General features: G+C 43.3%; 2 protein-coding genes across 2 annotated transcripts; one reads left to right on the forward strand and one right to left on the reverse strand.

Moving 5' to 3' along the window:
* Positions 1 to 9,342: 9,342 nt before the first annotated feature.
* Positions 9,343 to 55,042, reverse strand: TRAPPC3L (trafficking protein particle complex subunit 3L). The gene is made up of 6 exons (XM_007057427.4): positions 54,756 to 55,042; positions 52,770 to 52,817; positions 50,395 to 50,492; positions 46,637 to 46,736; positions 11,341 to 11,526; positions 9,343 to 10,413 (listed from the first exon to the last, which is right to left on the reverse strand). The coding sequence occupies exons 1-6, from the start codon at positions 54,795 to 54,797 to the stop codon at positions 10,294 to 10,296; spliced, it is 594 nt and encodes a 197-aa protein (XP_007057489.1). The 5' UTR covers positions 54,798 to 55,042; the 3' UTR covers positions 9,343 to 10,293.
* On the forward strand, positions 12,257 to 26,075 carry LOC102937488 (calcium homeostasis modulator protein 5). Its single transcript, XM_007057426.4, has 2 exons — positions 12,257 to 12,798; positions 24,425 to 26,075. The coding sequence occupies exons 1-2, from the start codon at positions 12,259 to 12,261 to the stop codon at positions 24,812 to 24,814; spliced, it is 930 nt and encodes a 309-aa protein (XP_007057488.2). The 5' UTR covers positions 12,257 to 12,258; the 3' UTR covers positions 24,815 to 26,075.
* Positions 55,043 to 72,089: the final 17,047 nt, after the last annotated feature.

Consider the following 72,089-nt stretch of genomic DNA (forward strand, 5'->3'; position numbering starts at 1 on the left):
TCAGAGGGGACCTGGTGCTCTCATTTGTAATGGCAATATACATGAGCTGAGGTTTTGTAAAGCACTGTACCACAAATAACTTGGAACTTACCAGCAGAAGAGAAAAGCCTGTTTCTCACACAGAACTGTGACTCTGACGGATGCATCAGCTAAAAAAACCCACACAGCTGTATTTTAAGGTCACAGTAATTGCAGGCTGGAAAACTCTTCTAGGTTATTGAGTCTATCCTCAAACCAGTAAAAGGTATATCTCCACCCACACTGTTGGCATTTGGTTTATAAAATGCAGGAGGGGGGCTATGGAATAACAGAGTAAAGAAAACAACTGTTATCTGTTAGCTCAGAATGAAAAACTACAGAAAGTACTTAATGACAAACCATTTTATCCCTAGTATTACTTCCATAGTGTTCTTTCAAGACAGGATAATTTCTCCCTAGTATTATTTTAAAACAAAATAATTTATTTTATTCAGAATCACAGATAGTTAGAATAAATAGCATCCATTTAGTTAGCTTCACAAGGTATTTTATTATAGAATTGTTTGTATTTGTAATACAGTACTATACCACTACAGTTTACACTACGGTACCAGCCCTATGGATTTTTTTTTCAAGTTTAGACTGAAGAAGGATTGGTGTTACCCTAGGAATTTTCATGCCTTGTTTTGTTTGTTTGATTGATTAACCGTGATGATAATGAGAATCATTTGTCAAACTGCATGAATATTTTTCATGCTTCGTAATGGAATGATACCATTTTAATCCTCAACAAAATACTTAAGACCAGATCCCCAGGTGACTTCAATGAAGGCTTTGGCCTTTAGTTATCAATGATATTTGCATATTATGCCCCTTATTTTTCTCGTGACTGTTGAGCCACACATCTTTCAGCTGCTTTTTCTCCTCCACAAGGGTGAGAAAGGTTTCTTTAGAGAGGAATGCTGTAAACCTCCTCAAGAACCATACTTGTCTAGTTTAAAAATATCTATCTATCTATCTATCTATCTATCTATTATCAGAATAACTTCAAATGTTCAAATTAAAACAAAACCCAAAACAAAAGAGCTGACAGAGATGATTTTTTAAAAAAAAATCAGATCATATCCAGAAAAGTCTCTGTGAAAAATATTTATCAGATGTTAATTTGTTATGGAGTATTCCGCTTTAAAATGTCATTAAATTATTTGAAATACCATTTAAATCCTAATGTATTAGGTTTGAAAATATATATTAACATTACATATATGTACAGAAAATATTTAATACTCTGACCGCTTTACCGTCTCCATTATTTATCTCGTGCAGCTCTTTTAATGAAGCTGTAATAGTCTCTTAATCTGTATTTATTATTTTATTTTATTTATTAATTAAAGCATTAGCATATAAAATTATGTGAACAACAGGTTACTGTAAGGCTATAATTCAATGGGGAGGTTCTAATGATCTTAATGACTAGAGGAAATTTGGAGTGACTTGGTACAGCAATAGCACTGAATCACTACAAATCACTAGGATATGTTCAGCCAGCTAGCTCCCTTGATGATCTGGACAATCCTGACTCTATAAATTTGAATGTAGATGGTGCCCTCGGTAATACAACCACTTTCATAGACACATACTTTTCTTATAACTGCTCTGGATGGACAAAGAGAAGGGGAAGCAATTCATTATTAAAACAAATGGAAATAGATAATATTGAGTAACCCAGTGGTTATTTTTCCTGCCTTGATTGAGAACCAGTCACATGGCATCAAAGAACATATGCTATTGCCATCAAACTGCCTTGCAGAGGACAGTAGCATGTATATAAAAGGGAACTGATGTCCATTGTGGATACAGGGAATATCAGTTGCTGGCTGAGAAACATTTGTGGAATTTGAGGCTCCAACCTCCAGAGGAACATTGCAAGGAAGAGGAAGCACTGGCAGCTCATGGGGCAGAGCCTAGCTGAGAAAAGCCTTCCAGCTCCCTCAATATCTTTCCAGCTGTGGAGGAGAAGGAGAGGACAGTGGGGGTAGGAAGTCGGGGGAGCTGGTAGGTCTGAGGCAGCAGGGCCTTTTAGAACTGGGAGCATACAAAGAACATGGGCTGAAGATAAGTAATTTCATACATCAGCAGGATAAATCATATCATGCTTTTTCTCATAAATGCAGGAATGTATTCCTGTGCATCACATACTGAACAAACCTCTGGCTGAGTACCAACGTGAGTACCAACATGTCCCTAAATGTTGATGGAAACTGGTTTATCATTAAGGCATGTTCAGTCACCACTTGTGTTTGACACTGGTATGTAGTTTCACAGACTAATCTGCCCTTTTAAGCATTTAATAAGGTGCAGATATTTCAGTGATGAGATGCAGTGATTTTCCTCTGCGTTTCTGAGGAATGGAGTGGTTAGAACAGACAATTACAGTAAGTTGTCTTGTCTTACCTAGATTCTCATTTTAATACTCAAGTTGTAAGATTGTTGGGGCAAGAACTGCCTTTTGGTTATATGTGTATATAGGGACTCACACAATCACAGACTGGGGCTTCCAAAATATATTGCAACACAAATAATAATAAATAAGAATCAAAACTCAGGTTCCCTACTGGGTCTTGTCAGTGACCTGGGTAGGTCATTTAATTCCTTTGTCTCCATTGTTAAAGTAGGACAGTTTTCCCCATCATTATAACTGGAGGAATTAACTGTATCTATCTCACATAACTATATCGATCCCATGCGGTTGATAAAGATTATTAATGATTGCTTATAAAGTGAAATCCTTGGATGAAAGGCAATATGTAAGCACAAAGTATCATTATTTATGCATGCAGAGAGACTAAATGTTCAGACATTTCTGTGTGTTGGCGTGAGGAACTTTGTTCCCTGTGGTGTAAAATGAGACATACCAACAATGGAGAGAGCCAGCCTGCAGAAGGGGAGTGCTCTGGACATCAGCTCACTTGATTCTTCACTTCAAAAACAGAAATGTTGTTGTGATGCTGTCTAACAGGTTGCCAGCTCAGACCAAGGCAGTAGGCTAATTCACTTGCATGCTAAGAGAAATCAAAGGAGTGTCAAAAGGCATTGTAATGTGATCAGGCCAATTCACTTGTGTGTTAATATAATTCAAAGGAAATGTGATGGTATTGTCTTCATTTATCTATATCCTGTTGGATTTTATTACATTATATATATATTCCTGTACTTAATTAGCCCTAGATCAAAGGATGTATTAGTGTTTAGATAAGAATTTACTTAATGTGTAAAACTGCGTGAAAACTAACGAAAGATTGTTTCCGGCTATTACGTCATTCAGGAAAACTAATGAAAGATTGTCTGGATGGCTGTAACTAAATGCATTGTGCATGTCTCTGTAATTGAATTTTCCTACAACCAGGATTGAAGCCTTAGAACTGTAAATGAGAAGCATGTTAACTTCCAAGCATGGGTCGTTGCCTTCAGCAATGGGAAATCTACAGACCCTTGGTATGATGGGAACACATGACAGACTGCTTTCTGGGGAAGACAGCTGTAAGAATGAACTCTGGGAGTGATTCTGAGCTGTTTGGACACTTTCAGGGGGTGTTCCAGGTACAAGACAGAGATCCCCATAGCTGTTAGCCCTGACAGACTTATGGAAAACCAGCAGATTACTACACCTCTGCTAATCATTTGGATTTACAAACTCTGAGTCACCTATAATGTATTTCATCTGCTTTAACCTCTCAATAATTCTCATTTCTTAGCTAATAAATCTTTAGTTAGTTTACTAGAGAAATTGGCTACAACATTGTCTTTGGTGAGAGGTCAGGATTATCCGCTGACCTGGAGTAAGTGACTGGCCCTTTGGTGATTCTTTGTTTTAATAACCTTTCATCACTTAGTCCAGTTTGGCTAGCTGGTAAAATGCACTGGAGAGCCTAAGTAGGACTCTTTGTGCCTCCATGGTAAGACTGCTATAGTGATCCAGGAGGGAACAGTGGTTACTGGCTAGGTGAAATCTAATTATAGAATATACCACCAGTTTGGGTGTTTGCCCTATTGTCTGACAGTCTGACCTGAGATTGGTTCTCTTAGTTGTGAGCTACTCCAGACAGCGTGACAGTTGTAATGAAGACAAGCCCATTCCCCTGGCTTTCGTAGACTGACCCTCAGACAGGGATCTTGCAGAGACAGAGGTAGCATCAGCATCAGCATCCAGCAGCATCAGCATTATGCTTCACTTGAAAGTTATTTCTTATTGTTCGTTAAATGAATAAATTAGCCCCAACCCTGCCTCAGTCACCACTGAAATAGGAGCAAAGAGGAGAAAATGTGCTCCTGGGGATAGCCTTTAGGATAGATACCCTGTAGAGTGGTTTCTGAGCATTGCTCTACTGCACCCTGTAACTTCACTGAGTGTGAGCACAAGCTGCTTTACAACTATGATTTCAAACTCAGCTTCAAGCCCGTGTACGGACAGGACTTTCATGCCTAAAAAAAATCACTTGGATGACTGAGCAAAGTGGAAGTGTCAGGCTGAGCACTGAAGTATCCAGACCTACAAGGCTGTAATAGCTAAAACTCTAGGGATTAAAGTAGACAGTTGATAATAACAGTAGTAATAATCCTGTCACATGTCTGTTGGGGAGGTCAAAGTCATGTCACCCAAAAATTCTCCATTCTGTCATATCATAGGATGTGTCTTACGTGTGATAAAATGTCAGTACCACTTGTGTTTGTGTGTTAGATGAACAAGCCAAAATTCTGTAACGGTCATACATTCAGAATCAGTGTGAGAGTGGCAGGGAGGGTGTGATGGGGTGTTCACCCCACACCCAGTGCTGAAGGGATTAAGAGAGGCCAATTAGCCATAGGCTGCACCTGCTGAGGAGCTAAGGGGCAATGATAGTATTGCGAATGAAGCTCACCTGGGCAGGAACAGACAAGGGGACTTCTATAAAGCCTAGGAGCTGAGGATAGAGGGGGTGGCAGTGAGGTGAGCCTGCCGTCACACTCTCTGGTACAAGGTGGAGACTAGAAGCCTGAAAAAAGGCAATGTAAGAAGCAGTCCAAGGAAGGTGCAGCAAAGTTTAAGAAAGTATAGACCTGAACTGCTGGTTTGAGGGTCCCTGGACTGGAACCCAGAGTAGAAGTTGGCTCTAGGTTCCCCTACCAGCCACTGAAGGAGCGGCACAGTCAGTGCATGGATATGGAGTCTGCCTGAGACTTTGTGGAAAGAGATTCTGATGAGACCCTGGTAGCTGAGGATGATTGTGACTTGGCCAGAGGGCTAAGCCATGAAGGAGAGACGCTGCGGCTCCTGACTAGTGACACTGTGAGACACTGCAGAGCAAGTGACTGAGGCAATGGGCTGATTGGGGTGTGGACAGTGGCGAGTTAACTCCCCAGATGACCTATCAGAAGGGGCAGTGAGTGGTGAGTAGCAGACTCCATTGCAGAGGGGGTCATTTCAACTACCAAGTTTTCTATTAATTATTATTATTTCATAGCTATTTTAAATGAGAAAAAAATTCTATGACTAATATAACTTCTCAGTAGACACTAAGGCACACATTGCTCAGTGTGATCCAAAGGAAATAGCCAGAACTAGTGGACAACTATAAATTGCACAGGACAAAATTGAGCCTGAGGCAGGATTGGCCTACTTGCCCACTGTCAAACGAAGGGCCTGCTGTATGTGTGCCCTTTGAAGAAAAGATGTATTGATGATGATGAATGACTGTTCACGTCATCTGAGCTGCTCCAAACCAGAGAGACTTGCTTTTTTCCTTAATGAAAAGCTCCACCCAAACAAGTGCTAGAAATAGCACTTGTCCCAGCGATGATGCCTCACTTTTCTCCTGTTTCGTGGGGTTCATCAGTTCAAACATGGGTATCTCCCAAACAGTTTTCAAATTCCTCAGTAGCCAAAAGAAAGCAATTGGTTACAGTTTGATGGGACTGCTAACAGTGGGAAGTGAGCATTTATTTTCTCTTTCTGCTTTTAAGTGTCCTTGCAGCAACAAAAATTACACCTATGGGCTGGTGTATCTCTTTGTCCCAGCCTTGATACTACTGTTTGTTGGGTTTGCACTGAATGGCAGTACCTGGCAGCTCTTCACAGGCTGTTGTGTGAACCCCAGGAAACTATTTCCCAAAGGGAAGAGCTGCCATTTCTTTTATGCCTTTGGCCAGATCACCTTAAAGGCTTTCGTAGCCCCTGTGATGTGGCTTTCTGTGGGTTTGCTCAATGGGACTTTTTATGAATGTGCCATGAGTGGCTCAAAAAATCTGAAGTACCTGGAGATGCTTTGCCACAATAAATCCAACAAGTGCTTGGAAGAGCTTCCCAAAGTAGCATGTGGCCAAACTTCCCTGTCCTCTTGGGAGACTGAGGAGATAATACTAACACTTCAAGCAGAATCGCAGGTAAGATATCATTTTAATTAAATCATGCTTTGTGTTATTCTTTTTGTTTATCATGAGACCTTAAAATCAAGTGTCCAGCGAGTTTAACTATAATTTTAAAAAATTTCAAATACATATTTCAGTGCAATGCAAGCAGGATTCAGACTGCGTTTTGTGGGACTGTGTGAGAAGTGAAATATCCAGTGCCTCAGGCAGATTTCTATAAGCGGCATAGCACACCAAGGTGTGGAAGGGTTTGGCAGCTCAGAAGGGCTTGATAGGATGTTTGTCAACAGAGGGAGGTGGGAGAATTTTAGCAATGTGGCTAGATAATTCAGGTTGTTTGACGTTTCTGAGAAGAGGGATGAGCAAAAGGTTTAATCAAAGTAAAGGCAGGGTTTCAAAGATTGGGAGCGGAAAAGCTCCTTCCGTTCATCTTGAAGGGTTTTGGGACAGTGGTTGGTCATTTTGTAGGGGAGTTCATCATACAACAAGGCTCCTCCAAAGTGTACAGCCCTCAGGATTTGAGCAAGCCTTGGGCTGACCCTGAAGGCAACAGTAGAACAACAATGTTAAACACCAGGAGACAATTCTTTTGGAATAAAGCTTTATTGAGTTTAAAATTAGGAAGAAAAACATATTGGTACCTTGTTAGAGGGCTCATTCCTTTGAATAGACCTCATTTAGACTTTCTCTTTTTTATAGCAAGATATGAAGTACCCCAGCAATTATTTTAAATTTTGTACCTCACTTTCAACCATTTAGTAATGTAGACAGTCAGTTAGTTCATGTGTACATACAATAATCATTTGAAAATATATAATAGTGTGTCATAAACATTCAGTAATATTTCAGACAATAAGATTTATTCCATGTACTCTGGATTTATAATAGTAGGGCCTGATCCAAAGTCCATTAAAGTCAATGGGAGTCTTTCTCTTGACGTCAGTGGGCTGTGGATCAAGTCCATAATCCCTATTTTTAAAGTGCTGAGACTTAATTTTTGGTTAGAGCTGTTCAAAATGTAAAGGTGCAGTATACAGAAAAATAATATTTACATAGCTGTATTGATCATATTATCCTGAAAATGACATCCAATTTAATCTCTGCCTATAGTGACGGTCCTTAGGAATTCTCCTTAGGGACTCTGCTTGTGAATAGAATTGACACTTGGGGAATCACTTTATTTTCAAAATCTTATTGTATTTTATTACCACTTTTCAAGGCTTTTTCTCCTGAGCATTTAAAGAACACAGTCTCAATGCAACAGTAAGAACCAGAATAACACTAGTTATTCTCGATCTAATTTGAGTTTTCAATCAGTTTTTATTGTGAAGCCTTTCTTTTGTGCTTCGATACCAAATTATCCTTTCTTTAACAGGTCGTAGGGTGGTGTGTGATAGTTACTGCTGCTTTTCTGTCTTTGTTGATCACTTGTTATGGTCACTGCCAATCTAAAACCAGCCATCTCCAAAAGAGGTTTTGGAAGATCTACACTGAGAAGGAGAAGGAACAATTTGAAAAATATTTTGAGGACTATGCTACCAAATTGAGCGAACGAAACCTGAAAAGCTTTTTTGAGAACAAGAAACTGGAACCCTTTCCCATGCCAAGTTTCCGGGCCTGGGAAGAAGCTTCTGCTTTGGACTCTTTCAACATTAACCAGCAGATCTTCAGCACACTTCATAAACTAGTGGAAGATAGCATGAAAGAAAATGATTCCAATGAGGTACAAGATACAATGGTAAACTTAGATGAGGGAGAAACAGTTTAGCTAATGTCAGCTTTCATTAGCATTACAATTTGTTAACTCATTATATTTTTCACTTTTCATTCTTCATTTCTGTTTTTTCTGGTAATGACCTGTTTTCTGCCATAATTTCTCTCTCTCACCAAACTTCTATAGCACCTCCTCAGGCAAGATGGCAAATGTCTTCCACTGTCTAATAGCACAACCCAGGACTCAGTGTAGTTCCATGGGATACATGGTCCCACACAGAATAACCAAATAGCTTTCCAGGGGATGTTCCCTCTTCTCTCATATGCGTCTACTGTGCTCATGTTATTTATACAAAACAAATACACCCATAATGTTACTGTTTTGCATAAATTAAATTCTGTCATTGTTCTTCTTTCCTAGAATTGGGTATGCAACAGAAAGAAAACCCGTGAAACAGTAGAATTTGATACTGTTCAGCTTCGTTATGCTTGGTACTGAGGCCAGAGCTTACTAATTTGAATGTGCTGTACTTTGTTAACTACCTTAGACGTTTTCTACCTCCGCATACATCTTGAAAGGAGTTAAAGAGCTGTATGTGTGGAGCAGTCAGTGTACATTGGGCTTCATCCTGCACCACTGATGTCAATGGCAAATATTCCATTGAGTTCACTGGGCTGAGGAACCAGCAGATTGTGGTTAGCTGAATTTTTATATTCTGGGATTTTTAAAGGAAATGGTCTTTTCCCTCTTTTGAACCTGTAAATATTTTTTCACATGCTAGGTGAGACCTAGGTGCTGCACCATTTAAGTCCCACTAAATTAAGCAATATACAGGTTTTGTGCTGACCCTCAGCACAAAGACAAATGTCATCCTTTATGAAATGTGGACTCTAATGGATACTTTTCTCTTTTTTTTAATTATGCATAAATATTTTTTGTGCTTTGCTTTGTCCTGCCTTTAGCACATAATGGACAAAAGAAGGCGGGAAAGGGAGATGAAGACAAGGGTTTCAGTAACAGGGTCATATGTTTACTATGGGCAGCATTTGTATTGATTGATTAATATTGATTATTTTGCATTGTAATAAAAATAGGGAATTCTGGCTCCCCGAGGGAGGATCAGAAAGGATGGTCTAGTGGGTAGGCCAATGGACCAGAACTCAGGACCTGGGCTAAATTCCAAGCTCTGCCACAGATTTCCTGTGTTACTTTGGTAAAACATTTAACCTATGCTGTGCCTCAATTTCCCATCTGTAAAATTAGGTCACTACCTCCACGCCTCATTAGGATCTTGTGAGGATAAAATCAATTAAAGATTGTGAGGTGCTCAGACACTGAGGTGATGTGGGCCATGTAAGTACCTCGACAGAGAAGAATTGGTGACACAATAGTGTTTGCATGTTTTATTACAGTTTACTTGGGTGAGGCTCATATTTAAGATGACTGTGCATTATAATACATCATGCTTTTTCAGTTTGCTAACAATCTCTATATTCTCAAGAAGAACACGCAAGTTAGAGCTGCATAAGATGCTTAGTCTCAAAAAGCATCCGTATTCCCTTATTCAGAAAAATTCTGTAGGCCTGCTATATGCACTTGAACAAAACTGCATGTTGTCATGTTTGCCTACAGAAAAACCTGCTCCCAGTGGAATCACATCCCTCTTTGATTTCAGTGGGACAGATTGGGCAAAATGAAGGAAAAACCGTAATCACAAGTGAAACAAAGGAAGATGCATTGAAATGAGAAACTGCGCAATTTATAGCAAAACAATTTCTTGTTCACAATCATAAGGGTTAGAATGAAAAACATTTTGGAACAAACACATTTCTTTATGTCTTTGAAGCATCACTAATGAGCAAACTAGAAAATACAGTCACATTTCTAATGAAAAAGAACAGGAATTAGGATGGAGATTTGGGGCCCAGTCACACACTTGTTACTCAGGCAAAACTTTTGATGAAATCAATGGGATTTTTCCTGTGAAAGGAGTAAAGGACTGGGCCTTTTTAAGATTGTATGTTGAATTCTGCAAGGTAGTGACAATACATTTCGAGTACATGCTCTGGATGTCTTTACCTCTCTAAGATGTGACTGTACCTGAACCAATGAAGCCACTACCACCATGTGGATTTTCTTCCTAAATAGATAAAAATGGGCAAACTGTAAGTTAGAGAGGATTCCTTCTATCAGCTTCACTTCTTTCTTTTGTGCTTTTTGTCTTCGAGCTTCTTTAAAAATGTAATTCCTATTTCTGTCACATCGTCCCCCTTCAGTCTGTCCTGAACGAAGGTAACTTCTGCCACTAAGTGAACCTGGAGAGAAACAGGGCTCGTCACTTCATTTAAAGTAATTTTTCTTCCTTTTCTTCATTTAGTTCATCCAGCTGTTTATTCCCACCACAAGAGGGGCCCCTTTCTAAAGTTTCACTATAAAGGAATTCTACAGAGATCCTTAAGAATTGCACATCACATTTGAGTTAAAATTATGTTCTCCTTACACACAAATTTCATTCTGCTAACAATATGCCAATATTTTGGTTAGTAGTGCCTAATGTCAGAATGGTGTTTTTGCTTTTTTCTGAGGACGTGAAACATAAAACAGGTGAGCTTCATATTGTAATCTCAAATTTCCCCCCACCGTGAAATAACACTTCCTTTAATACCCTTATAAAATATCAGAATCTTGAGATTGATTTACAGCCCTATACATAAAACTTTCCATTCTTATGGTACCTAGGAAATATATATTATGTGGCAAATTAGGTAGCGTTTGTAGGAAAGAAGATTGTGGACAAAATTCATCCTTGGTGCAGTTCTACTGTCTTCAGTAAAGTGATACCAGAGTTGAATTTGGCCCTGCAAGTTCAACATGATGTGAGTTATGGCTTCTTTCTTTTTATTCTTTTCTAAAAGCTGAGATTTGAAAATAAAATATGTAATGTTTTTGATGTACCATAATTTAATTATTATTTTACTGAGCCAAATTCTTCTCTGTTACACCAGTGTAACAATGGAGCAACTCCATTTATTTGGATAGAGTAATTCTGAATTTACTGTGGTGTAAACTGAGAGCATAATTTCACTTGGTATATTTGGTGGGGTGCAGGAGTTGCTATTGCTACGTCTGATACTGAGATTAAATATTTATAAGTGATATTACATTTACTGATCCTGTAGTTTCACTTTCCTATATCTATAAGTAACAACAGATATACAAAAATTCAGTGTCCAGTTCTTTACCATTTCCAGGGCTCCTCTAATAACACCACAAAGGAGGTTACAGTAGCAAAGTGAACATCGTCCTGCTGGGAGCTCCTCCACAAAGTCCACTAAAGGGTTCTTGTCCAGCATTAAGAAGAATTCATTTTCTGTTGTGTTACTGCAGCTCACACTAGGGGTAATCCCAAGGTACATCTTGAACGCAACCTGTAAAGGGACAAAAAATGTGCCACTTGAAACTATTGCGTGTAAAACAGGCTAGAAGCTTTTAGATGCTACATTCTATTGTTCAGTTTACCAATGAGAACAGCAGTAAGGGCTGAGGCCAGCAGAGAATCCGGGAACTATGACTGGCTCCCTGACAGCTTCCCACTCTGCTGTACCCCACATAAGCTAGACACAGCAGAGAATGTGGGCCTATATTGGATTCCAAATAGTGTAATAAAGGGGCACTGATTCCCTCCACATACCGTGGTTTTACTCTGGGGTCACTCCATTGCCTTCAGCAGAGTGACACTTCATTTATGCTAATATATGTGAAATCCAAATTGGATCCAGGATTTTTAAGTATATTTCTGTAAACACTGATCATCGCTCAAGAACTCCCATGATCACCTCCTATGTATTTCTGTTTCATTCTCATGTGAAGCTACAGTCAAATAACAGGAATGATAATGGAGATTGTGTTTTTATTTGACAACAGAGCAATACAGATTCATAATACTGTCGATATGCAAAATCTGCTTCACCAGTAGCTAGTCCCATATGGGTGTATTTGTGAGGAAGGATATACAGTGACATCATCACTTTATCTAGGCTGCACTAAACCAGACACTGGCTGGGTATCTTTCTTCTCAAGAGCTCCTCCCTAATACATTGCTATAAACTGCTGCACAATAAACAAAGCCTCATTTTTTGTCTCTTTTGTGGAAATCAAACATGGATGGTATCCAAACCATTCTGAAATTCCTTATGAACCGGAAAACTGCCATTGGTTACAGTTTTATGGCTCTCCTGACAGTGGGAAGCGAACGTTTATTTTCTCTCGTTGCTTTCAAGTGTCCCTGCAGCAATGAAAACTTCATCTATGGTTTGGTATTTCTCTTTGCCCCAGCCTGGGTGTTGCTAGTTATTGGGTATTTCATGAATAGCAGGATGTGGAAACTTTTCACAGGCTGCTGTTTGAATCCCAGGAAAATATTCCCCAAAGGGAACAGCTGCCGTTTCTTTTATGTCTTTGGACAAATCACCTTAAATGTTCTGATAGCTCCTGTGATGTGGCTTTCTGTGGCTTTGCTCAATGGAACTTTTTATGAATGTGCCATGAGTGGCTTGAAATATCCAGGGTACTTAAACACACTCTGCAGTAACAAATCTGTCAGGTGCTGGGAAGAGCTGAACAAAGTAGCTTGTGGCAAAACCACCATGTCCTCTTCGGAGAGTGAGGAATTAAAACTGACGCTTCAAGCACAGTCTCAGGTAAGAAATACAGAATAATTGCTTTGTTATTTAGAGTTTTGTATTACCTTTGCATTTAACAGCATGAGATCCTAACATCAGGTGCTAACATAGTAATTTAAAATCAGAATGCCTGTACAATGCAACAAAACAATATCGAATTGGTGAGGGGCAGATTCTATACACTTGCTCAAGTTGAGTAATGTCTTTCTCCTCAAGTAGATCACTGAAATCAACACGAGTAAGAAAATTGGAATCAGAAAGTTTATTTCTTTAGTGGAAGAGAGTGACTCTTGGGAGAAGAATGTATTGCATTGCTAGAGAAGGCTGAAGTAATTAAAAAGTCAGATCTCTAGGATGTCATTTAGTTGAAGAGATACTATCAGAGTTTTAAAAAATTCAGTTACAGATTTTAACTGTGTTACAAATAGCATCTTAGATTATTAAAACCAAAGCTATTTTTAAACAGCTGATTTCCTGTAAACAGTTTATAAGGTGTGACAAAGTTCCTGCTCTACCTTGGTGGGTCTTGCGCTTATTGGCAGATTTGCTCACCTTGGAGCTTCACGGCAGCCCTCAGCTTGGCCGTTCTTCTGAACCCACAGTCCAGGTCGACTCCTGTGTCTGACCAGGAGTTGGGAGGATTTGGGGGGAACCTGGGTGCGCCCTACTCTGGGTTCCAGCCCAGGGCCCTGTGGAATGCAGCTGTCTAGACTGCCTCCTGGAACAGCTGTGCGACAGCTACAACTTCCTGGGCTACTTCCCCATGGCCTCCTCCCAACACCTTCTTTATCCTCACCCTAGGACCTTCCTCCTGGTGTCTGATAATGCTTGTACACCTCAGTCCACCAACACTCCACGTTCCCACTCTCAGCTTCTAGTGCCCCTTGCTCCCAGCTCTTCACACGCACACCACAAACTGAAGTGAGCTCCTTTTTAAAACCCAGGTGCCCTGATTAGCCTGCCTTAATTGATTCTAGCAGCTTCTTCATTGGCTGCAGGTGTTCTAATCAGCCTGTCTTAATTGTGTCCAGAAGGTTCCTGATTGTTCTGGAACCTTCCCTGTTACCTTACCCAGGGAAAAGGGACCTACTTAACCTGGGGCTAATATATCTGCCTTCTATTACTCTCCTGTAGCCATCTGGCCAGACCCTGTCACAAACCATAAAATTTTGTTTAGAGTTAAAAAAAAAAAACCTTCCCTGTTACCTTACCCAGGGAAAAGGGACCTACTTAGCCTGCTCTCCTACTGCTACCCTCTGGCCTGGGCTTTTCTTGCTTTTTGCCCCTGCTTTCGGCTTCCCCACCTCTCTCCCTTTTTTTTTCTTTTTGTTGTTTTTCTTTCTTTCTCTGCTGTTGCTAGAGTGGTGGCCGGCTGCCGGTGGCTGTTAGTCCCTCCGCCCCTGCCCGCCCTCGGACGCTGCTGCCGCTCCAGCTGAAACCCCCCCCCGCCAAGAGAGAGGGGGCCTGCTGACCTGCTCCCCTGAGGGGGAGAGTGGAAGGACCCAGCCCTCAGACCCAGCTGCTTGCTGTTTATTTGTGGACCCGTCTCCAGCTGAGAGAATTTCTTATCACCTGCTCCGGCATCCCTGGAATGTTGGAGCTGTGAAAAAGAAAGCCTGGACAAGGAAGAAAAACAGCCGTCTACTGGAGGAACACCGCCCGGGGAATCTACAAATCGCCGTGGAGTGGGCCCAAGACTGAATAACTTTCGAACTGTGCTGTCGTGTTGGGGGAGGCCTTGACTGTGTCGTGACTGTGTTTGTAAGGACACAGGGGGTGTGGCACGGAGCTGCCCCCCGATCCATCTGTGTCCCCCCCACACTACTATCCTCATCACTGCCCCCTCCATCGTCATTTCTGGCTGTTTAACATCTGCCTCTGGACTTAGCTGCTCGCCCTGATTCCACCGTGTGGGCCAGAAGCACTAGCCAACCAAACAGGACTCTCTGGACAAGCGTACAGTGGTTCATGTGCCCCATCCCGAACTGCCCATCCCACAGTCTGTCCCTTTTTACCTGACCCCAACTCCAGTTAACTACCTGCCACCGCCCCCATTGGGGCATCGGCAATGGAGGGCACCGGGGTGACCTCCGCCGCTGCTATGCCCACCGCCTCCCCAGACTCTAGGGGAGCCCCCGCAGCTGGCGGGAAAGGCCAGGGCAAGAAGAAGGGAAAGGGCCCCGCTAAAACCACCAGGCCCTCCGTGGCAGGGGCCACCCCCACTGCTGCGGCCCCGCCACCGACCACGGCGTCCCTCACCGCTGCCCCCTCCACCGGCTCTGCGGGTGTCCCTCCCTCACCCCCCACGACGTATGCCAGGGCAGTGGCAGCCCCCCCGCCTGCCACCTCGTCATCTCTCCCGCCCACCACCTCCGCCACCATCAACAATGGCCGGGGCCCCTTTCCCACCATGACAAGGAAGCACGGTTTCCGATGCCTCCTGGTGCCCGCCTCGCCCCACGTGGAGACCTACGTGCGGGCGTTGGCGAGGGTGGTGGGCCATTGTGGCAGCCTCCAAAATGTATGGGAAGGTCGTCTTCTTCTTAGCATCAGAGGCTGCCTCCCAGAAAGCGGTAGAGAGGGGCCTGGCGGTGGGGGGGGGTGTTTGTCCCCCTAGAGCAGCTGGAGGACCTGGGCGTCCGCCTGGTCCTGACCTCTGTCCCTCCTTTTCTCCCCAGTGCTGCCCTGTTACCCGCCCTTTCCACCCTGGGGAAACCTGTTTCTGTCATCAGCCCTCTCCCGTTAGGCTGCAAGGACCCCACCTTCCGTCACATCTTTTCCTTCCGCCGGCAAGTGCAGCTTCTACTGCCATCAGCGGCGCATGACAGAGAGGCGCTTGAGGGGTCCTTCCTAGTCCCCCACCAGGGGGCCTGTTACCGGGTGTATTTCTCCACGGGGGAAGCCCTGTGCTACCTCTGCCGGGCGTCAGGGCATGTCCGGAGGACTGCCCCTTAGCCCGGCAAGGAGGGGCACCTGGGATCCCTGAAACCCGGCAGGACATCGGCCCCGTCATTGCCGACGCCCCTGGACGCCCGATACCCAAACCTGCCCCCCCCTCTTCGGACCACCACTTCTCCCGCTCAGGCCCAAGGGGCACCTCCCCTACAACGCCCAGACGAGCGGGAGAGCCCAGCCGTCGCTGCTGACAATCTGGCAGGGCCTATGGAGGAGGGTGTGGCAGAGATACCACCAGGCATGGGAGAGAGCCTGCCCCAGGGAGACTCTTCCCTCCCTTATGCCGCCCCTTGTCCCCCGCCCAAGCCCCTGAGCCATCGCCTTTACCCCCTGATATGATCCCTGCTAACCAGCCCCCAGATGATGCCATGGAGGGCTGGGCCCTAGTTCAGAGGAAGCGAGGCAAGCGAAAGGCTTGAGCTCCGCCTCATCTACCTGAGGTGGAGGCCCCCCGGAAGACCAGGAAGGGGGGCACCGATGCCGAACCTTCCGCTTTGCCCACAAGTGCGTCCCATCCACCGGTGTCAGCCAGGAAAGACGTGGTAGCATCGGAAGGTAGTGTCTCCCCTCCACGGGAGACCCTCCCGTCCGAGACCCTCAAGGAAGCCCCTTCTGTCCTGACACTACCCGAAGCCCCCGTGAACCCCAAGGCAACCATCATGGCGGGTGCCAGCGGGGAGAACCCCGGGGCATTCTCTCCTCCATTTTTGAGGAGATCGAGGCCCTAGATCTGACCCCGGTCGCCCAGGGGGAGGACGACCTTTTGCCAGAAAACCTCGATTTGGGCGACCTCACTCCACCCCTCTTTTCGCCATGCTCCCTCCTCCTAACTGCTGTTTCTGCTCCCACCTCTGAGGAGCCCCTGGACTCCTCCATTGACCCGGCCACTGATGGCACCCCGCTGACGACCACCGAGCCTGCTCAGGTGACAGCCGGCGCCACGCGGCCGGGACACGAGCCGCCAGGGGCACCCCCCGTTGGTGCGGAGCAATCGATTTCCTTTCCGGGCAGGGGACCAACAGAAGATAATCCACCTCCTGATGCTGTAGCCGCTAAATTCACCATAGAGCCTGCGCCCGGTATCACTGAGAGCTCCCTCCCTACCCCCTTAACCCTCGAGCCTGATCGGGAGGCGCCATCATCCAGCTGCTTGCCTCCCGAAACCCAGAACCTCGCCTCTGCCCCTGCCTCTGCCCCTATCCCTATCCAGTCTACCTCCTGCGATGTTATCGCCGCCCCCGGAGCTGTCTCCTTCCCTTTTCCAACCGATGACCCCCAGGGAGCGGCTTTTGCGTTCTTCTGCCCCGACCCATTAGGGGCTGCTATTTTCCCTCCACCGCCCCCTACCGCCCCAGGGTTTGAGACGGGCCTAGAAGCTCCAGCCCATTAGGCACTCCGTCGGGGGTCCGCACCCTGCTTGTCTGTTTTAGTGGGCCACGGGGCTGCACCAAAGGCCCCGCTGGGGAACAACCGGGAAACCGTAACCCCCCCCCCCCCCATGAGCTGTGAGGAGAGCTGCGGAAGTTTTTAGAGGATGTCCATGGCTCCCGCAACAAGGTACAGCTTGCTCTCCAGCGATGGGGGGATTTTTTTCAAATCCTCCAGGCCACAAGGGCCCTCATGGGGGAAGGTAAAGGGACAGGGAAGCAGGATGCCGCGGCCTACTGGTGGGTCCGCGTCTTCCGTGACCAATTACTCCCCTATGGGATGGGTTAGGGACTGTTGCGCGGCCCGCTGGGGGATGCGAGCATCCCTGCCAGTGAGGATCCCTCCCGGCCCTCCCCATGACACCTCTCACCATCGCAACGTTGAACACCCGGGGTTGTAGGATGGCTCTCCGCAGGTCCCAGGTGCTCTCCTTCCTTCGGGGGGAGGGTACTCTGTGATTTTCCTGCAGGAGACCCATACGGATCCGACCGCCAAAGATAGTTGGTGGCTGGAGTGGGGGGACAGGGTCTATTTTAGCCATTCCACGATTCGGCAGGCTGGACTGGCCACCCTGTTCTCTCCCGACCTACGGCCCGAGGTGCTAGGGATCGCCGAGGCCGTGCAGGGTTGCCTGCTGCAACTCCAGGTCTGTATAGAGGGGCTTGTGGTTAACCTCGTTAATGTCTATGCCCCGACATCAAGCCCGGAGCAGCTGCAATTCTATCAGCAGGCGTCCGCCTTCCTCGGCACCTTAGATTCTCACGAGTGCCTGGTCCTGGGGGGGGATTTTAATACCACCCTCAAGGAGCGAGACCGCTCGGGGACCTAGCAGTGCCTGGCCACTGCAGACACCCTCCGGGAGATAGCTGAACATCACTCCCTAGTGGACATCTGGTGTGACCACCACCCGGATGACACTTCCACGTTCACCTTTGTCCGGGTGGAAGCCCATCAGTCGAGCCACTCCAGGTTGGACCGCATTTATCTATCATGCTTCCGTCTCTCACGAGCCCACTCCTCCAGCATTCGGCTGGCCCCATTTTCTGACCATCACCTAGCCACCATGAAAGCCTCCCTCTGTGCGGAGAGGCCGGGGCCGGCCTATTGGCATTTTAACAACAGTCTGTTGGAGGACGAGGGCTTCGTGACGTCCTTCCGGGAATTCTGGCTGGCCTGGAGAGGGCAGCGGCATGCCTTTCCCTTGGCGCGGCGATGGTGGAACCTGGGGAAGGTGCTCGCCTGGCTTTTCTGCCGCAACTACACCTGGGGCACCAGCCGACGGAGAAATGCGGCGATAGAGCAGTTGGAACGGGAGGTCTTAGAGATGGAGAGGTGTCTGGCCGCCAACCCCGAAGACCCGCTCCTCTGTGGAGCGTTCCGGGAGAAGCGGGAGGAGCTCCAGGTTCTCGAGGACCATCGGGCCTGGCATGCCTTTGTTCGATCCCGCATCCGCCTCCTTCGGGAGATGGATCGCGACTCCCGCTTCTTCTATGCCCTGGAGAAAACGAGGGGGGCCAAGAAACACGTCACCTGCCTCCTGGCAGAAGACGGCACCCCCCTCACGGAACCGGCGGAGATGTGCAGGAGGGCCCGAGCCTTCTACGCAAGTCTTTTCTCCCCGGATCTGACCGACCCTAGCGCTTGGAGAGTGCTTTGGGAGGAGCTCCCTACGGTCAGCGCGAGCGACCGAGACCGTCTAGAGTTGCCTCTCACTCTGGCCGAGTTTTTGGAAGCCCTCCGTCATATGTCCACTAATAAGTCTCCAGGCATGGACGGGCTGACCGTGGAGTTCTACCGCGTATTTTGGGACGTCCTTGGCCCAGACCTAGTCACCGTCTGGGCCGAGTCTCTGCAGAGCGGGGTCCTCCCTCTCTCGTGCAGGGGAGCTGTGCTCGCCTTATTGACGAAGAAGGGGGACCTCCGCGATTTACGAAATTGGTGTCCCATCTTGCTCCTCAGCACGGACTACAAAATCATAGCAAAAGCAATCTCGCTGTGGCTAGGGTCTGTGCTGGCGGACGTGATCCACCCAGACCAGACCTATACTGTCCCGGGTCGCAGCATTTTTGACAACCTCTTTCTAGTCCGAGACCTTTTGGAACTCGGGCGGAGAGACGGTCTGTCGTTCACCCTCCTGTCTCTCGATCAGGAGAAGGCGTTCGATAGAGTAGATCATGGGTACCTCCTGAGCACCCTGCGGGCGTTTGGATTCGGACCTCAGTTTGTGAGTTTTCTCCGGGTGCTGTACGCCTCCGCGGAGTGTTTGGTTAGGCTCAACTGGACCCTGACCGAACCGGTCAGCTTCGGGCGAGGGGTGCGGCAGGGGTGCCCCCTCTCGGGCCAGCTGTACGCTCTGGCGATCGAGCCTTTCCTCTGTCTCCTCCGCAGGAGGTTGACGGGGTTGGTGCTGCGGGAGCCGGAGCTGCGGCTGGTCCTGTCGGCGTACGCCGATGACGTCCTCCTCGTGGTCCAGGACCCGGGCGACTTGGCGCGAGTGGAGGCATGCCAAGCCATCTATTCAGCAGCCTCCTCCTCCCGAGTCAACTGGGTCAAGAGCTCTGGCTTGGCGGTGGGGGGCTGGCGGCAGGTAAGCTCCCTCCCACCCGCGCTTCAGACCATCCGGTGGAGTGCCGGCCCTCTGCTCTATCTCGGCGTTTACCTTTCTGCCACGCACCCTTCTCCGCCGGAGAACTGGCAAAATTTGGAAGGCGGCGTGATTGAGCGGATCAGGAAATGGACGAGGCTACTCCGATGTCTCTCCCTCCAAGGGAGAGCGCTGGTGCTCAATCAACTAGTCCTGTCCATGCGCTGGTACCGGCTCAACACCCTGGTCCCGGCCCCGGGTTTCCTGACCAACCTCCGGACATCGATTCTGGGGTTCTTTTGGTCAGGAACGCACTGGGCCCCTGTAGGGGTTCTTCATCTACCCCTGAAGGAAGGAGGACAAGGCCTGAAGTGTCTACACACTCAGGTCCGTGTCTTCCGCCTCCATGCCCTACAGAGGCTCCTCTATGGTGCAGGCAGTTCGGCGTGGAGCACACTGGCGCATGCCATCCTGTGCCGCGTCTGAGGGCTCCGATATGACTGGCAGCTCTTTTATCTCCTTCCGGGAGGTCTTCCGCGAGACCTCTCCGGGCTGCCGATCTTCTACCAGGACCTCCTCCGGACTTGGAAACTGTTTTTAATGACCAGGTCCATGGCAGCCACCGAGGGGGTAGATCTCCTCGCGGAGCCCCTGCTACACAACCCCCAGCTCCGTGTGCAGGTGGCGGAGTCCCGCTCGGTGTGCCAGAGCTTGATCCTGGCAGAAGTCACGAGAGTCGGAGACCTCCTGCACTACGACCGGGGAGACTGGCTGGATCCCCTGATGCTCACCCGGCGCATGGAGCTCTCCAGACCTCGTACCCCCCAGCGCGTACTTCAGGAGGTGAAGGCCGCTTTGCCGCCCGCTGCTCGAGCTTACCTCGACCGGGTCCTGCTTGAGGGCACGCCCCACCCACCCTCTACCCCAGGCCTGCCGGACTTTTTAATTGGACCCCTGCCCCACAGATTCAATCGACCCCCCACCCCTTCACTGCGAGCCGGCTGCATGAACTGCAGCCGGTACGCTTCCAAACCGTGCCAAGGAAACATCTATACACGCTCGCGCTCCACACCCTTCACGCCCTCACCCTAGTGTCCCGCCCCGACACAAAGTGGCGAGACCTTCTGCCACCTTTGGAGAGTGAGCAGCCCCGGTGGGCCAGCCTATATTCCACCTTGGTTCCGAGGCCCGTCGGGGACATCAGTTGGCAGCTCCTTCACAGAGCTGTGAGCACGGGCACATACTTAGCACAGTTCACCCCCATCCCAGATACTTGTCCCTTTTGTGGTGTGAGGGAAACCCTGGCGCACGTATATCTGGAGTGCGCCAGGCTGCAGCCCCTGTTCCAGCTCCTCGCAAATCTCCTATTACATTTTTGGTTGCATTTTTCCCCTCACCTTTTTATTTATGCACTCCCTATCCGTGGCCTCACAAAGTCATGGGATCTCCTAGTTAACCTCCTTCTGGCCCTGGCTAAAATGACCATCTATAAAACCAGAGAGAGGAGGTTGGCCGATGGAGTTTCCTGTGACTGTGGGGCCATTTTCCGATCCTCGGTCTGTTCACGTATCTGGGCGGAGTTCCTCTGGGCGGCGTCCACCGACTCCCTTGAGGCTTTTGAGTAGTGGTGGGTGCTGTCCGAGGTTCTCTGCTTGGTGTCCCCGTCCGGGTCCTTTTGTCTGACCCTTTGATTGGGGGAGAGAGTAAGGGGCCCCAGCCATTGCTGCTGCGGACACCACCACCCTAGAGGGGTTTTTTCACACATGGGTGCATGCGACCCCCACCCCCCGAATTGTCCACCCCACAGTCTGCCCTTCTTGTTGGGTGCTTTCAGAGGAGGGAATTGCTGGTGACACTCGGGCGTGGCGCCAGGTAACTCGAGGGGGTGGAAGACCACGAGAGTCGAGGAAGCCCCCCGCTCTGGGCCCGGACAAGCTTGAACACTTCCCTCCCCTGAAGCTAATGAGAAAACAATTGTGATTGGTTGCTGTGTTACACATTGCATATGCTGCTGTTTTTACTTTGTAAGTGTATTATGCAAATAAAAACATCTTTTGCTTCAAAAAAAAAAATTACTCTCTTATAGCCATCTGGCCTGACCCTGTCACAAAGGCTTATTTCATTTTGCATTTCTCTCATCTCAGATAATGAAAATGGACTAGTTAGTTTCACTTCTATATGAAATGTTTTTATTATAGGAAGGAAAATAGAACTATAACAGTTACAATGAAATAACAAAAAACATACAAAGGTAAAGACATATTACTCACTCATATCCCACAATTCTATTTTATGTTTGTTCATTGCTTTGTGATATAAGAAAACTCAGTGAAAAAGAACTAAAGAAATTAAAAAGAGAAAGGAAAGGAGGGAAAGATGCATGTCAAGTTACTGCATCCCAAGCAGAAGAAATATCCTGCAGAGTCAGAAAATTATCATCATTCAACAGTCACATCAATCTATAACAGTTGCCAGTGCTGGAGACAGGTTAATTTTCAGGTCCTCATGCACTGGAAGAATCCTGCAATGTATGGGTTACAAACAGTGCAGGGGGATATTTTATTGTTCAGAAAAATCAGAGTCCAGAAAATTAGAATTAAAAGCTTGGACGTGTGTCTATTGGTCTTAAGTTGCATATATGGGAAACAGTGAAAGTTATCTAGCTAGCTGATTGTGCATGAGCAGCTAGATCATAGAAGCACAGAGTTCCCCATGTCAGAGGGGAGCACTGAAGTGGTAAAAGGATGGATTATATGGGAAAAAATTCATGTCACAAATTCTGCCAGGTAGTACCAGCACGATTTGAAAATAAGCAAAATGAGGCTGTTCTTTAAACACCTCCCCTCAAATTTTTTAGTCAATAAAAAAACAAATGGTTCATCAGCATGCTCTGTTTCACACATTTCTGTGAGGAAATTGTTTATATATTTCTCTCAGGTAAATATAGATTTTACCTGGTAATTATTTATACATGACAGGTTGCAGATCTCCATATCATCACTATTAGAGCTCTCTGGAGAATGACAATTCCATTTTACAGCAACATTTGAGGTCTTCACATTTATGAAAACACACATTTTTGCACAATGGAATTCTGTCAGCTGAGCATTTCAATTTGGAAAGGCTGGGGTATGTCTGTGTGGGGCTGGTGGTTGGAGCACTGGTCTGTGAGCTGCTGGTTGAAATCCTGCAGGAAAGGATTGGTTTCTACAAATTTCTCAATAAAAGAAATGTTGACAACAAAAGTTTTTAAAATGTCAAAACATCCTGTTTTGACATTTTTAGAAGGAAGTTTTAGGTTGTTTGTTTGAAATGGCTTTTGTTTTGAAGTTTTAGTTAACTTATACTAAAACAGATCATTAAAAAATTGAAATAAAACATTTTGATTAACCTGATACACACTCCCCCCATATTATTGGTGTTGTGAAAATTTTTAAGCTTTTAAATTAAATTTTTAAATTTTAAGAAATGTTAACAACAAAAGTTTTTAAAATGTCAAAACATCCTGTTTTGACATTTTTAGAAGGAAGTTTTAGGTTTTTTGTTTGAAATGGCTTTTGTTTTGAAGTTTAGTTAACTTATACTCAAAAAGATCATTAAAAAATTGAAGTAAAACATTTTGATTTAACCTCCTCCCATATTATTGATGATTGATACACACTCCTCCCATATTACTGATGTGTGAAAATTTGTAAGCTTTTGACTTTCCATCCCAATTCAGGATGGGAACACTTTTTGAAATCTCAAAAATTCTTGTGGGACAGGAAAACGATTCCCCACCCAGCTCTGGTGCTAATTTGCCCTTTTCTCCCTACATACATTTTCCTTGGAGTGATGAAACACACTGAGCAATATCAAACATGTTATACACCCGTATATTTCTGTGTTGAAGTCTGAGCAGCTGAGACCTTGATACCATCTTCTCTAACCTATTTGGTGAGATGGGTTTATATAAATACGACACCATTCCTGCAAGAGGGAAGCTTCATTTTTAAAATAATGCTGTGCATTTTTAAAATGCTTTGGCTGATCATTTTGACTTTTCTACCAGCCAGTTAAGAAAACTATAAAAGACACAGGATGGTCTTGTGGTTAAGGCAGTAGATTTGGATGAGCTGGATTCACTTCCTGTAACTGTTAACCAGTCACTTAATCATTCTGTGTGTCAGTTCCCCATTGGTAAAATAGGATTAATATAGTTCCTTTCTCCCACCCTTTATCTGTCTTCTCTATTTAGACTGTAAGCTGTTTGAGGCAAGGACTGTCTCTTACTATGTGCATGTACAGCACTTTGCTCAATGAAACCCTTATCTCAGTAGGGACCTCTAGGCACGACAGTAATACAAATAATAATTTAAAAACCACACAAATCTGTGGCAAAATACAAAATGTAGGGTATTCAGTATTCTTGATCCTCACTTATGGCATATATGTATTTGTTTTTTCTCAAAATACAGAACTCCTGTTGACATCAGTGCAAGTTTTGGGTACAAAATGAATAAAAAGAAATATGCAATATTGATCTACACTGTGGCTAAGAGATCCACATTGAGGCTGGGAAAAGAATACTGTATCCTCAACATGAAGAACTGTGACTGTCAGTTATTTCTGATCTAAGTGAAATTTAGATTCAGGGGTTTTTTTTTAAGTGCATGGCTTGTTTATTTTCTTTTCCAGGTTCTAGGGTGGTGCATCATAGTCACTACAGCTCTTTTGTCTCTGTTAACCACCTGTTGTGCCAGGTGCCAATCTAAAATCAGCCACCTCCAAATGAAGTTCTGGAGGATCTACATAGAGAAGGAGAGAGAACAATTGGAACAACTTTTCCAGCTATATTCTACCAAACTCAGTGAACGAAACCTGACGAGCTTTTTTGAGAACAAAGAACCAGATGCCTTTCCTATGCCAACCTTCCAGGCCTGGGAAGATGCTTCTCAACTCTACTCTTTCAACAGCAGCGAGCAGCACTACAGCACCCTTCATAGACTGGTCGAAGATGGCAAGAAAGACATCAGTGAGGAAAGAGAGACAATGCTGGACTTCGTAGATGGACAGGAAATAGTATAGCTAACAGCCATGTTCAGTCTTTTTAAATATTTTGCTAATGTGATTTAATTTTAACAGTCTTAATCTTTATATTTTGCTGCCAGTGGCCTCTCTTTCTCCATTCTTTCTTTCTCTCCCAACCAGTGGCATGCCATCTATGAGTGCAACACACACATTGTATGCCCAACCAACTGTGCGCCATCCAACTGGCAACGCAAATCCAACCTGTGGGATGATTCCGGTCCGGCTCCAAAACGGCATCCTCTGCACACTGTGACCTTGCACACCCCATATATGTGAGGTCATGCTGCATAAAGGATGCCATTTTGGACTGCCTATGGCATGCAAATGAGTTGTTGCATCATGCCATACTAAAACTGTCATGGCACACCATCGTTCCCAACTATATGCCTGCTCAAGAAAGGTGGAAAGAAAGTTCTTCTGTGCTTCAGACTCCTAATCCAAACCTCACTGGAGTCAATGGGAATCTTTCAGTTGACTTCAGTGGGCTTTAGATCAGGCCCCAACAGTATAAAGAATTCAGCATAGATTTTGATAAGATGATTTGTTCAACGTCAACAAATGCAATAGTTCTTTGTGTACAACATATAGCATCTCATATCATTTAAATGAAGAAAATATCAAAGGTGGCTATTTAATTTAAATAATGCATTATTATTATTTTTCTCCCATTGGAAGTCTGGGAATCCTTCCTGTGTAATGGTAGAAAGTTCCCATTTCTGCTTCTGGAGGGTTCTGCAATGTTGGGACTTAAACATGTCTCTGGTGCAGGAATGTAGAATCTTGTCTGTTGTTGGCCTTGGTCCAGTGGAAAACTGAAGAGGTCAGAGGAAATTCCACATATATAGAGAACAAAACATTTTTGTGGTAGGCTGATTTTATTGAGTGTCTGCAGCTGCTAAAATGTTGGAAAGTTAAAATAAATCTGGGGTGAGATAAATTAGCAGTCAGAGTACAGGTGAGGTGACTGTGGTATCAAGGTTCCTAATAAGTGCATTAATCACATAGCGCTGTGATTTCTCATAAGGATTTTGAATTCAGAACATGGGTCACAACCACATTTTCCCTTCTCCGGAGTTTTTAGAAATATTGTAAAAACTGAATGCAAAGCAGCCATCAAGCTCTTTTCCCTTGGGTGACTGGCAGGCTTTTATGTAGCATGTTACCATCAATCTCCCCGATCATGAAAGAGATCATATTTCTGCACAGATGAACTGTTTTAAAATCAGGTTTCAGAGTGGTAGCCGTGTTAGTCTGTATCAGCAAAAAAAATGAGGAGGACTTGTGGCACCTTAGAGACTAACGAATTTATTTGAGCATAAGCTTTCGTGAGCTACAGCTCACTTCATCGGATGCATTCAGTGGAAAATACAGTAGTAAGATATATATACACGGAGAACATGAAACAATGGGTGTTGCCATACACACTGTAACAAGACTAATCAATTAAGGTGGGCTATTATCAGCAGGAGAAAAAAATCTTGTGAAATGATAATCAGGATGGCCCATTTCAAACAGTTGACAAGAAGGTGTGAGTAACAGTAGGGGAAAAAATTAGCATGAGGAAATGGTTTTTACTTTGTGTAATGACCCATCCACTCCCAGTCTTTGTTCAAGCCTAATTTAATGCTGTCCAGTTTGCAAATTAATTCCAATTCTGCAGTTCTCATTGGAGTCTGTTTCTGAAGATTTTTTTGTTGGAGAATTGCGACTTTTAGGTCTGTTATTGAGTGACCAGGGAGGTTGAAGTGTTCTCCGACTGGTTTTTGAATGTTATAATTCTTGACGTCTGATTTGTGTCTATTTATTCTTTTGCATAGAGATTGTCCAGTTTGGCCAATGTACGTGACAGAGGGGCATTGTTGGCACATGATGGCATATATCACATTGGTGGATGTGCAGGTGAACGAGCCTCTTATGGTGCGGCTGATGTAATTAGGTCCTATGATGGTGTCCCTTGAATAGATATGTGGACAGAGTTGGCAACACGTTTTGTTGCAGGGATAGGTTCCTGGGTTAATGTTTTTTTGTGTGGTGTGTGGTTGCTGGTTGTTGGTGTTTGTGAGACTGATTATCCTCATCTTGTTGTGTGAAGATCCTGATATGGGCCATTAGTAACAATTAGCAGCAGCTTTCAGGAAGAAAAGCTAAAGCAATTCTGTGATACATATTATCACACATCAGACCATTCTCCTTATCTACTCATTGCTAGAGAGCCCATGAGCCAACTTCTCTGTGGTAGTAAATGGGCATGGCTTATGTAAAGTTTTAACAAATTATGTATACCACATATGTATATGTATAAAGATTTTGGTCCTATAAAGCACAATAGTGTACAAAATAATGGCTGCACATCATAAGCCAAATCCTCCCGTCCTTATTCGGTCATAGAGTCAGCTCAATACTGTAGAAAATTATGCATAAACAAATATTCATACAACAACTGGAAGTTCATTTTAACATGTCCCTTTTATTTGCTTTCCACAAACATTCACACAATTAATTTTGTATTTACTAGACTGTTCCTGGTAAAAGAAAATATTGGGATACTTTATATTAGTACTGAAAGTGTCTGCCTGTAGCTTTCTAGATACAGATATGGCTTTCATTGCTATAGTATTTGAGCATCTCTTTACAAGGCTCTTTTGGGATTTGAGAATCTTCCAATCAGGAGGCAGAATCAATATCCTGTTTCTTAGGTGACAAGTCTTACTTTGTGAACAGCAAATGGTAAACAGTGAATAAGTGAAGGAACAGTCATGTTAACAGTGTGTGAGAAATTCACAGGTTGAACTATATTTGTATAAACTATTCATTGAATAATTTCAGTTAACAAATTAATGCAAATGGAAGTCTCTTAGTGGATAATTCCTGAGTTGAAAAGGGGCTTAAATTCATTGAATACACTATTTGCTGAAAATAGTTCACCCAGTTCTATTCAGTCTTCGCTCAAGCAAAATTCAACTGTTACCAACATGAGTTCTGCATAAGGAAGCACTACAGGGTACAGCCCTAAAGCTTGTGCTTATGCGAGAAATCCATATTGAAACAGATCCTCAGTCAAACCCACAGCAAGTGTGGGCTTTTGTGCTTTGGATGTTCTGTGAGCAAAATAATGGATGGTTCACACAGTCTTCAGACCACCTAGAAGGCTTGTGGAGGAAGCAAGGAATGCATGTGTACTTTAAAGAAATCAATTTTGGGGCTATTGCCCTGATTCAGGAAAGCATCCCTGTTCAAGAAAGCACTTAACTTTAAACATGTGCTTAAGTCTCATTGAAGTAAATGAGATTTAAGCACATGCATGTACTTAGGTCCTTTTTCAAATAGGCCTAAGCACTGATTTGTCATCCAAACACCATATCTGTGTTTTGACAGGAAATGTTGATGAGCTCCTTCACTTTCTAACAAGTAGGTGAAGTACAGAGACTTCCAGAAATTCAGATACACATTAATGAATTTTGTCTTACTACACTAATTTTAGATTACAATTATTTAACCTGGAATGGTTGATATAGAATGTGTTAATCTTTGAAAAACTGGCCATTCCTTGAAAGTCATAAAATCCACAGGGTTTAAGACCAGAATGGACCATTAAATCATTTAGTCTGACCTCCCATATATCACAGGACATTAAATTTCATCCAGCTATCCCTGTATTGAGCCCAATGACTTGTAGAAAGCACACAGCAAACAAACCTTTACAACTATAGTCCTATAGTCCAGTCCTTCAATGTTTACGCTGAACTCCAGGGGATGGGGGAGAGGTTGCCTAAAGACTGATTAAGGACATCAAGAATGAACACTTAATTAGAAAAATGTATTAATTTTGTCTTCAAGGGCTTTTTTTTTTACATCAAACAGATTTTCTTTTAGCATTTAACAAGGACAAGTCACGCCTGACCAATCTGATTGCCTTCTATGATGAGATAACTGGCTCCGTGGATATGGGGAAAGCGGTGGATGTGATATATCTTGACTTTAGCAAAGCTTTTGATACTGTCTCCCACAGTATTCTTGCCAGAAAGTTAAAAAAGTATGGATTGGATGAATGGACTACAAGGTGGATTGAAAGCTGGCTAGATTGTCAGGCTCAACGGGTAGTGATCAACAGCTCGATGTCTAGTTGGCAGCCGTATCAAGCAGAGTGCCCCAGGGGTCGGTCCTGGGACCGGTTTTGTTCAACATCTTTATCAATTATCTGGATGATGGGATTAATTGCACCCTCAGCAAGTTCGCAGATGACACTAAGCTTGGGGGAGAGGTAGATAAGCTGGAGGATAGGGATAGGGTCCAGAGTGACCTAGACAAATTGGAGGATTGGTCCAAAAGAAGTCCGATGAGGTTCAACAAGGATAAGTGCAGAGTCCTGCACTTAGGAAGGAAGAATCCCATGCACCGCTACAGGCTGGGGACCAACTGGCTAAGCAGCAGTTCTGCAAAAAAGGACCTGGGGATTACAGTGGATGAGAAGCTGGATATGAGTCAGCAGTGTGCTCTCATTGCCAAGAAGGCCAAAGGCATATTGGGCTGTATTAGCAGGCGCACTGCCAGCAGATCGAGGGAAGTGATTATTCCCCTCTGTTCGGCACTGGTGAGGCCACACCTGGAGTGTTGCATCCAGTTTTGGTCCCTCCACTACAGAAGGGATGTGGACAAATTGGAGAGAGTCCAGCGGAGGGCAACGAAAATGATTAGGGGGCTGGGGCACATGACTTATGAGGCGAGGCTGAGGGAACTGGGCTTATTTAGTCTGCAGAAGAGAAAAGTGAAGGGGGATTTGATAGCAGCCTTCAACTACCTGAAGGGGGGTTCCAAAGAGGATGGAGCTAGGCTGTTCTCAGTGGTGGCAGATGACAGACCAAGAAGCAATGGTCTCAAGTTGCAGTGGGGATGGTCTAGGTTGAATATTAGGAAACGCTATTTCACTAGGAGGGTGATGAAGCACTGGCATGGGTTACCTAGGGAGGTGGTGGAATCTCCATCCTTAGAGGTTTTTAAGGCCCAGCTTGACAAAGTCTTGGCTGGGATGATTTAGTTGGTGTTGGTCCTGCTTTGAGCAGGGGATTCGACTACATGACCTCCTGAGATCTCTTCCAACCCTAATATTCTATGATTCTATGTACAGAAATGGATACTCAGCAAAATATAATTCACTAGGAGTAAAATTTTCTGAAGTGCCTCATCCTGGACAAGAAGCAATGGGCTTAAATTGCAGCCAGGGAGGTTTAGGTTGGACATTAAGAAAAACTTGCTAACTGTCAGGGTAGTTAAGCACTGGAATAAATTGCCTAGGGAGGTTGTGAAATCTCTGTCATTGGAGGTTTTAAGAACAGGCTAAACAAACACCCGTCAGGAAAGGTCTAGTTATTACGTAATCCTGCCTTGAGTGTAGGGAACTGGACTAGATGACGTTTTGAAGTCCCTTCCAGTCCTACACTTCTATGATTCTATGATCCCACTTTTCTAAGTGATGTAGACACTCAGGAGTCAAAATCTCCTTAATGCCTTAGTCCCTGAATCACTTTTGAAACTGGGACTTAGTCTCCTAAGTCATTTAGGCACTTTTGAAAATTTTACTCAAGCCTTTGCTTCTCTCTCTGTACTTTATTTTTTTTCTCAAAACATCTTTAGTTTCATTACAAATTGCTATTTGGCTACCGGGAACCTTCTGCAGAAAATCACTTGAGTGTTCCTCAGTTTGAAGCATATTTGTTCAATTAAAGTTGACTATGGCACACAGCCCACAGAGTCCTGCAAGCAGATGCCTCAAACTCTGTTTTTATGAAAATTGTCTCTAACATAAACTTTCAGTTGCAACATCTCCCTGCACGCACTTTGCTGGCCCTTGGGGCAGAAAAGATGACTGAAGACTGAAAATTCATCCACGGAAAGTTAGTAGGACTTACCACTTTTACAGATAATTTTGAGATCAAAGTATATTAGAAAAATTAGCAAAACCTCATTAATATCCCAGAGAGACAGGTGTATGCCATCATTTCCTTTTAAAGGTTCAAAAACTGAACCAGAGATGTTAAGGGCTAGAATGTAACTTTGCAATATACCCAGGCTAAAGGGCAGCTCTTAGCTGAGTCTAGTTTGCCAACTTTCTAATCGCACAAAACCGAACACTCTTGCCCCACTCCTTATCCAAGGCCCTGACCCTGTCTCCCTTCTCTGAGGCCCCGCCCCCTCACTAAGGCCATCCCCCCTTCCCTCTGTCACTCACTCTCCCTCACCCTCACCCGCTCATTTTTATCAGGCTGGGGCAGGGGGTTAGGTACAGGAGGGGGTTCGGGCTCCGGCTGGGGTGATCGGGTTCCAGGGTGGGGCCAGAAATGAGGGGTTCAGTGTGTGGGAGGGGGCTCTGGGCTGGAGCAGGGGGTTGGGGTGTGGGCTCTGGGGTGGGGCCAGGGATAAAGGGTTTGGGGGTGCAGGAGGGGGGTCTGGGCTGGGGGATGTGTGGAGCCAAGGGGTTTGGAGTGTGGGAGGGGGCTCCGGACTGAGGCAGGGGGTTGAGGTGTGGGAGGGGGTATGGGCTCTGGGCTGGGAGTGCAGGTTCTGGGGTGAGGCCAGAAATGAGGGGGTCAGGGTCCGGGAGGAGGCTTAGGGCTGGGGCAGAGGGTTGGGATGTGGGGGGGATGCAGGGTGTGGGTTCTGGGAGGGAGTTTGGGTGTGGGAGGGGGCTCCAGGCTTGGGCATGGGATTTGGAGGGGGTGCAGGCTCTGGGAGGGAGTTTGGATGTGGGAGGGGGCTCCAGGCTGGGGCAGGGATTGGGAGGAGTGCAGGCTCTGGGAGGGAGTTTGGGTGTAGGAGGGGGCTACAGGCTGGGGCAGGGGATTGGGGTGCGGGCTCCGGGTGGCGCTTATCTCGAGGGGCTTCCTGGAAGTGGCGACATGTCCCTTGGCTCCTAGTCATAGGGGCAGCCAGGTGGCTCTGTGCAAGCATTTCCCAGCCAATTGGAACTGTGGAGCTGGTGCATGGGGCAGGGACAGCACGTAGAGTCCACCAGGCTGCCCCTGTACCTCGGAGCCAGGGGGACATGTCACTGCTTCCGGGAGCCATGCAGAGCCAGGTAGGGAGCCTGCTAGCCCTGCGCCAACTGGACTTTTAACAGCCCGGTCAGCGGTGCTGACTGGAGCTGCCAGGGTCCCTTTTTGACCGGACATTCCTGTCAAAAACTGGACACCTAGCAAGCGTAGTTGAGCCACCCCCGCAACAGGCCAAAGACGAAACAGACTCAGAGAGTCAGAATTCCTCCCCCACTTTGCTCTGGGTAAGGAGTCAGTTACTTTGTCCTTTTTCATGAAGTATCTTACATATCCCACACTGTGTGCCTGGCTGGCTACTTGGCTGGTGAAGAAGAAGAACAGGGCCAGGCCGCCAGGTCACTTCTAGTCTCTCTCAGCCCTCTCTCCTTCCAGTGTGGAACGGAGAGCCCTGGGTAAGTAGCTCCTGCTCTCTCCTCAACATCTAGAGTAGCAATCTGAGCCAAAGCTGAGCATGGAAGTAAAGCCTGTGAAAATCTAGCCGTGAGTGATTTGTAAAGGGTATGTCTACATTGCAAGTGAAGGTGTGATTATAGCATGTGTAGACATGGTAACAGTAGTAGTAGTGAACAAATGGTGCTGTGGCCTAGCAACACAAGTATATACCAGGGTCCCCAGAAGACTTGCACTTGGGAGGCTAGCCTGGCTGAAGCCCATGCCACCACATCTGCCTGCCCATGCTACAATCACACCTGCACTTGCAGTGTAGACATACCCAAAGAGAGTCAATGGCTAAGTCAAACAGAACTATGGAGTTCCTGGCTCTTAGGTTATTAAACCACTCTCTCTAAAGTGGATTAGAATGAAGATTCCATTTTCTGAAATCAAGATGGTAAAAAATAAACAAGACCTAAGAACAGAGGAATGATGTGATAACACATACAGCTCCAATACCCCTACCTATTTGCTAAAGCTGCTCAAAAACAGAATTTCTGCCCCACAGTAAATTATAATGGATCAATATTTGTTTTTATCCCAAATCTGGACAGTAAGTCAATATCAAAACTTTCACGGAACCAAAAGTTCTGAAAAATGTTGATTTGCACATATGCCAGTATATTTGGGTTCAGTTTGTTGACTGGAAACAAAATCTTTTGTTTCTGGTCATTGGGTCAAGGTTAATCTACATCTGCCTGCGCTACCTCATGGGAAATATAATTCGGGTGCCTCAGCCTCGTGGCCCCTATTCTCTCCTATGGGCTGGGCTCCCCAGTCAACCTACATTTCCCATGATGCATTGCGGCCAGGGGACTCCCGTGATACACTGCAGCGGCTCAGGCGGAGGGAGGGACAGCTCAGTGGTTTGAGCATTGGCCTGCTAAACTCAGGGTTGTGAGTTCAATCCTTGAGGGGGCCATTTAGGAATCTGGGGCAAAAATTGGGGGTTGGCCCTGCTTTGAGCAGGGGGTTGGACTAGATGACCTGCCTTCCGACCCTGAGATTCTATGAGTCTATGAGAGAGACTATGGTTTATCCTGGGAGAGGGAGTCTGGCTCGGGAGTGTGGCACATGTAGGAGATAGGGGGCTGCAGCATCTGAACTACTATTTCTATTAGGTACTGTGGTGGCTCAAATGGGTGCAGAGATGAATGTTAACCCTACCCAAAATAAAAGAAAAAAATAATCTCAGGAAAAAAACAATATTTTCCCATGGAAAATGGAAAATGTCACCTTTGTATTAACCATATTTTCCATCAAAAAACCCCAAACAAATAAAACAACAGAAAGTTCCCAAGCAATGCTACTGTTTGCTCTGTCTCTCAGTTTACTAGACCCTTCTCCCTAACCACACATTTTGCTCCTTTAATTATTAGAGTTCTGCTAAACTCTTCCCCTGCTTTATATCTAGCTCTGCTCTATCAATCTCCAAGCTTCTGTTCTTGAGGAAAGTAACTAGTTAAATGTGCTGAGTGCCTCATATGCTTTTCATTTAGTCTGAGCTGTATTTCACATTAGAATAATATGAGGCTTTCCAAATTCTTTTGTTAAAATTTCCTATGCAAAGCAGAACTGACATGGAAACTATGATAGGACAGTGGCTATTAACTAGTAAAGGGGATTAAAATAAGAAGGTAAAACATTAAAACTATAAACAAGTAACTGAGAAAAGCTTAGGAGTTCACAATAAGTGGATGGAATCTGAGAGCTAGAATAAGAATATTTGAAGAAATCTAATTAATAGCTAAGGAATTAGCCTTATATTTTCACCCCAGGGTGTGTCTGACCACAATGTTCATGAAAGCTACCCTGTCTAGTTCCTTTCAGGGTGAAATAAGGCAACCTGTGGTTGGGGCAGTGCTCGCTTCCAGGCCATCCTCATGAGGAAGAGGTTTTTGACTCCGCAAAATTGAGGAAATTTTACAAAACTGAACTTCAACCTCCCTGTGCCTGTTTCCACATATGCAAAATTGGAGAAATAATAGGATGTCTCTGACCACCTCCCATATATTTATGAATTTACCATGCTATCACCCTTGTAAGATAGGAAGGTATTAGTGTGCCATTTTTCACATGGAGATTGTGATTTGTTCAGGATTACCAAGGAATTGAACACACACACACACACCAACCTAGCAGGCCATTCTTTAACCACAAGACCCTTCCTAACTGTTGAAAACTCACTTCATTAACATTTGTAAGATGCCTAAATACAGTACTGAGTAGCTGAAGGCAGGTCTACACTTAAAACGCCGCAGTACGCTTTAGTGAAGCCGCTACCAGAGGAGAGCTCCTGTCAGCATAGTTACTCCACCTCCATGAGAGGCAGTAGCTATGTTGACAGGGAAACCTCTCCTCTCAACATAGCGCTGTCTACACCAGGGGTTAGGTTTGATGTAACTGGGTCACTTTCCATACCTCTGAGTGACATAGTTATACCGACAGAAGTCTGTAGTGTAGCTTAAGCCTTAGAAATGCCTATAAATAAAAAATAGCTTGCTTTGACATCCCAATATATCAGGGATCAGCAACCTTTGGCACGCGGCCTGTCAGGGAAATCCACTGGCGGGCCAGGACGGTTTGTTTATCTGCAGAGTCCGCAGCTTTGGCCGATAGCAGCTCCCACTGGCCACAGTTAGCCGTCCCCTGCCAATGGGGGCTGCAGGAAGCGGCACAGGCCAAAGGATGTGCTGGCCGCTGCTTCCCACAGCCCCCATTGGCCGGGGACGGCGAACTGTGGCCAGTGGGAGCTGCTATTGGCCGAAGCTGCGGACGCTGCAGGTAAACAAACTGTCCTGGCCCGCCAGCGGATTTCCCTGACGGGCCGCGTGCCAAAGGTTGCCAATCACTGCAATATATGTTACTAGGGACTTTTCACTAACACTGCATACTGGACCATATATATATATGAATAATGGGTCCAAAGTGAAGAATGGTAGCGATAAATTAGCTCAAACAATGACATTAGAATTCAGATCAGAAATCAGGGCTATAAGTGACCAAAAATAAATAAATAATAAATAAATAAATAAACTGCTGAGAAGGGAAAAGGCTGCTTGCCAGAATAACATATTTTGCTGGTATACTTTTCATTCTTCCCAAGTACTTTTCCTTAAGCACTGTTTGGATGCAATATGATACTAGAAAGGCTTTGGCATGCCAATGCGGATTTCCTGGATTAATACAATTCTCATTACTGCTTGCAGTACAGTACTTCACTTTGCAATTTACTACTTAGCAAACAACCGTTCGTGTGCATTTTTCCCTTTCTCAGAGGCTGAAAAGCAATAATTTTTTAATTTATTTGTTTATTTATTATGTAGCGTTTCGGAGCCCCTGTTCAAAGATTAGCGTTAAATAAGATATTTTACACAGAGTGAAACCTAGTGGCAAAACAGTATAATACAAAAAGAATAGGCGTACTTGTGGCACCTTAGAGACTAACAAATTTATTTGAGCATAAGCTTTCGTGAGCTACAGCTCACTTCATCGGATGCATTCAGTGGAAAATACAGTGGGGAGATTTATATACATAGAGAACATGAAACAATGGGTGTTACCATACACACTGTAACGAGAGTGATCACTTAAGGTGAGCTATTTCAGCAGGAGAGTGGGGGGGGGGGGAAGGACCTTTTGTAGTGGTGGGCCATTTCCAGGTGGGCCATTTCCAGCAGTTGACAAGAACGTCTGAGGAACAGTGGAGGGTGAGGGGAGGGGAATAAATATGGGGAAATAGTTTCACTTTGTGTAATGACCCATCCACTCCCAGTCTTTTTCAAGCCTAATGTGCCAGCAATGCCCCTCTGCCATGTACATTGGTCAAATTGAACAGTCTCTATGTAAAAGAATAAATGGACACAAATCAGACATCAAGAATTATAACATTCAAAAACCAGTTGGAGAACACTTCAATCTCTTTGATCACTTGATTACAGACCTAAAAGTTGCAATTCTTCAACAAAAAAAGCTTCAAAAACAGACTCCAACGAGAGACTGCTGAATTGGAATTAATTTGCCAACTGGACACAATTAACTTAGGCTTGAATAAAGACTGGGAGGCTCATCTTTTGAAGGTGTTATGCAGGTTTCCTTTGAGGAAGAGGACTGTTCAGTCAGATATAGAGTGATCACTTGGTGAAAAGTGTTCAACCACAGACCATAGGTCATTTTCATCTTTTATCATTTTCCTGTGTGAGTTCATTTGGGGAAGTAGTGATTGTCTGGTTTCACCCACTTCATTGTCGTTGGGACATTTATCTTTGTAAGTTGTTTCTGTGGTGAACTGGCCCATGCAGTTCAAGAGTACCTCCAAGGTTAGTCAGATCTGTGTCCGGTGACTTCAGCTCTGGGAGGGATTGAAGGTAATTGTAAGTCCCTTCTGAGATGACTGTAACGTCATCTCCTGAGTCAATTTGAAAGTCAATAGTCTTGAAATGACTATTCAGTTTCACTGTCCAGGCAGCCTCTATGTCATCACAAGTTATAGGTCCCAGAAAAATTAGTTCTTGATTGTCTGTAATATGAGTCAACTCTCTGACGGCTTTGGTGTGGCAAACTGCTGCAAAGTGTCCATATTTCATGCATTTATTGCACTGTGTGCCTTGTCTGGACATTCATCACCTCTTGGGATATGGCTTTTTCCATACCTTGTACATGTGGGCTGGAATTTGTCCTGTTTAGCTTGGGAGTTCTCTCTGCTTGCCTCATCAGTTTTATGATAATGACTTTTAACATTCAAGTGTCTGTTTACAGTTACTAAGCTAGTTTTAGGTTTTTCAAGTTTGTCCTGTTGCTTTAGGTTTTGCTGCCTCACCAGCTCACACCGCTTTGCTCTCTGTGTAACTGTGGCTAGAGTTAAATCTCTCTTCCATTGTAGCAGCTGTGAAAAGTTTTTTTTTTCTATTAATCCAATAGCCCCTCTCTGATATTTTCATGTTTTGCATTCCCAGAATCACAGTTTTCAGCCATTGTATGCAGATCTCTTATAAAATATTCAACATTCTCTGATGGAAACATGTTTTTTCATAAATCACATTTCTCTGAGATATAAGGTATGCCTCAAACATAGCCAGAACCTTTTCAAATCATCTTTGTGACAGTCTTCAGTAAAGTCAAAGGATTTAAAGATATGCTCTGCCTGCTTCCCTATAGCATAAATTAAAGAAGATACCTGAATATCTCCAGTTTCATTGCACAGCTTGGTAGCAATGCAAAATCTGACAAAATATTGTTTTCAGATTGTCCATTCTGAAGGTTTACCAAAACTGAAGTTCTCTGAGGCATTGAAGAGTGGCATGTTAATGAGATCCTGCAACCTTTGTTGTTTTGTTCCTTCCATTTCTGTTCTTAGTTTACTTCTGACACCATGTTATGGTCCTGTACCAGATATGGACTGGTCATAGAACTTGCTTATTTGTAACCGATGTGTTCATCATAAGATCTTTTAATGCTCTTCCAGGTATGTCTAAGGCTAAATTTAGCTTTAAATAAGGTATCTTATACACAGTTTCACCTAGTGGCAGAACAGTATAATACTATTTGGCATTCCATTACACCTGTCATAGACCACAATCCCACTGTGCTGTTCTGTACAAACACAGAACAAAAAGACAGTTCCTGCCCCACAGAGTTTATAATCTAAGTATAAGACAAGAGTCAACAGATGGATATAGATAAATAGGGGAATACAAGGAAACAACACCTACCTTACAGAAGGCTACTGCAAGAAATATTCCATCAGAAGTGATTTTCAAACTATCTTCCAGTATGAGACTTTGTATGGAAGGCTTGCCAACTATATAGTGCTGATATAGGAGACCCCATACCACTGTCTAGAACCCCTGGTTTAAGGGGAATGTCAAGAGCAGGAGGGAGTGTCGCCAGAGTGCCTGAGTTACCAAAACTGCCAATAGGGGGCTATTGCAGTCAGGGAAGATTAGAGTCTCTCTAAGGCTGCTCTGACTCTGACCAGGAGTTAACTGGACCCTTACGTGTTTTCAAGATCTGAGAAGTGTTAAGGTGGATTCAAGTCACCTTTGCCCCTGACTCATATCCTGTGGCAAGCATAGCTTGGCTAGACTTCCAGATTTCCCATAGTTTGACCTATAATTTTGATCTGGGTTGGATCTAAAACCAGGCACCTATTTTCTAGATCTGGTTTGGATGCGACCCGTGGTGTTTGAAATCTTACAGGATCAGTTGTAGGATATCTGATTTTATGGAGCAAAATCTCCCAAGAAGAGCTCACCAGATTTCAGAACTTGGCCTAGTTCATCCTCAAACCCAAATTATAAACCTTAGTCTGAACCTAATTTGGATCTGGATCCAGACTTGCACATCGTCTCCTTGGCTCATCTCTATTTTCAATATATTTCTTCCTTTTTTTCCCCTTTCTTGTCAGGCCAATCAGTGACTGGACTATCCATTGGATTTTTAAGAAAGCGAGTTATTCTTTTACTTTTATGAGGGTCGTTGCATCTTTTTTCCATTCCAGTGGTAGCCATGCAGCAAATATGTTCTGTCACAGAACCCCATGACATAGGGATTCACTTCACAGCATGGAAAATTTGTGGAAGAAGGGTTTACTTTAGCTGATCATCACTTTCTTTTGGCCCCATACCAACTGAGTTTAAATTAACAGTAATATCTAGCTACTGGTGTCTGAATTGCTAGACTAATGTTTTTAAACCCCCACTCACACTAAGTGGCTGTGTTAAATTCTGTCTGTCAGCAGTTATGATAGGGTTGGCACAGCAAGTTGTTTTGGTGCATCTCATCTGAAGCTGCTTCTTTTGTTTAATTTCTTCCCAATTTATACTTGCATTTAACAGTTATGGCCTGATCCTGCAGGCTCCAGTTTTACTTTCTTAAAGAATGCAGGATCAGACCCATAATGCTACATAATGTTGTCCCCAAATGATTGCTGGCTCTAACAATCATAATAATTGATCCTGACTTAGTTTATTTAATCTACAGGGTCAATCAGTGCATTTAGATATACCAGCTAAAAATGTAAGTACCTGGCCTGTTATTTTTAGCCTGGATAATGACCTGAGGAATTAACATATTATATAAACAGTTAATGCAAAAAGCTGTGTAAACTTAAACTAGCAGATTGATTGCATTTACCTGAGATAATTTCTTTCATTTCCATTTACATACTGGTTATTTTGGAGAAATTCCTGATTATATATACATCAAGAACACTGTAGAAAACCAGTGCTCAGATTGTTGTGCTGGTTATAATTGTATCTTTTTGCCAGAATTTTCAGAACATTAAGTTTGAAAGTGACATTTAAGAACATTAAACTGCTATTTTGTAAACAAAGATTCAGAAGTCTGTCAGTGTCTTAATCTTATTTTCTTCCTTGAGACTATGCTACTAGAGACTCCTTCTGTTAGTATGCTAAATAGTCTTGATAGCAGTTGATAGTAGACCCTGTAACAGGAGAAAATAGAGTCCTTTCCCTTGTTCCTAAAGTTAGCCTTTCTCTACTTATATTTGTGTTGTTTGGTTAATTGTACTATACAATAAAACAGGGAAAGAAGAAATCAGGCCCTTTTAAATAGGCAGAACTCTGGGTAACTTCAAATACCCAGTAAAACCAGAAAAATCATCTCACATCTGTTACTAATATTTGAAAACACAGCAAAAACAAAGGAAAATGCATCACACAAAAAGAGAAGAAAAACAAGCAAAGAAAAATGTGAGCAGGCCCAGAGGCTGATTTGAGGGACTTCACAACACTCTTCTTTTCATGTGCTGACCACCTGAAGTTGCTTTATGCAACATAAAGGTGTCTATTTTGTCTACTATATCACAGGGGAGATGTGTGCTTGTTGCTTCAGTAACATGGCTTGCAGACACCAACGGATCATAGTAAGTGTGTGCAGTGAGTGACTTTGGCTCTATGACTTGTTAGAGGGTATTTGGCAACATCAGCTGTAGTGAATGCAAAAGAGATCCTCTCTGTGTTTCCATTTGAGCAGGTATACCAAAATCCTCAAAGGTATTTAGGCACCTAACTCTCATTGAAGTCAATGGGGCTTAGGTACCTAAATACCTTTAAGGATCTGGGCCTTAGTCCCTCCACGGCTAACATGACAGATATAGAGTACTAGTGGCACCTTAGAGACTAACAAATTTATTTGAGCATAAGCTTTTGTGAGCTACAGCTCACTGCATCTGATGAAGTGAGCCGTAGCTCACGAAAGCTTATGCTCAAATAAATTTGTTAGTCTCTAAGGTGCCACAAGTACTCCTTTTCTTTTTGCGAATACAGACTAACATGGCTGCTACTCTGAAACATGAAAGATATAGTGATTCTTGACCTTCCATATCAGTCACATCATTTATGATATTGCTCAGCAACTGTCCTCGATGCCAAAATATCAGAAAGGATCACACGTCACATAATTTAGTTTCTATCATGTTGCACAATCAGTATCTTCAGCTAAACATTTGGGCTGAGATTTTGCCACCTTTACTCAACTTGAGTAATACTTGAGTGATTTGTTTACCAGTTGTTTTTGTTTGGTTGTTTTCTTTTGCCCTTTTAACATTTGACATGATAGTAATATGAGAATCCAGGTGTATTCTCCTGGAACTCTGCACAACTTGCAGGTCCACTGCTTTCCCCCAGTCATGGAAACGTACTACTTTTCCCCCTGTTTCCTATAAAATGTAATGGAGTCTCATAACTTTGACTATAAAAGAATCTCAGAGTTTGTGTATTTTTTCTGAATTGAATGTTTATAGATTTTCTACCCTGTCAAATTAAAAACTGCATGGGGAAACCACAGTATGATTGGGCTGGAAGTAAAATGGCAATATGGGTAGTGCTACTTTGGTGGGGACACATTGTTACTGTCAAGAGGCATACCAGCTTTAGGCAAATACAGAAATAGCATCTGCTGTACCCTTCTCATTTGTCACTGGGTCTCCCTAACTGTTTTATTTGTATGTATGAGAATTATTTTGTTTTTCAAATTGATCCAGTTAGTGCCAGTTATAGAGGTGATTTTTGTGTGGTGGCCATCTGGTTCAATTGAACTGAGGCTCAAAAGCTACCAGATGGTCCTCAGGACTGTTAAAATGTAAGTGATTTAACACTTGCATGCCACAGACATAGGAAAGTCTGGGGAATGTGTATGTTTGAAATATTGTAATATATTGCTTATATTAGGTCCATCAGAGTTTTGTTGTTTTTTTTAATCTGATTTAGATCAACCTTTTCTTAATGCATATTTGGGTTTCCTTTTGCAACTGCTTGGACACCTACACATATTTAATGTACTAGGTTGTATGATTTGTGTATATTGCCCTCTACTGGATTGAAAAGGACAATGCCTGTTGGATGGGTAGATAGCAGGTGGAACAACGTTAGCTCACTGAGTAGAAAGAAACTGGTGTTTTACAGATGAATGGGTTCTAGTCTATGCTGCTAAATCTATAGTATTAGTTTAGCTGCTGATCACTGTCTGTATATTATGGATCATTACAAGCAGTCATAATTGTGCTAAGCCTCATATAAATTTACCTCACCAAATGATAAAATGGAAATAAAACACCTAGTAAACAATCTTTTCTTCTAAAATGCTGCTTAATTGTTATTCTCTGAAAAAAGATAATGCAGGCATCTCAATATGCAACAGCTGAAAATCTCTCTTAAGGCTATGAAAGGAACTTGAAAGAGACCATTCACAAAATAAGAATCTGATTTGGTACTGAAAAGTATAAGTCATAGGCATATTAACAACTAAGGGCTAGGTCATCTTCTAGGCTAGGGAAACCTATACAAAGGACAGGGAGCCCTACGTGTTTCTTCTGCTGGAGTTTCCAATCGATAGGTTCCTTTGGGAGGTGAGGTTTGCCTTTGGAGACATAAACCATGTGTGCAAAGGGCCTGCGCCTCTGGACTGCCTCCCAGCTTTTCCTTCGCCCTCTCCAATCCCCACGGCAGTGCCAGAGGGTCCTTCTCCAGGCAACGACCCTGGACTCCCTACCTCTTAAAATGGAATCACCTACCATGGAGGGGGAAAGCATATGAACTGGATAAAGTGTTCAATAAGGAGGGCTTGTGAGGAGTAGGGACAATATCCCTTTCTTTGCAAGCTGGTAAACACCATTAATCAGACCCTGTTCTTTTCCTATAATTATGAGATGCTATGATGCTGACAGACCAGCTCAGGCCAGTGCCATATGCCAATTCACTTGTGTGTGAATATCAAAGGAGTGCAGTGTATTAGCATACAGTCAGGCCAATTTCACTTGTGCGTTAATAGAGATCAGAGGAGATGTTGATCATATTGTTGTCACCTATCTATATCTTGTTGTTTACTATTACTTTACATTTACATTATGCATGCCCGGTATGCATGCCCTAGATCAAAGTGTGTGTTAATGGGAGAGCATATTCAGGTGTTAGAATATCATGAAACCTAATGGAATGTTACTTGTATTGTTTTCACTGATCTATTCCTATTATAATGTAATACAGTGGTTCCCAAACTTGTTCTGCCGCTTGTGCAGGGAAAGCCTCTGGCGGCCCGGGTTGATTTGTTTACCTGCCGCATCCGCAGGTTCAGCCAATTGCGGCTCCCACTGGCCATGATTCGCTGCTCCAGGCCAGGCGAGCTGCTGGAAGCGGCGTGGGCCAAGGGACAAATTTCATTTGCCATTTTGTTGCCCAATCACTTAGTTTTGTGAGATCTTTTTGAAGTTCTTCACAGTCTGCTTTGGTCTTAACTATCTTGAACAGTTTAGTATCATCTGCAAACTTTGCCACCTCACTGTTACCACTTTCTCCAGATCATTTATGAATAAGTTGAATAGGATTGGTTCTAGGACTGACCACTAGTTACCCCTCTCTATTCTGAAAATTTACCATTTATTCCTACTCTTTGTTCCCTGTCTTTTAAATAGTTCTCAGTCCATGAAAGGATCTTCCCTCTTATCCCATGACAACTTAATTTACGTAAGAGCCTTTGGTGAGGGACATTGTCAAAGGCTTTCTGGAAATCTAAGTACACTATGTCCACTGGATCCCCCTTCTCCACATGTCTGTTGACCCCTTCAGAGAACTCTAATAGATTAGTAAGACATGATCTCCCTTTACAGAAATCATGTTGACTTTTGTGCAACAATTTATGTTCTTCTATGAGTCTGACAATTTTATTCTTTACTATTGTTTCAACTAATTTGCTCGGTACTGACGTTAGACTTACTGGTCTATAATTGCTGGGATTACCTCTAGACCCTTTTTATTAATCTTTAATTAAAGATTATGTCATGTGATGAAACCTCCAGGAATATGTCCAACCAAAATTGGGAACCTTAGCCACTACAGATGGGTCTTCCTCCATGGAGTCTTCCCTTTGCATAAAACCCCAGTTTCTTCCTAAAGTTACATTATAGCAAATTTCATCAAGTCTAAAAATACACATAAATGATATGCACAGGCAGAGGTCTCCATCCCAAGAGTTCTGGCACTCAGAGCATTTGCCTTTGCACTCTGCTAAAACTTTTGTAATATCTTGTAATTGGATAATGGGTCCAATGCAGTACTGCGGTTATGTGTGGGGGAAGGCAGAAGCTGCTGTGCAATCAAATGAACTAAGGGGCTGGTATTTCTTCCAATATTTGTTTTTCTACGAGAGCATGTCAACAAATAAAACAATCTAAAATAGCTTAACTGTTACATTTTTCAAACTGCATGACAAAACTATTCCACGTTTCCTGTCAGCACAAGTCCTGTCAAGCCCTGATTTAGCAAAGTACATAAGCGTATGCCTAACTCTTCAGCATTTGGACAGTCCCGCTGAAGTCGACGGGACTTGAAGTTAGGCATGGGCTTAAGTATCTTGCTGAACAGGAGCCTTAGTCCGATGCCAAAGAAATTCTTCAGCTTTCACCAAGCAAACGCCTCCCAAGCACAGTACAGGAGTGAAGGATGAAGTTTTTATTTGAATGTATTTTGCCATTAGAATGTGCTATCCCATTAAAGTTCCAAAAGCCAAGCTCTCCCTTTATGTTGTTCTTTACAGTGTGTTCTCACTACAATAGAGACCATTTAAAATGACTTTTCACATAATGCGACTGAGTCATAGGTCTGCCCGGGTTGCTTTGCACCATTTGGTGGCAGAAATCTTACAGATCCTGTTCCTGGCAGCATTACCCCTATATACAGGAGAACTAATCTGTCAACAAATAAAAAGGTAACTACTTCATTTTTTACTTTTCATTTTAATATTTTTGGGCTTCACTTCAGACCCTTTATTCCTCCAGCCTGACATTAGCAGGAAATGTCCTCCCTATCCGTTGCGATTGCTTCCATTTAGAATAGCCAGTAAAAGAGCTTCAGTCTTGATGACCATTTGGATAAGTACCTGGGCCTCAACCCCTACAATTGGGTATATGTGAGCAGGCCATTGTGCTAGTGCAGAACCCCATTGACAGCAGTGAGATTCCACACAGGCACAAGGATATACTGTCATGGCTCTGACAGCAGGATCAAGGCCTTAGTACCAAGCTGTTCACCATTACTGCATGATCCAAGCATTTTTAATAATCACTATGTATAATCAGTATATATTTAACAAGGATCCAATATATTTCTTACAGTAAATTTTCAAACTGATGCTGGTCATTAGCTGCGTTAAACTCCAGTCAACACCTAGAAAATGTGATTCTACTTCTCACAAGTTCAAATATGGCTGACAATAATTTGCATAATATGATGGATGTTTTTAAGTCAACAATCAGTGAGGAGGAAGGGTGGTCCAAGAGTTCAGGGCACCAGTCAGGGGTGCAGGAGACTGGGACTCCATTTCCTACTATATCAAAGATTTTCTGTGTGACCCTGGGTAAGCCTCTCTGAGTCTCAGTTCCCCATCTGTAAAAGGGGGATAATAGCATTTCCCTTCCTCATAAAAGTGTTATGAGGATAAATATATAAAAGATTGCCAGGTGCTCAGACAGTGCAGTGACTGGTATCTCAGATGCATGGAAAATAAGATGTCTCAGTTTGTGTCTTTCTGCTGCTTCTAAGAGTAGAAATACAGCTGAATAATTCAAACACATCCCTCAAAAAGGAACAGGAATCATAAAATATCTTTATCACCTGATTCTTTTGAAATGCACTTAGCACAAGGCAATATACATAGGCCATCTTGTACACACTGTTCATTCAGATACAAAGAAGAGGTGTGATATCTAGCTAAAATATTTGGAAGGAGACAGAGAAGTTCTCTATATGCAAGTTAACCGCATACCAGTGCATTAGTAAAAATAAGTACAGTATATTTGTAATTACTAATGTACATTGAGTGTCTCCTGCATAAATAATTGTTTTACACACTCAGCAATCTGTGCAAACCTGAGTGTTAGACTATGACCTTTGACAGATGTCTCTGTGCTTGTTGTTGTTGTTAAATATATTTTAAAAAGCTGTTAACTGTAACTTTATATTATAATAAAACAACTGCATTCAGTGTGGGGGTATAAAAGACAACATATTCATGGTGTCAAGTCTTGCTTGCCTTACTCACATAATCTCATATGGTTAACATCCCTCTGTGTAGATATTTGAATTTTATCTATTTGAACCAGTATTTTGTTATGATGACTCATTTGTGGAGACGTGTTTTTCATTTTAGGATCCAGCAAAAGGGTTAGTGATTGAATATGGACCTGCTATATTGAATGTCCTGTTTTCAAGTATTTCTGGGCTGAAATAAAACATCAGTGATTCTATGTTAGTGAGAGCCAATGTCTCCTCAAGAGACGTAGCCCCACTGAGTCATCGCAATATAGGTAAAAGCCAGTGCTGCATAAGGAAGCTATGGGAAGGTTGCTCCTGAAAGTTAAGCACATGCTTAAGTATTTAGCTGTATGGAGCTCTTGGTTAGAACTCCATTGTCCTATCTGCGTGGACCTACTGCTAGTATTTTGAATGTAGTGGGAGAGCTCAAAGGCTGACAATTCACACGGTATCACAGCACACTGAGAGCTCATCAGGCCAGGACCCAGAACTGCTGCTGCTGTCGCTCTGAGCAGACTTAAGTTTGTGTGCTGTTAGCTGGATGTAAAAAGTTCTAAATAAGGGAACTGATTTGGTTAACACCAGGAGAGCTTGTGTTAAAATGAAGAACACCATACTGTCCTGTTCTTCTGCTTTGTAGCACCTTCATTTCAGACTGGAGAGCTAAGCATACTGGTAGATGGGCTAATTCTGCTTTGGAATGAATTGGTAGGAGATGAGGCCAGTCTTGTCTTCCCAGAGGCTGAGGACATCAAAGGATACCAAAGTCTAGCTACTTTAATCTTATTTACCTGTGCAATCACGTCTACAGTTTCAGAATAGCTACGGCACTTCCTCACAGCAGAGCGAGCCAAAAAGTCTTCAACCAGCCTTATACCAATGTCATACCCCCTGAAGCAAAGAAAAGAAAGTTACATGCAAAGCTGAACAATTTTTGTTTCCTCCCCTCATTCCTCTCTCTAGTCTCACTCTTTCTCTGAGCAAAGCAGCTGCATGAACTAGGTCTGAAAAATGCTGTGGCCCCTGAATGAGGTAGTATTCTGAGACATGGAGATTTTACTGGGCCTGATTCATATATACACTAAGGCCACTGTACATCACACTGCCAGTGTAAAGTAGGCCTGTACCTCATGTGTCATGAAAAGGGGTCTTAAAGTTTGTACAGATATAATTTATGCTCACTTTAGGGCCTCTTTGTATGACTAGAGTGGTATAAAGTGGCCTTAATGTAAATGAGAATCAGGTCCTACTATCTAGTCATTACTAAAACCTAACCATGGTTAGTGCTATCTTTCCCCATGTCATTCTCTGAAGTAGGATCTCTAAAGGGATTCCTCTGAGAAGGCCATTACACACTGAGCATACAGCTTGGCCAGTTGGGAATGTGATGACACTGGTAGACCAATGTTATCTCTAATTTTTTCTATCCATGTGCAGAATGAATTTTGTTATGTGCACCATATCAAGGTAATGTGCGCATGTGCACCACCAGTAGAAACAAAAAAAAACTAGATATAATATATATTTTTTAAAAGTTACCATAGGGATAATTACTCCAGCTAGGACAGGTTAGGCATTTTAGATTTCACTACTGAAAGAATTAAATTTAAGTGTAAGAGAGAAATAAAAATTTTGAAATGCATAGACCAGTCAAAAAACTAAAATAACACTTTGAAAGAAGTATTAAGAAGTAACAACAATAATAATACAAGTATGTGTTGGGAGGTGAGTGTGAAAGACAGTGTGTGTGTGTGTGTGTGTGTGTGTGTGTGTGTGTGTGTGTGAGAGAGAGAGAGAGAGAGAAACAGAACACGTTCTGTGTGTGTGCGTGTGTGTGTGTGTGACAGACACACACAGTGGGTGGGTATGGGTGTGTGGGTGTGTGTGAGAGAGAGACAGACAGAGACACGCACACACAGTGTGTGTGTGAGCCAGAGACACACAGTGTGTGTGTGTGTGTGTGTGTGAGAGAGAGAGAGAGACACACACACACACACCCCACAGCTTAGAGGGAATTTAGTAGTAGTCTCATTGCTCTAAGTATGGAGGTTTGACATACCCATGCATAGTCTGAGGGACTGACTCATGCTTTTCTTGACATTTGCTTCCAGTGACATTTGTCAATTTTAGGTTCATTGAAGCATGTGTGAAATAACAGATTAGTTAGCAAAAAATAATTACATAATAATTGAAGAAACCAGCCCCTTATACTTGGAACTCCCTGAGTCCTGACATGACTGTGGTATTAATGTATTTATTAAGGGTGTTTCAGTAGTCTCTTATTGAGAAAAAAGGTTTTTCCCCATCACGTCACATAACTTGGGTTGTCCAACAGGTGGGGCCAGAGTCCAATTTGTCTTGGGCATCTTGGCTCATCTGCCTGCCACAGAAATTGCAGGTTGCAGAAGTCTTGTCCCCTGCAATCCCTCTGAAATGGCTCACACAAGAAATGAGTAGGTCCTCCCACCCCTGCATCTCTTCCTCTTCTGTTGTCCCTCCTTCGTTGTCCTTCTTCTATCATTATATACCTTCTCCCCATTCTCTTCTGCTCCCCTTCTCTTTATCCTCCCTTCTCTTCTCCTTCTCCTCTCATTCCTCCTCTGAAATTCCTTCTCTACTTTCTCATCTCTCTTTTCTCCTCATCATATGCTCCTTCCTCTTGATCTCCCATCACCATAAAAGAATAGCCACAGTCTCTGTTATGCTACTTCTGCACAAAATTAGTTGCAGTTCGGCAAAATGCATTTTCCATTTCACTAGATTTAAATTCAGTTAAACTGTTCACACAGAACTGAAATTCCTGAGAAATGAGATGGACAATATAAAGAGGATGAAAGCTTGTAAAATCCTTCTATTCCTAAATTATGGCAAATATTGTACAGGAGGCTTTGTAGAAGGAAAAGTTAATGAATGTAAATGCAAGCACCTGGGCCAAGCTCAGAAATGCTTTTATTGATTTTTTTCTATATCCATTTAAACTTAATTGTTTCTGAATCTCTTTCACTGTTCATTATGAGCCTTATTCAAAGCCCATTGAAGTCAATGGAAAGTTTTCCATTGATTTCAGATCGGGCCCTATAACAAGAAGCCTAAAAGTTATACCGTAGCCAATGCCATGTTATAACAAAAAGCTTTCTGGAAGACTAAGGTTCAAAATAACACTGTGTGATGTACCGGCAAGCCATGAAATATTTATTTATTGCTGGCACATTTAGCTAAGTATCACCATTACGGGTGCACTAGTAAATATTTCATTAGCCGTTATTAAAATATGTACGTCACCAATACAAGAGAGTGCTCAGGTTATTTTTAAGTTTAACCTTTAGATCCATAAAACAATCTGTAAACTAAAGTGACAAGTTGCTGTCTGACAACCTGTATGTAACAGAAATGCAACAGCCATATTATTATATCTATGCGTATGGGACCTCCTAGGTTATAAACTTTGCTTCCAAAGCTGTGCTGCTTTCATCTTCACTGATGGTGCTGCATAAGCAGAGAAGTAAACTAAAATAGCCCTGTTGGCAAAAACTTCAGTAAAAGCACAAGGGGCTAAATTTATATAATTGTGTTAATGATGTTAAACCAACGGTGTTAACCCAGGGAGGAGTTTGTTCATCAAATGGAAAAGAGTACAATTTGGTAGGAAAAAGCTCATGTAGTAGGAGAGAAGTAAAGTAGGACTCCACACCTCCCAGTGTGAACCTTTTCCTATTTCTACCACAGAACCTGCAAAAAACCTACATCAAATGTGCTGAAATACGTGATACTCATTGGGGCTGGGCAAAGAATTAATATCAAGTGATCGATTCAATGAGTTTTATTGATTTTTTTTCTGTTTGTGAGTAGATCACGATTTTCTCAAGCAGGCGCTGTCTTGAATAATTATTGTGAATAACTATTGGCCTGTAACTTGTTTGCAAGCAGTTTATTGTGTGTCTGATATTCAAAATTCTAGTTGTTTTGATTGAATGTGTCAGTCACATGGTATGTTTCTGTTTTCCGAATGGATGAGCTTAACTCTTAGAATCAGGTTTTGTTGATAACTAATTCAAAAATTGCTTCTGGCAAATTTTCTACAATATTATTATGTATTGTTTTCTATGATGGTAATCCCTAGGAGCCCCAGTCATGGACCAGAACCCCATTGTTGCTAGATGTTGTACAAACACAGAACAAAAAGACCACCCATGCCCCCAAAGAGCTTATTTGTTTAAAATTCATTGCCATGGTGAACATTCCTGCCATTCCACTTATCTGTTAGAATGTCCATGGAAAACAATCATCAAAGGGGGTTTGTACCGGGCTGATGGGTTCTAGGAGCCTGCACAGGACACGGGGCTCTTCTCTTGAACCACCCTGTGATAAAGTTTATTGTAAGTGCCTTTGTGTCAAGGACTCTGTCTTCGTTTGTACTTTGCATGGTCCCAAATACAATTCTGTTATTCAACAAATAATAGACAATAAGAGGATGGAAGAAAATATACAGGTAGGTGGACATCACTAATGCTAAACTGGATGTGTAATGCAGAATAAACTTGTTACTTACATTCTGTCTAGATACTTGTTCACATCTTCATCCTTTTCGTAGTCCTTACACAGCTGGGCTACCAAAGCCCCATAGGTAAGCACAAAGAGTTCTCTGCTCTGTCAAACAAAGGGGAAAATGAGCGTGGATATGGTTTGAGAATGGAAAAACTAGGATCAAACTCTTATTGCTCCTCCTAACTTCATACAGTGTCTTGGAATAAAAAGCCCAACATTTATCTTTATAGGAACCTTCTGTCTATGGACACACAGGCAGTGATATCCAGGGTGTGGATTCAGTATACCTTACTTTATTATCACCCCTCACTTAGGCCCCAGTATTGCAAAGGGGTCTGTGCAGACACCCCTTACACATGCATGGAGTACCATTTGCAAGACTGTGGTATTTCTAATCTCATTCTTTTTTATGACTGTAGCATCATGTTTGAATTTTGGAAGGAAGAAGAGATATAATGCAAAAAAGTAAATCCAAGACTAATGGCATTCAGGATTATTGAAGCAATACAGTATTAGGTCTTTTACAAGAATAGCAGCAACCTGGATGGTGAAATTCAATTGCAATAAAAAAGGCACAATGGTTCTGAGTCTTGTCATTTACATCTGCGCACAGTGAATGCAAAATAGATACAGAAAGCGGTCAGTTCAGAACAGTAGCACTTTACACCCACTTTGCACTTGTTCTGCACAGGTGTAAATGACAAGAAGAAGCGGATGAGAATCAGTCCCAGAGTCTTCTCCTTCTCAGATATCTAATCAGAGGCCAATATTTTTAATTCTTTTCATCAGTAACTCTTATTCCATTCTTAGTGCTATTGCACCTCCAGATTCCTGAACTGAAGAGTTTTATTCTGACACTGTTTCTGTCACACATATAAATATATCTAATACTTTCCACTTTTAAGCCAGAAGTCTGTCCTGCTGCTAAGCTACCTGCTTCTAAAATCCTTGTGTCAAATCAACAAGGTAGGAAGGCAAATGTATGAACTGGCCAGGAAGAGATGGTATATTCAAGGGGATCTGGTTATTCCCAGATGATTTATGTATATTAGGAAAAGTGGACCTTGACTTACTAAATTGAGGTAGAAGGAGTTAACCTGCATCTGCACTAGGGAAAAGGCTGAGGTTAGTTACAACATGCTAGCTAACCTTGACCACTTTTCCAGTGTAGACAAACTCAGAGACACCAACACCCAGTTTCCATGGAGCCATGCAGTTCACTATAGAACGTTCAGAATTCTACAAAGCACTGGGTTCTGTGCTTGCTGGTTTACACCAACGCCCCAGGGGCCTTCCATGACTGTGAGACTTCCCTGTTAATACCATACCTGGGCCCTTAGGAAGAGAGCAGGATTGCTCAGACATATGCCCGAACAATACGTCGTGTAAAGTCAAGTATAAGGGCTCCCGCTACCTTGTACATCTAAGTGTACATATTACAAGAGAAAATTAAGGGTTAGGCCCGGTCTACATTTGAAAGTTATACCCGTATAACAAATTTGGCTAGGGGTGTGCTTTTTTTTACTAAAATAGTTATACTCCTAGTATGGATGCAGTTATACCAGTATAAAGCTGCCTTTACCAGTATAATTTATTCCCTTACCAGTATGGGAATAACTATACTGATATAAGTACATTTATACTGATATAACTGTGTCCACAGTAAGGGGCTGCCCCCCTTTTAACGATACTAGTGCTGTTAAAGTGGTACAACTTTTGTGTGTAGGCAAGGGATTAGATTGTGCTCTTAGGCACAGTCCTGAGTACAGGTTGGTGAGTAAATGGCACCAACCTGTGAGTAGCCCCAGAAGATCAAGTGTCTCAGAGACTTTGGGACACAATTCCTCCTTCGCTCTGGGTTGGGGGAGGGGGTGCAATTTACTTCCATCCTTGAAAGGGCGCCATTTATTTTCCCCCTTCTGACTGGCTCTCTGCTCTAGTCAGTGAATAGGGGCAGTGTGGAGCTGAGCTCTTCCCAGCCACTTGCTCATAGAGGGAAGTATCCAGAGAGCAGGGACGAGTGCATCACAACTGATCCAGACCCCGAATTGGGGTAGGCCTTCTTCAATTGAGGGTCTTACTCAACCCTGCTCAGCTGAGTAAAACAGGAGCACAATTGAGCCCTTTATGACAAGAATGAAATTCCACCTGCTGGATTGTTCCTTCATTAGTAGAGGACTTTGTGAAATATGTCAAATGTAACGTTTTGTTGGGACTTTTAGAAAAAGCAGAACAATTCTGTCCTGGAGGAAAAGTTCTGATGACTTTTTTTAATGAAAATGATATTTGTTTATATTTGAAACACCTTGCACTGCACATGAATTGCTGAAAAATCCAAAGGAATGGTAGGAAATATAGTAATCTAGATTTGCTGCATACCATGTGATGTGCTGATGCAGAGGATGAGATGCTTGGTAAATGCCAATCCTACAAGATAAAAAGAAGTAAAGAAAAATGATAAGGGTTCACACAATTCTTTATGTGACTGCTGAAAGAAAGAAAGAAGCAAAATGTGATGGACTGAAATGTAAATGCAGTTTAAACTTTAAACAGAAATTTAAATCACATTGGCAGGAATAAGCCTCAGCTCTTAGCACAATGGGGTCCCAGACGAGGGTTCTTAGTTGCTACCACAATACAAATTATCTGAAGAATAGTAATTAAAACATCTCAGCTAGTACTTGGAGCCAAAGTGAAATAGTCTCTTTTTTGTCCTACTCTGCTATTTAGGTTCCTTATATCTATGTCACATTTTTATTGTTGGTTAGTTCATTCTTTTCAAGAAAAAAAATTAACCCTGGCTGGAGCTCTTTTAAGACAGACTTCGTCTTTGGTTTGGAGACAGACAAATATTTGTGGTGCCTGAAAACAATAGATTTGGTGCGTGAGCTGTTATCCAGACCTTTTCACAGGAGACTAGACTAGTACTGACAAATTCATTTTCACTGATGACCCAAGCCTTATTTTTCAAAATAGAAGGCTAGTGCCCTACACCATTGTGCCAACTAGAACCCATTGGGGGTAATTTTAAATAGAAGTTAAAAACTACATCATATATAAAATGGGTTGGTAGAATTGAAGACAATTCACCTTAAGTTCCTAACAGAAATAAGGAAACTTCCAATCTATACTTCTGGGCAAAGTTAATGAATGGGGAGATCCAAAAATGAACATCCTTGTACACGCACATTTGGCTGGCAGGCTCCTGAACAAAAAGTTAGAGCCAAGTGTTCTTAGGTTTCCAATAGTTGGCTATTTTACCCCTTAAAACCACAGTCAGAGAACTAGAGAATAATTGACAACCTTGGTTTTCTAGCCCTTTAATGGGACAGAATATTCTTCTTCTTCTTTTTTTTAATGCTCATGCAGTGTGAGAAATGCTTCGGCGATAGTTTCCCATGCCAAGTCTTTAAAGTGGGCTTTGGAATATTAGGAGAATATTAACAGATACTGCATATGATCAAAATACTGAGCAAGCATAATAGTTGGAACAGCAAAAGGCATCCTTTTGTCTGTGGTATCCCCTACTAGATGTAATACTGTATTGTGCAATCAATAGTTCCTCATTATGGGACGAATCCAGATCCCATAGATATCAGTATGAGTTTTAACATTGTTTTCAATGGGAGCAGATTTTGGCCCTAAGGACCAGCTTCTACCCTGTGAAGTGCAGGTGCACTATTTCCTGTCCCTCTCATGCAAGCAGGAATGTAGGATCGCTCCCGAGCACTAGGAGAGGGGACTGGCCTCAGTGCTGGCCAAGCACCACACAGCAACAAGAGGGTGTGGTCCGCCAGCAAGGAGGCATATTTAGTTCTCCAGCTGGGCAGCTCATATGCGGGAGCCCTGCCTAAACCATCTGTCCCTGCAACTGCAGAATGGCTCATGATAAGTGCATGACTGATACTGCTCTGCTCTCCTCAAAATGAGGGCAGACTTCTGCCATCTGGATTCATCATGTTCCGGACCAGAGCTGGCTGAAAAACATTTCATATCACAGTCACAGTCAGGAGAAATTAGAATGTTTCTATAGCAAATGTTAATGTCAATTGTTTCACAAATACTTTTAATTCCAAGATCTGATTTTGTAAGAAATTCAAACAAAAAAACATTCTCTTTTAAGTCACAGCATTGCCTGCTCACAAGAGGGTTAATATTTTCATTGAAGCCATAAATGTCTTCAGTGCAGCCATTCTAAAATTGACAGATTCATCCCTCGGTACATAGACCTACTAAAATTTGGTTCACATTTCTACTTTCTAGCTAGTCCACCATCATGACTGTACAAAACAATACACTTCAATAAAACAATAGCTAGCTATAAGTCCATGTGAAGTAATATTTATATATTTAAATAAGCCTTACTATTTTGTGATTATCTTGTCTTCTGTTCGTTGGCCGTGACATGCTGCTTGAATAATGATGAACTGTATGATCATTGGTTTATATCTTTTTTCCTTTAAGAAGCATTTTCCCCTCCAGTAACTGTATTTCTTTCTTCACCCTTCCTAAAGTTTTCTCCTCTCTTTGCGTTAGATCTGCTTGCTGCACTCTGTGCTGTTGCTGATGCTCCTCCTATTTACTACAAGCATTAAACCTTTTAGGAGAAATTTGATTGGCAACAGATCTGCTTCCGAGCACAACCACACAAATAGCTGCTCCATCCCTAGGAATGAATTGCAATCCAAATACACAACAGCAGGATCTCACTGTGTGCAATCAGGCCAGGCAACACCAAATGATTCTAAATTCTTATGCTCTGAGGGATAGCAAAGGTGGTCTATTGTTCATGCCAGTTTTTGCTGTGGAAAGCCAAACAAAAGCTTCCACAGTGGAAAATAAAAACCCAAATACAAGACACTGTAACATAAAGTCATTGTTCTTTAGATTCTTTTCAAAGATAAAATCAAGGAGCTATATTCAGCTGCAGCCTCTATCAGCTTCTGCTGGGCTACCATTGGCAGGGCCTGGTAGTTAGAAAGACTGCCTAGAGGGTAGATGCAGGTGCTCCCAAGGCACCTCTCCTATAGCTTACAGCACTGGTGCCCAACCTTATTACACAGGAGGGCCATATAAACCTAAGCACAACCTTGTGTGGGCCAAACATATTTTACATATTTTAATAAGATTTAAAATAGGGCTGTCAATTAATCACAGTTAACTCATGCGATTAACACAAATGAACTAGATTAAAAAAATTAGTCGCGATTCATTGCAGTTTTTAATTGCACTGTTAAACAATAATAGGATCCCAATTGAAATTTATTATAAATATTTGTGGCTGTTTTTCTCCATGTTCAAATATATTGATTTCAATGACAACACAGAATACAAAGCATACACTACTCACTTTATATTATTATTTTTATTACAAATATTTGCATGGTAAAAAAGATAAACAAAAGAAACAGAATTTTTCAATTCACCTCATACAAGTACTGTAGTGCAATCTCTATCGTGAAAGTGAAACTTACAATGTAGAATTATATTTTGTTACATAACTGCATTCAAAAACAAAACAATGTAAAACTTCAGAGCCTACAAGTCCACTCAGTCCTACTCCTTGCTCAGCCAGTCACTAAGAAAAACAAGTTCATTTACATTGACAAGAGATAATGCTGCCCACTTCTTATTTACAATGTCACCTGAAAGTGAGAACAGGCATTCACATGGCACTGTTGTGGCAAAGTATTTATGTGCCAGATTTAAGTATTTATGTGCAAAACATTCGTATTCCTCTTCATGCTTCAACCACCATTCCAGAGGAACCCTGGGGAAAGCACTTCTGTAAACAATATCCCCCCTTGCAGCAGGGCATTTCCCTATCATCTGGGCAGCAGGTGCCCCTTGCCTGGCATAGAGGGACATGCAATTTGCATCCTCCTGCAGCAGAAGAGATGAATTTAGTCCATTTTGTGAACTTAGTTTAGGCTCAAATTTAGGTCATGGCCAAACATAAATTTAGAAATATGCAGGGTGGTTATAATCCTTAATGGGCCAGATTCTGCTACCTGGACTTATGGTGAGTAGTATCTAGCTGTACGAATAGTCCCATTGACTCCAGTCAGGTAAGGGTGGAGGTATCTAAACTACTATGAATGAAAATGTTTTCACAAATTCATTTTCTAAAATATTCAATCCAGTGTGAAGAGGCAAGTAAACATTCCCCTGCAAGGTTGGAAATGTGTGGGAAAGTTCATTAAAAAAACAACAAATAATTCAAAGTAAAGTAGGGGTAAAATTTTCAAAATGCCTAAGTTCCATCTTAAAAACAGATCTAGGGCAGGATTTTTAAAAGAATTTGGGCACCTAAAGATCCAGATAGGCATCTAATGGGTGCTTAGTAGCCTACCTCCCATTGCAGAGAAACACATAGAGATACATTTAAAAATACATTACAAATATATTATTATTTTAACAGTGCACTTTTATTTGATGTACATATCATTATCTTTAATTCCTGTTAACTGCTGTAATAAACTAAACTTGTAAGCAGTGACAAAGCAAAGAACTAATAGACTACCTACTTTAAACCTGCACTATTTGTGTCTCTCAACATTAGCTTTTTCCCCAGTTCAGACTATACAGGGATAAATGACCTGAATGTACTTGGTTCATCTGGCAGGCTTCAGTGCACAAAGCCTTGATACAGCAGAGTGTTTAAGTACATGTTTAAAGTTGAGCAGGTAAATAATCCTGCTGAAGACAGCGGGACTGTTCATGTACTTAAAGTTAAGCACATGCTTAGGTGCTTGACTGGATTGGGGTCTAAATAAGTAAAAATGTTCCATTTGATTAGAAATCAGTAAAGTTAACAATGAGTTAAAAGATCCACATTAATTTTATCATTACCCATTCATTTCTAGTTGTCTCTTTTATGCAACAGTTTAGTTGAATACACTGGGTAGACAGCATTCAACAAAACCAATATCTACAATGTTTAGCCACAAAGCAGAATGTGAACATCAGGTTATTTCATAAATTGCGAGAGACATTTCCCTTCTATTGTTCAGAACTATTTTTAGAAGGGGGTGGGAGGATTTCCATTGGGGAAAAATATCCTCTTATATGATTGTTATACTTAATAAAATCTGCTGCACATATACCTGATACGAAAATCTGCATTTAATCTATCAAATGTATTTAAGTTACAAAACTCATCATTTTATGATCTGTTAAGTTTCTGTTATAACACAATACATCTGAAATGTTATTAATATTGAACTATGTTGTAAACTGTAATGACGGTAATATGTATGAATCAATCCTCTGTTGTTGGAAATAAAGGAGATACAGGCTCTTTACTCCTCTGCCCGGTGGTTCTGGGTTGGCTTGACTGATCCGGGGGATACTTGGGCTGCTAAGCCAGGGATTGTGAAGAGGAAAAGGGGGAAATTACTTAGTTTCCACTTCTGCAAACACTTTGGCACTGGTTTCAGAGAGCTACTTCAGCATCAGATGTGCTATTCGATTTGTATTCATTATTGGATCTGGACCTAAAGTAAAATTACAGCTAAAGATTTCTGACAGTGGACACTTTGTTTTAATGCACACAGTTTTTTTAAAAAAAGCCTGTGAATTACTGGAGGGAGGGGATGGAAATAATTTACTTACAAGAAGCATTTAAGATTATGTCCCAAGCCAACAAAAATAGGAATGAGCAGATATAAGGGGGAACCATGAAAGCAGACTTTTAAATCCTGCTATGCAAAATGGGAGTCACCTTAACAGCTTGCATATTGCACAAAATCATGGCCCGGTGTTGGAAAGTATAGGCGATAGTAAGTCTCTGCCATCTTTAACTGTGCACTCCCATGATTTTGTGGGGCTTTGTCACAATGGCCCTAGAATTATGTAAAAAAAGTGTCAAAGGCAAATGTGATGGCTCAGATAATACACTAGATAACCATCCATTCAGTAAGTTATAAAGGCAGGCATTAAAACTGTTCATAAAACTGCTTGTTTTTCAGTAGTAGAATCCCACCCCAACTACTGAAAGGAACTGTTTCCCAGTTGTGCCTCCTTATCTTTGGGCACAAGTTCAAAACTTCTCTCCCACCACAAACCTCAGAAAGAAAATGAACTGTATTTTATTTTAAAAGCTAGTCCTAAAAATTATCCTAAATATAACAGATCCTGCAACTGAATCAGCACAAGATACTCAGGAGCATCATGTGAATGGATCCTATTGCCTATATCCAGTTATACATAAAAGGACGAATGACTTCAATCTACATTGTTTATTTTGCAATTGTGCAGGAGAAAAATGTACACCGGAGTGCATAACACATGGCAGAAATCTTTGTTTTGTTGGAAAAATACATTGTATGAAATTGAAAAATACATTATGCAGTAGTCCATTGTGTCTATGAAAGCTCTCCAAACATTACCTGGAATACAATAGCTAAGACGTTATGCAAACAGGTTGGGAACTAAATGACTCAAGTGATTGGTAATAGGATAATGACACCTTTCACTTCTAGGTTACTGGTTTGTATTCATCCTCCGTTGTTAGAGGTTTGTCTGATTTGTGAGGTAGATTCAAGCCAGTCCTTAGGGACCAGGTGTTTGCATTATGAAAGCATCTCTATTAATGATCCTTAACTGGCACCTTGAGTTCAGTTCCGGTAGAAAGGTGAAGGTTGACATGGAGAACATAAAAATTCTTAGATGTGGTCTCTCCAGAACAGGGTTGAAGCAATTTGGCAAGACAGTGTGAGAAAGCTGGCACTGCCCAGTGTCTATACTGTAGTGGTCTGTGAATAAACAGAGGATTTCAGTCATCAGCCACCCGGACTGCTAGTCCAACATACTTCATGAGCACTAAACTATGTCCAAACCTCCAAGCCCCCCCAACTCTTCCCCCCCACCCCAAAAGTCTGCTGAAGCTCAAAAAATGGATGAGTCATGCATCACACCATCCACCCACACCAATGATACTGTAATAGATTGTCCAGTTAGGGAATGCTGCTCATTACAAAGCCGAGAAGAGCAATGTCTAAAAGACTTTGGGGGATCTGGGCCTAAGAAACTTGCCCAAGATCACACAGGAAGTTGTGGTAGACCACAGACTTTAACATGGATCTCCCAAATCCTAGGCTAGCGCTCTGGACTATCCTTCCTCTCCCTTGCCACTCCAGCAGCTCACAGAAGCAATGATGCTCAGCACCTCCACTACACACCAGAGAGTAGGGACATCAGATGAGTTTGTTAGTGATTTCATGACCCAATATCCTCATATTGCCATAACTGATGTGTAAAAGGAAAATCCCTCCACCCCCTAACTAGGGACCAACTTTGAAGAATAGCAAGAAGGAAACAAACTTTGAAGGAAGCAAAACATTTTTACTTTTATAGGGAAATATGAATACCTGTTAAAACATCCATAATTGAAATGGTTTGCTTCAGAGCTGAGTTGTGCTTTGTAAGTCATTCCTGAATAAGATGATCCAGCAATATTATTTATGAAATAGCATGAAAGGAATGAAAAAACAAAATATCCACACAGCAACAATGCTGCAGTACAAAGTTGTCTTATTGCATGTACAGATTGCCTAACTCAACAGTCTTGAGTTTCCTATTGATGGACCTCTTGTCAATTTTACATCAAATGTATTTTTTGAGTGAAAGAATGACGGCTTGGGAAAGCCTGCCTCACCTAAAAAACCAAACAGAAAATTGTGTGTCCAAAGGGCGCTCAGATGAAATCAATGGAAGATTTTAAAGTGAACTGAAGTTAATGGAAGATCGTCATAAAATAACAATGCAGAAGCCAGAGAGATCTGATCTTTCTGCCCGTCAGAGTTGGCAGCAACAAGGGCCGGGTTCAATATCTAGGGGATCCATTCCAATAACACAATGCAAACCAGCTCGAGCCCCCACCCAGTGACCTGGGACAAATATATACCACCCCCGCTGGGCGCCTCCAAGAGGCAATACTTCCCCTCTCGCAAGCACATAGTCTGAGTGTAGCAAAAAGCCTTTTAATAACAGAGAGAAACAATGTGGCATTATGTTGGGGAAACACCACCAACAGGATTCATAACACAACCCATGAGCAAAAAAACCCACCCCAAGCAAATTGGGGCATGCCCCTTTCCCTTTGGTTCTTGAGTCCAGCAACCCCAAATCACCCAAAGTCCCAAAAGTCCAATAACCCAAAAGTCTCTGTCCCTGGTCAGGGCAGCCCCAGAGTTCGAAAGTTTATCTGCGGAGCTTTACCTCCCACCCTGGGTGGAGATGGGACGGGGGTAAGAGGCACCTTACATGATCTGAAGCTGACCGCCCCACAGCTCCAAAGGCCTTTGCTCCGCTCCGCTAGCTGCCCCACGAACTCCTTTGCTCAGCTCCGCTCCGCAGCCCACAAGCAGCTCCCGCCATCCCACGAACTGCTCCGCGTCCCACCAGCAGCTCCCACCGTCCTACGAACTGCTTCACCAGCCTGTCCACAAGGCACTCCAGCCGGCCCACAAACTGCTCCACAATATATCTTCAGGCTCCCCCACTACTTAACACAACGCTCAGTGATTTCAGCTCTTAGGTGAATTCAGCTTGTAGTAGGGGAGCCTCAGTGCTGGTGCACTATTAGCCCAAAATGAGCTCAGCAGCCTGTAACTAGACTTCTAATGAAATCAAAATTAGCTCTGATATTCCACAGTGGAGAGAGGAGGAAGTACAATTAGCATGTAAGGCCCTCACCAACAGGCCCATACCACCAAATATTAATACTTGTCCCCAGCCTCTCTCAATTCACAGAGTTTTGGAACCCATGACCCTTGCCTAGCGAGTGCTACTTAGTTGATGGTGAGTCCCTCCATCATAACAAAAGGCCAAGTACAGTTCCAAGCACAGTTCCCATAATCAGGGTAATAACAATTTATTCTTCCTGCCCCAATAACAGAGACACTGGGGATCCCACAGCAGCCAAAGTGACCATTTGGGCAGCTATGGCCTCAGTCTAGGCGGGGTGGGTGTGCCTATGCAAATGAGATCAGCCCCTGAAGTTTTTTTTTTCCACAACTTGCCACACCTCACCACCAGATGTCAGGGTGGAGCTCATCCTGACACTGCTTACATCCCTAATCACAAAGGGGGGATGGAGGAACCCTGTAGAAATGTAATTTAGTGGTGCATGAATTGTCCTTCATGTATAAATAGGTGGAAAATCATGTGATATTGTTGGATCATATTAAAGAAGTTCTGTATTAAAATCACAAATGAGTTTGATTCCCCATAGTTTAAATTCCAGGGTATTACTAATTAAGAGGTCTCGTGGTTTTTGGTACTGTTTCTCTCCCTCTATGTGTGAAACTTGCAAGCTGCTAATTGCATTAGTACATTCTAAGACAGAGTCTGTTCTCAAAGCAATTCACACAGAGAGAGACTCAAAGCAATACTCTGTAACAACAGAAACAGCACCCAGAGACTCCCCGCCCTTTTGTTGTATTAACAATTGTGATTAAAATAGAGATAGAGGATGGATGCGTGGTGTGGATAATAACTGAATGATCAGGGAGGTGCCAGCCTAAGAATCCAGTGTCCATCGGCTGAAGAAGGCGTCAAGTGGAAATAACCAGAGGACCCCCGGAGGGCAGACTGGAATCCACCCAACAAAGCCTCAAGAATGGGAGAACCAAAGAACAAGATAACATCTAGCAGCACGGAGCCATCAGGAATGTGCCATTTGCTGATTGATTCAGCAACAGCATGATGAAGCAATTCCCATAGACTGGCATAGGAAGAAATTCCTATAAAAATGGACTCTAGAAAGTGAGAACTTTGGGGTCTGATTCTGCAAACAAACTTCCAGGAGCATCAGATGTGCATCTGACAAGGCCCTGCTCCCTCCTCATGTCCAGGCCACGTGGCCAGTGGCTTGGCAAGAGCAACTCTAAGGCTGGTAACTATGATAACAACCTTGCAGAACCTGTGTGTGTGTGTTTGTATGAATGAATGTGTGAATAAATATGAGATTGACTGGAATGTTATAGCTATAACTAACTGCTTACTATGATTCTTTCTGTATCCACAATAAATGTGGTATTTTGCCTTTTCCCCTTTAATAAGATCCTGCTGGTTTTTATTTTATTGGTATAACAATATTGGGAGAAAATAAAGCTTCAAAAGGTACTGGCAACAAGTTCTGCAGATGGCACTAAAGAAGTGTCTATGTTTGTGTGTTGATTAGCACTGAGCTGCATTACCACAAGCTGTGTATTTACCACAGAGAATAGTGCTAGCAGAATGCTCCCAAATGTTTCAGTGTATATTTCTGTACCACTGGTAATTTTAGCTAATGATTTTTCATTTCACTGGATCACAGTCCTAGAAAGGGCATTATTTTTAGGCCCTGACCTTACCAGAAGTTATTCAGAGATCTGCCTATGCACAATGCATTGCAAGAACAGGGCCTTGTGTAGTAAACTCTTCAGGGCAGAACTTGTATCTTCATACATTTGTATAGTTGTTATTACAGAGGAGCTCTTATCCTGATTGTGGCCTCTGAACACTACAGTTATAATAAGAGCACTTTCCTGCATGTGTCATAGATTGTTTCCTACACTGTTTCTCTACGTATACAATCTATGTCCCCAAAACTGTAAAGACTTAAACACATTTAAGTATATTAGGGTACGTCTACAGTATGAAATTATTTCAAAATTATTCTATTCGAATTTTCGGAAGCTATTTTATACATTTGGTCTTCTGTATCCCCACTAAAGTGCATGAATTTGGCGGATTGCATCCACAGTACCAAGGCTAGCATCAAATGTCAGAGCGGTGCACTGTGGGTAGCTATCCCACAGTTCCCGCAGTCCCTGCCACCCATTGGCATTCTGGGTTAAGCTCCCAGTGCATAATAGGGCAAAAACATTCTCACGGTTGTTTCTAGGTGTGTGTTGTCAGAAAGCTACGGCAGACAATCGTTTCGTGCCTTTTTGGGGTGCAGATGCCATACTGCTTTCAGCAGATGGTGCACCGCTGCTCTCCTGCTACTATGAATCCACCTCTCCAACGCAACTCTGCTCGGCCATCGTGAACCGAGCAGCACAGCTTCCGCCGCCAACTTTGCTCTCCTGCTATTGCCACGCTTCCGAGCTTCTCCGTGTTGTCTGTCCTGGGCTCCCACCTCAGTGAAAGCAACAGAAGACAACCATTTTCAGCCTTTGTTCGGCTACCGTGAACCAAACGGCACAGCTTCCGCTGCCACTCTGCTCTCCTACATTTCGCGCCCTTTTTCCAGGATTACCCATGCAAGCGTGGAGCCTGATCAGATCTCTGTTGTAATTACCTTGCACATTATCCAACGGTATATGCAGCACCTGCAAAACCGGGCGAGGGAGCAACGACAACACAATTACGATACTGATGAGGACATGGACACAGACGGCACGGCATGCGGCCATTGGGAGATCATGGTGCTGTTGGGCCGGGTTCATGCCGTGGAACGCCGATTCTGGGCCCGGGAAACAAGCACAGACTGGTGGGACCGCATAGTGTTGCAGGTCTGGGATGATTCCCAGTGACTGAGAAACTTTTGTATGCATAGGGCCACTTTCATGGAACTTTGTGACTTGCTATCTCCTGCCCTGAAGCACAAAGACACCAAAATGAGAGCAGCCCTCACAGTTGAGAAGCGAGTGGCCATAGCCCTGTGGAAGCTTGCAATGCCCGACAGCTACCGGTCAGTCAGGAATCAGTTTGGAGTGGGGAAATCTACTGTGGGGGCTGCTGTGCTGCAAGTAGCCAACACAATCATTGACCAGCTGCTATCAAGAGTAGTGACTTTGGGAAATGTGCAGACCATTGTGGATGGCTTTAATGCGCTGGGGTTCCCTAATTGCGGTGGAGCGATAGATGGAACACATATCCCTATCTTGGCCCCGGAACACCGGGACAACCAGTGCATAAACCACAAGGGGTACTTTTCCATGGTGCTGCAAGCACTGGTGGATCACAAGGGACGTTTCACCAACATCAACATGGGATGGCCGGGAAAGGTGCATGACACTCACATCTTCAGGAACTCTGGTCTGTTTGAACAGCTGCAGGAAGGAATTTACTTCCCAGACCAGAAAATTACTGTTAGGGATGTTGAAATGCCTATAGTTATCCTCAGGGACCCAGCCTACCCCTTAATGCCATGGGTCATGAAGCCGTACACAGGCACCCTGGACAGTAGTAAGGAGCAGTTCAACTATAGGCTGAACAAGTGTAGAATGGTGGTGGAATGTGCATTTGGACATTTGAAAGGGTGCTGGCGCAGTTTACTGACTCGGTTAGATCTCAGCACAACCAATATTCCAATTGTAATTGCTGCTTGTTGTGTGCTCCACAATATCTGTGAAAGTAAGGGGGAAACGTTTATGGCGTGGTGGGAAATTGAGGCAACTCACCTGGAAGCCAGTTTCGCACAGCCAGACAACAGGGTGATTAGAAGAGCGCAGCAGGGCGTGCTGCACAACAGAGAAGCTTTGAAAGCCAGTTTCATGACTGGCCAGGGTACGGTGTGAGAGTTGTGTTTGTTTCTCTTAAAGTTACCTGCCCCCTATATATATATATATGAAAGGAAATAAAGTCACAATTGTTTAAAAACCATTCTTTATTAGTTGTTGCACAAAACATTGAGAGAAATCAGAAGCTAGATGGGGGTGAGGGGGTATTGGGTTACGGGGGTGGAGGAGGAGGGAAGGACAAGTCCAGAAACCAAATCAAAACTTAGGATATGCCAGCTTTCTGCTGCTTGTGCAATCCTCTGGGGTTGACTGTGTGGGTCCCCATAGCCTCCCCCCCCCAGCCCGTGTTCTTGGGCATCTGGGTGAGGAGTCTATGGAACTTGGGGAGCAGGGAGGGCGGTTATTCAGGGGCTGCAGCGGCAGTCTGTGGTCTTGCTGCCTTTCCTTCATTAGATTCACCATACAGTGGAGCATGTCAGTTTGCTCCCCCATGAGCTGACCAAAGCATCCTGCCTGCTCTCATCGCTCACGTCCCTCCTCTCTTCGTATTCATGTAACACTTTAAGCGACTCCGCAATTGTTTGGCTCCACGCATTCAGCTGGGTCCTATCAGTGCAGGCGGACTGCATGAGCTTCATATACCACAAGCTGTGTATTTACCACAGAGATGGCAAACATGTCATTCCGAGTTCGTTTTTTCCGCCTTCTAATCTGGACCAGCCTCTGGGATGGAGTAGATGGGGCTGCATTGAAAGATTTGCACCTGCTGCAGGAGGAGGAAAAGGGAGGGTAGTATTTTAAAGGATACATTTTAGAGAACAAAGGGGACACCATTTCTCAGTGAAACAGGCAATTCATAGTACACACCACATGTTGTTTCTGTATAAGGTCTCACTTTGCTTCTTATACTGAAGTGCCTACCACTTTGGTGTGAGTAAGCCATCACATGCGTCCAGGCAACAGAATTCAGCTTACAGGCAGCCTGTGGGCTCTCTGGGATGATTGCTTCACACAACACCCTCCCCCGCCACATCCACACACTGCGGGGCTCCGATGAGGCTCTGAGCAGGGATGAGCCCTTTAAACTAAATGCGAACAGCCCAGCGAGGCTGGGTTTCCCCCCACCCGCCACTGCGCGGCTCCGATCAAGCTCTCACTCACCAGAAGTGCCTTCTCCAGGGTCATGGTCCGGGAGCATGCTTTGAGAGTAGCGGGAGGCTATTGGATCCAGCATTAAGAATAGTTCCTGGCTAGGGAGGAAAACAGATTCCCCACTTGCCACGTGTGCACTGTCCTCCTCTTCCTCCTCCTCCTCTTCGTCCTCCAAAAACTCATCCTCCTTGCTATGTGCTACTCCCTCCTTGCAGGTGTCCATGGACAGTGGTGGGGTAGTGGTGGTGTCACCCCCCACAATTGCATGCAGCTCACGGTAGAAGCGGCATGTATGGGGTTGTGACCCAGAGCGCCCGTTCACCTCCCTGGCTTTTTCGTACGCTTGCCTGAGCTCCTTGATTTTTGTACAACACTGTTCTGTGTCCCTGGAGTAGCCTCTTTCCGTCATGGCCCTGGAGACTTTAGCATACGTATTTGCATTCCTTTTTTTGGAACGTAGTTCTGCCATAACAGATTCGTCTCCCCAACATGCAATGAGATCCAGTACCTCCCGTTCAGACCATGCTGGAGCTCATCAACAAATCCAAGACTGCGTGGTCTCTTGAGATGGTGGACTCTGCATGGTCGCCTGTGATGGCGGACTCTGCGTTGTCACCTGTGATGGTGGACTGTGCTGATGGTCACCTGTGCTGATGGTGACCTAACAAGAAATTCAAAAGTTCCCGGGGCTTTTACTGCCTACCTAGCTAGTGCATTGGAGTTCAGAGTGTTGTCCAGAGTGGTCACAAGGGAGCATTCTGGGATAGTTCCCAGAGGCCAATATCGTCAAATTGCATCCACAGTACCTGTAACCCGGAACTGCGATCTCGATTTTAGCGCTACTCCACTTGCCGAGGTGGAATACAGAAATCAGAGTAAAGAGCCCTTTAAATCGAAAAAACTGGTTTGGTTGTGTGGACGGAACCAGTTTAATTTTGAGGTAACTCGGCTAATTCTGAAATAACCGCGTACTGTAGACCAGGCCTTAGTGTCCCAACATACTTAAAGTTAAACATGTGTGTAAGTATTTGTAGGATCAGGGGCTATTCTTCCTGCCGAGGACCTGTAATGTAAAGAAGCAGTGTGGAATAGTGGATAAGACACTGGGTTGGGAGTCAGGAGAGCTGAATTATATTTACATCTATACCACTGAATCATTGTGGCTCTAGCCAAAACACTTGTTCTGTGTGTTGATAAACAGTCATGTATAGAAGATTATTGTTTAGCCATGTTCTGCTCTGTATATAGGAGACAGGAGTAGGGATTGTGCTAAAATACTAATCTAGGTGAGCATGACTTTGTGTGTGTGTGTTTTTTTTTAATCTGTAAACAAACAAAAACAGGCATTTTGCAGACTCAAAGATTTGCATATAAGACGTAATTAGTGGGGGAGATGTAGTTTGTTACCACTTGATAATTCTGTGTGAGAAACTTCTTCTGGCTTTTCCAAGAATTAATTAGCTGTAGTGTAAATGTATCTGTGACTTACATGACTAATTTGGCAAATTTAAAAATAAACATAACTGCACCACATTATTAGTTTGGTACCTTAACTGTTCAAGGGAAAGTTGATTTGACTTCACTTTAGGGGAGAGACTGTCATGTTAAAAACATTATTTTTTAAAACAAGTGTCCTGTTCTTACTGCAGTTATACAGATAACACCATCAAGTATTAAAATTTAACACTTTAAATATGTAGGCTAGGATTTTCAATGGGAGTTGTGTACCTAACTTTCTTATGCTCCTTTTAAAAATCCCACCAATACGCTATATATTTTTCCATTTTCTGTGTTTGGACAATAAAAACCAAGCTAGTCAGTTTTACTTTCATGGCTCTCATGCACCATAGTGGCAAAATGATGCAATGTTTAGGGTTAAAAATAAGCTGTATTTGGGTATGAAAGATTTTTCATTAGATTTTTTTTTAATTTATGGAGATATCTCTACTCGATGTTATATTTTATAAACTCTTGTGTTTAAAAACCCTAAATTAACATGATAGTGTCTCCCACAAGCACGCTCCCCTCCCCAAATGAAAGTCCAAATATTTGAAATTAGTGATTGCTTTTTAAAGACGGTTGATATTTTGGGATTTAAAATTTGTTTATAATATCAAATATAATATATTTATTTATATAGTAGTCATTACAAATACTACTTAGCCTCTGAAGTCCATCTGCCAAAGTTTACAGAGGACTGTATTCCTGAGAGAATGGTACTGTTGCTAACAAAAAAGCAATTAGCTGGTTTGAGATGGCATGTTTTTTCTCTTCTTAAGTATATTTAGACTGGTGCAGAGTAAGGCACAGCTTTCAAAAGAACTTGTGACTATCAGAAATCAATAAGATGGCATGGGGAGAATAAATATGTCTGTTGAAGGCTGAGTCACATCCAAAATCAATTCATACTTTACCTGTTTCACTTTAGAGCTCAAACTGTCCATTTTTTATCTCTCCTAAACGCAGCTGTTGGAAAAATTAGAGCTTGTGAAACAGATGGAGAAGAGTGTGCTTGTCATAATCACAGCAAACTGATTTATCTTAAACCCATTCTATATACAGTATTGCAGGTATTGACAGGGGTCATTTTCCCACATACAATTGCTAAAATTCTATTCACAGTCTAAGCCAGGTAATTCAGTATTAACCCTCTGTGTAAACTCTGACCTTGTCTTGGCCCATTCTACACTTGTAACTTATATGGTACATATGACCAAGTAATTCAAAGGTACTTGAGAGGTTGCTGTGGAAGTTTTTACTTGCATATTTGCCAATGCACCTTTAGCACAACTGCTATTTCACCCTGGAGCCAGCCTGCCTGCCAACTTGCTGGGTAGTCTTATGATATGGATCTCAGTTGTTAGCATTATAGAAATGAAGGACTGGAAGAAACCACAAGAGGTCATCAAGTCCAGCCCCTGCGCCAGGGCAGGACCAAGTAAACTTAGACCATCCCTAACATGTGTTTGTTTATCCTATTCTTAAAAACCTCCAATGATGGGGATTCAACAACTTCCCTTGGAAGCCTATTCCAGCGCTTAACTATTCTTATAGTTAGAAAGTTTTTCCTAATATCTAACTTAAACCTCCCTTGCTGCAGATTAGACCAATTACTTCTTGTCCTATTTTCAATTAACATAGAGAACAATTGATCCCTGTTCTCTTTTTAACAACCCTTACCCTGCCTGAGGACTGTTATCAGCTCCCCCTTCATGTTTTTTCCCCCTCAAGACTAAATATGCCTGAGGGGTTTGTTTAAAATCTTTCCTCCTAAGCTCAGTTTTCTAAAATTTTGACCATCTCTAAGGAGGGTGCCATCCCTCCATGATCTGAATGTGAAGAATCCTCTCCCTTTTGGATCTCAGCCCTCCTGTATAGAGTGGTATTCAACTGACTTCATGGCATCATTTCTTTCCTGCCCTCCAACCCCTCATCCTTCCCTTGACCAGGATTGCATAGAACACCCTCTGTGTGCTCAAGGCTACACATAGAGGAAGGCAGCTGGAGCAAGGGGATGAGGACAGGGTCAAGAAGGACACTCCTGATCCCCATGGCATCCAGTAAGAGGTGGGTCTGTGTCACTATGCCATCAACCCAGCAGGAGAAATGGACAGCCAAAGAACAGTAGCAAGAGAACAGTTAATTCTTTAATTAGCTCTGCTTTCGGGGTGCTACAAGGTGGTTCAAAGACACAAGACACTTCTCCTACCCCACTGAAGAGTTGTAGTTGTACAGTCAATGGAAGCTGCTACCGTGCTATAAAATCCGTCTCCTCCCCAACAAACAAACAAACCCTGCCCAACCAGAACATTGGTTTGGACACCACCAGAACATACTATCTAGTATCATTCCTTATTTAGAAAAAGCTTGTCTTATTCAACTTGGTTATTCTATAAGTGAACCCCAACCTAGAGAACTCAGTTCGGTGGAATTAGATCTCTGTTAGAAACTAGGTTCTCTATTAGATCATAATCCACTCTTTTGTGGGGAGGATAGACTCCTTTTGAGCACTACCTGAGTTTGGACAGATGTAAAATGCACACTCCCTGCCTCACACGATGTGAAAAGAGCATTTGAGTGCAGGTCGGTGTGTCTCTACTATTCAGTTCAGTCATGTTCATTATTGTGCTAGCAGAACTCCTTGGAATAATGTAGTATGCAATGGGTCCAGATCTACAAAGGTATAAATAGCTTTATGGGTCTGCATCAAATTGTCTAGCATTTGTCCTTCTTCATTCCTCTCCCTCTAGGAACAATCTTTGTTTTAGTGAGACAAATAATCTTGTTTCATAGCTGAATGAAAACTGTGTTCTTTCAGCTGCCACTAAATGAAAAAGACCCATTTCCTTAAATGTCTAATAACAGGACTCTTCCCCCTAACAACAATCCAAGTGAAAATTCTTACCACTTCATAGTCCTCCTCATAGAAACCAGTTATAATTGGAGAGCATGAACAGGTAGAGATACTAATGGATTTCAACAGAGATGGAAAATGGAGTCCAATAACCATTTCATTAATTTTATAACACATGATAAGGTTCTGATTAGCTTGAAATTGTTTCAATAACTAAGGCTGCCATTCTTCTTGCACTGCCTGACACTCTAGTGATGACATACATCTCAAAACTGACAGTATTTTCATTTAAAAGCTTTTTTAAGAGCAGCTCTCTTCTTCATCACATTGCCTGTAAAGAGAAGGATCAAGGATGTGAGGTTTTTTGGTTTTGTTTTTGTAAAGTTGACCCAGTTTGCAGCAAAATTATTGCTGCCAAATAGCGTTGCCAACTTGCTAATTGCACAAAAACAAACACCCTTGCCCTGCCCCACACATTCTCCGGGGCCCCACCCCCACTCACTTCATCCCTCCTCCCTCCACCGTTCACTCTCCCCCACCCTCACTCACTTTCACTGGGCTGGGGAAGAGGGTTGGGGTACAGGAGGGGATGAGGGCTCCGGTTGGGGATGCATGCTCTGGAAGGGGGGGGAGCAGAAATGATGGGTTCAAGGTGCAGGAAGGGGCTCCAGGCTGGGGCAGGGAGTTGGGATGCAGAAGGGCGTGAGGGTTTCGGCTGGGGGTGTGGGCTCTGGGGTGGGGCCAGGGATGAGGGGTTTGAGGTGGAGAAGGGGGCTCCTGGCTGGAGCCAAAGGGTTCGGACTGTGGCAGCAGGCTCAGGGCTGGGGTGAGGACAGGGGTGTGGGCTCCAGGAGGAAGTTTGGGTGAGGGAGAGTGCTTGGCACTGGGGTGCAGGACGGGGTTTGGGGTGTGGACTCCAGCTGGGTGGCACTTACCTCAGGCAGCTCCCAGTCTGCAGAGCAGTGGGGCTAAGGCAGGCTTCCTGCCTGCCCTAGCTCCACGCTAGTCCGGGAGGCGACCGGCATGTCTGGCTCCTAAGCGCAGGGGCAGCCAGGCAGCTCTGCCTGGTGCACGCTGCTTGCACCCGCAGGAACCACCTCCCCCGCCCCAGTTCCCATTGGCTGTGGTTCCCAGCCAATAGGAGCTGCAGAACTGCCACTCGGGCAGTACGCGGTGCTTTCCCTATCGCCCTTGCGCGTAGGGGCCACAGAGACATGCCAGCCGCCTCTGGAAGCCACGCAGAGCCAGGGCAGGCAGGGAGCCTGCCTTTGCCCCGCTGCGCCATCAACCCGACTTTTAACAGTCTGGTCAGCAGTGCTGATCGAAGCCACCAGGGTCCCTTTTTGACCAGCTGTTCCGGTTGAAAACCAGATGCCTGGGAACCCTGCAGCCAAAAGATTATAAATTGTCATTGGTTTTTTCAATGAAGTAATGCAGAATGCATTTAAACCAGTTTAACAGTATATCCCCTCCCTTTGCTGAAAAGTCACCAAATTCTTTAATTCATAACATTAGCCATTTTCATGACCAACATATTTTCTTGACATTTTGTGAATTACTAATGTTTTCCATCACGATCTTGTGGTTATTATGGCAATATAACAATAGCTTCATCCACCACCCAAAGTATCAAATCTTTCAGCTGCTCAGCATTCTGCTAAACAGGGTGCTGTGTTGTATGACTATATTTGGTGGTTTGTGCTTTCAAAATGGTTCCAAATTCTTCACCCTGTACTA

This window comes from Chelonia mydas, chromosome 3 (genome assembly GCF_015237465.2).
Source record: "Chelonia mydas isolate rCheMyd1 chromosome 3, rCheMyd1.pri.v2, whole genome shotgun sequence".
NCBI classification, from domain to species: domain Eukaryota; kingdom Metazoa; phylum Chordata; order Testudines; family Cheloniidae; genus Chelonia; species Chelonia mydas.

Bases quoted from the DNA above. Each gene is read 5' to 3' on its own strand.
- LOC102937488 (XM_007057426.4), top strand. From the start codon at position 12,259: ATGGATGGTATCCAAACCATTCTGAAATTCCTTATGAACCGGAAAACT. The intron at 12,799-24,424 runs GTAAGAAATACA...TTTCTTTTCCAG, and splicing joins CGCTTCAAGCACAGTCTCAG to GTTCTAGGGTGGTGCATCAT.
- TRAPPC3L (XM_007057427.4), bottom strand. From the start codon at position 54,797: ATGTCACGGCCAACGAACAGAAGACAAGATAATCACAAAATA. The intron at 52,818-54,755 runs GTAAGGCTTATT...TTTATCTTGTAG, and splicing joins GACAAGATAATCACAAAATA to GATTGGCATTTACCAAGCAT. The intron at 10,414-11,340 runs GTAAAGAACTGG...GTTTCTCTCCAG, and splicing joins TTAGAGGAGCCCTGGAAATG to GTTCACTTAGTGGCAGAAGT.